This window comes from Puntigrus tetrazona, unplaced genomic scaffold (assembly GCF_018831695.1).
Source record: "Puntigrus tetrazona isolate hp1 unplaced genomic scaffold, ASM1883169v1 S000000746, whole genome shotgun sequence".
NCBI classification, from domain to species: Eukaryota; Metazoa; Chordata; class Actinopteri; order Cypriniformes; family Cyprinidae; genus Puntigrus; species Puntigrus tetrazona.
Window position 1 is genome coordinate 311,484 of NW_025048355.1, and position 60,948 is coordinate 372,431.

The 60,948-nt window shown below is 36.8% G+C and overlaps 4 protein-coding genes across 11 annotated transcripts in view; 1 reads left to right on the forward strand and 3 right to left on the reverse strand.

Annotated features, from left to right (window-relative positions):
* Positions 1-21,525, reverse strand: part of col11a2 (collagen, type XI, alpha 2) — a 37,315-nt gene extending 15,790 nt beyond the window's left edge. Inside the window, 18 exon segments of the mRNA XM_043233135.1 lie at positions 40-93; positions 199-252; positions 436-489; positions 628-681; positions 784-840; positions 1,076-1,162; positions 1,376-1,450; positions 2,262-2,324; positions 2,552-2,593; positions 2,778-2,831; positions 4,460-4,681; positions 5,975-6,103; positions 7,328-8,047; positions 12,207-12,329; positions 13,271-13,433; positions 13,658-13,868; positions 14,810-14,971; positions 21,172-21,525. Coding sequence (XP_043089070.1) covers positions 40-93; positions 199-252; positions 436-489; positions 628-681; positions 784-840; positions 1,076-1,162; positions 1,376-1,450; positions 2,262-2,324; positions 2,552-2,593; positions 2,778-2,831; positions 4,460-4,681; positions 5,975-6,103; positions 7,328-8,047; positions 12,207-12,329; positions 13,271-13,433; positions 13,658-13,868; positions 14,810-14,971; positions 21,172-21,253 — 2,406 coding nt within the window. The 5' untranslated portion in view covers positions 21,254-21,525.
* An 11,021-nt stretch (positions 21,526-32,546) lies between these two features.
* rxrba (retinoid x receptor, beta a) lies at positions 32,547-49,165 on the reverse strand. 8 transcript variants are annotated; one of them, XM_043232962.1, is made up of 14 exons: positions 49,033-49,165; positions 48,293-48,429; positions 47,757-47,986; positions 46,788-46,814; positions 46,194-46,347; positions 44,561-44,740; positions 43,582-43,605; positions 42,012-42,172; positions 40,721-40,850; positions 40,486-40,618; positions 38,049-38,090; positions 37,546-37,637; positions 36,864-36,969; positions 32,547-36,719 (listed from the first exon to the last, which is right to left on the reverse strand). In XM_043232962.1, exons 2-14 carry the CDS (start codon positions 48,306-48,308, stop codon positions 36,572-36,574), a joined length of 1,443 nt encoding a protein of 480 aa, XP_043088897.1. In that variant the 5' UTR covers positions 48,309-48,429; positions 49,033-49,165; the 3' UTR covers positions 32,547-36,571. The 8 variants fall into 8 exon arrangements, with proteins under 8 accessions (XP_043088897.1, XP_043088896.1, XP_043088899.1 ...); XM_043232961.1 differs by having other exon boundaries at positions 49,000-49,150; XM_043232964.1 differs by lacking the exon at positions 46,788-46,814 and having other exon boundaries at positions 49,000-49,150.
* Positions 49,166-50,493: 1,328 nt separating this feature from the next.
* Positions 50,494-58,152, reverse strand: sdha (succinate dehydrogenase complex, subunit A, flavoprotein (Fp)). The gene is made up of 15 exons (XM_043233090.1): positions 58,010-58,152; positions 56,913-56,996; positions 56,622-56,783; positions 55,867-56,010; positions 55,581-55,745; positions 55,331-55,479; positions 54,560-54,684; positions 54,075-54,243; positions 53,734-53,929; positions 53,107-53,278; positions 52,720-52,838; positions 52,444-52,555; positions 51,854-51,984; positions 51,315-51,428; positions 50,494-51,130 (listed from the first exon to the last, which is right to left on the reverse strand). Exons 1-15 carry the CDS (start codon positions 58,067-58,069, stop codon positions 51,044-51,046), a joined length of 1,989 nt encoding a protein of 662 aa, XP_043089025.1. The 5' UTR covers positions 58,070-58,152; the 3' UTR covers positions 50,494-51,043.
* Positions 58,153-58,714: 562 nt separating this feature from the next.
* ccdc127b (coiled-coil domain containing 127b) lies at positions 58,715-60,267 on the forward strand. Its single transcript, XM_043233082.1, has 3 exons — positions 58,715-58,917; positions 59,279-59,413; positions 59,505-60,267. The coding sequence occupies exons 2-3, from the start codon at positions 59,290-59,292 to the stop codon at positions 60,185-60,187; spliced, it is 807 nt and encodes a 268-aa protein (XP_043089017.1). The 5' UTR covers positions 58,715-58,917; positions 59,279-59,289; the 3' UTR covers positions 60,188-60,267.
* Positions 60,268-60,948: the final 681 nt, after the last annotated feature.

Consider the following 60,948-nt stretch of genomic DNA (forward strand, 5'->3'; position numbering starts at 1 on the left):
TTAAAAGTAGGGGCCTATGAACAAAATGTCAGCACTTACACGATAACCCTTGTCACCAGGCAAACCAGGAAGGCCATCGAAGCCACGATCGCCCTAATACAGAAAAACACACACATACATGACTCAAAAGTAATTTCTTTGAAGAAGATTCAGAGCTGGAGTCCCATAAAAACAAAATAATAATTTAGATGTCTAAACCTTAATTCCAGGTTCTCCTGGTATCCCCCTGGCTCCATCAGCACCCGCCCGACCCTGCAGCAAATATAACATTTTATGACAAAACAAAACATATAACATAACATTTCTTGAGGGCAATGCAGATGTGGTTGCTAAGGTGTTCAGTTTTTTCATGCTTTGAAGTTACTATGATTTTCTGGTCAAAGTAAACCTGTATGTGTTGTTTTTCATTAGTCATGAACAATGTAGTGGACTCACCCTGCGACCAGATTTACCAGGAGGTCCAGACAACCCGTGAGGACCCCTGGGGCCCTGCGAAAACACATGATAAATTAGAAGGCTCACAGATATTTGTACATTTTAAATGCAAGAGCATGAATGGCTCAATGTCCTGCTGACGTTATTGAGGCAAGTTATAATGACACAAAAAAAACTAATCTAGGAATTTACCTGAGGACCAGGGTCCCCGCTTTCTCCCTTTATGCCAGGACTTCCAGGTGTTCCCTATACAAGATCACAAGGCTGAAATGTCAGTGCTTGACAAACAATATGTAATACTGTAAGACAAGTCGGTTTTACTCATTTATCTGTGTTTAGTTCTTTTACCGTAGGTCCTGGACGGCCGGTGAAACCCATTGGCCCTGATGGGCCTTTCATTGCCAACTAGACAAAAGAAAATTAAGATGCATAAAGCTAGACCTCAATAAGGAAAAACTGTAATATATATATATATATATATATATATATATATATATATATATATATATATATATATATATATATATATATATATATATATATATATATATATATATATATATATATATATATATATATATATATATATATATATATATATATATATAAAATGCTATATGACAGCTACTCTGCTACTAACCCGAGCCTGAGACAAGATGGCTTGAGCTTGTGCCTCCTGTGCCGAGGCAATAGGTCCTTTTTCACCAGCACTCTGTCCAAAACGGAACTGCAAGAACCAGAAAAGAGTTTTGCAAATTAAGGATTTGAAATTATCTATTTTAAGTATCTTGGATATGGGAACTCAGGGAATGAAGTCACATATAAATTATTTAGTATAATAGTGACATCTAGTGGTGACTTGACTTTATGAATGATGAGAAAGAAAGAAAGAAAGAAAGAAAGAAAGAAAGAAAGAAAGAAAGAAAGAACACAGACTCACAGGAAGCATGACAGAGGTTCCAGGAGGTCCTGGGACACCATCTGCTCCAGGTAGACCAGCTTTACCAGGAGGACCCTATAGAGACAACCAACTTTCAATTAAACTTATAAACACTCTAAACCTAACACATTAAGTATATTTTCATATGTATTTTAACAAGCATATATTTTGTATATGTGACCATGCACCATGTACCATGTGACCATGTACCAGCGCGATTTATTCAAAATTGAGAATTATACACTGTGTGAAAGCTGAACTAATAAGATTTCTTTTGATGACAATATTTGGCAGAGATAAAACCTGAGGGTACAAAAAACCTAAATACTGAGAAAATCACCTTTAAAGTTGTCCAAATTAAGTTCTTAGCCATGCATATGACTAATCACATGTTAAGTTTTAATATATTTATGGTACTAAATTTATAAAATATCTGAACGTGATCTTTACTTAATATCCTAATGATTTTTAAAATAAAAAATTCATAAAATAAAAATTGATATAATGTATTTCTAGCTATTACTACAAATACACCCCAGCGACTTAAGACCAGGGTCACATATGTTGTTTTAGAGTTACATATAAAATAAAATACATATTTCTGACATATTGTTGTTTGCTACATATAATACCATATACAATATCATCTCTACTCAAGACAGCAACGTTATTATTCAGCTCAAGTCAGTTCAATGTTGGTTTAATTCAGTTCAATAAGTGTTGATCTTGCAAAACGTAACTAATTCAGTTTTGCTCTTATCTATTAACATCAGTGTTAATTGTATTTTAGACTCCAACTAAGCAAGGCAAGGAAGCCATTATGTAACAGAAATAGAGAAATAAACAGTCTCATCTAAAGCATAAACACAAAAAACTGTTCTCTCACCCTCTCACCAGGATCACCAACAGAACCAGGGGGTCCCTGGGAGCCAGCGGAGCCAGGGAGACCCTACACAGGCAGAAATATTGCATAATGAAGAGTGTATCATCTAAACAAATCACAACTGTGAAACTAAAATTGTGTCATAACATACACTATGTAGTGGAAAAATACATACAATGCTTAATATGGCATTTGTATGAAAGTAAGTTCCGCTTTTCAGTTAGAAGAGCCAAATGTAATTTTTGGGAGGACTGGGAATGCTAACTGTTCATAAACATATAAATTGCACATACTGCTGGTCCTTCTGGTCCAGGTGGTCCTTCAATCAACATGCCCTATGAAAACAACAAAACCAATGAATTAAACATAGAAATATTACATTAAGAACACACTAATACATAAAATACATCACAATACTATTCTGCAGCACCCTCTGCTGGCCTGGATGTCTTAACAGCCATGCTTATTTCCAGTGGTCATAATGGAGTAATGTTTTGATTATAGAAGTATGACTCTTACAGGTTCAAGGACAGCAGGCTCTCCCTTCTCTCCCTTCAGGGCTCGCACGGAGGCCTGAGGAAAACAGATATGTAACCCAAAACAGAGCCCAGTCAATATACAAACAAATGAAACCATTAGTCCAAGATGTTCAGGTACCCACCTACATTTTACATTGCAACCCATTTTTGTTGTTCATAAACTACTAAAACTTATGATTTACCTCGACTGACTAATTATTTTTCAAGGAGGTTAAGTAGATACTTAGCTGTCCAAACAGGCATAAAATGTCACTTATCTGCTGTTGTGAGGCCATCCATCTAATTGTAAGTGAGCACTATACATCTTAATTCCTGTATATGCAGGTCTACAGCATGTTAATACATACTGTACAGATCTGGAGCTGAAGATGAAACACTGTTGTAACCCTCCGAGAAGATATTGCTGTTCTATGCTGATCAAGATTAGGACTGCTCTCAGATCAGCATAAGAGCAGAGTCAACCAATACCGATGGTGCTACTGAACCAAGCACTCTATGCGGACTTGCAGAGGAATCCTGTGCAGGAGAAGTAGTGTTTAAGTCTTGCAATAAACAAGGTTTGCTGACATGGGAACCATTTCCTGTTGATGGCACAGATTGCTAAATCATTACTCTGAGCTAACTTGATTTAACCATGAGTAAACACTGAATGCAAATTAGTTGACTATGAAGATCTCTTCCAAAACCTAGTGAGCAGCCTTACTGTTAACTCCCTACCAATGTTGTTACTGCTTAATAGATGACAAACAAAAATTGTTGTTATTTGATTTGGACCCTGGACATGACACACAGGGATAAAATAAAAAGGTATCATGGCTGCAAATTAAAAATGCATTAATTGCTAACCAGTTTGTTTTCTTGTTTTAGTTAAATCAGGGCCACTTTGTATTACTTTGTACCCCCATTTTACTTTAAATAATAAATTGTGGCCATGAGGGACTAAATTAAAAAATCTATAGAATGTATTCTTTGTGATTTGTAAAAAAAATATTTTAAAAAATATGAAAGGTAAAAGTAATCAGAAATGCTTCTCTTAAGTACTAAACCGGCTAAAACAAAAAAAAAAACTAAATACAAACAAACTAAATTATAAATTAAAGCAAAATATAATATAAAATTACTAAAACTCAACTTCAACTGAAAATATAAAAATAAAAGCCAGTTCAAAATACTGTAATTGAATATCTTTTTTTTACAACAAGAGTTCGGCTAGTCAAACAATGTGATCCTTTAATAATCATACCAATTCATAACTCATACATATAGTCTATATTAGTTAGATTACTAAATTATATATTTAATAAATATAAATTAACTAAGAATAAAGATATCAAAATTGCCCAATATTTCATTAAATATAAATAAAATTATAATCAATACCTCTATTTTTGTCATCTTGGATAAATTCTAGATTATCATTTGTAGTAAAAGACATATGGGATGCTGTCTTCAAACAAGGTATTTGCATTTTCATTGTATTTGCATTGTACTTTGTAACTTAAATTTCGGTCTAGGTAGGTTTTGGAACAGAGCTCAAGTCTCAAGCTGCTCTTGAAAACTCCCTGCTTGATTCCTCTGCAAGATTTAAAGCCACTGCAAATTCAATTTAAGCTTTTCTCAAAGCTTTAAAGTGAATTTGCCGGAAAGCTCAAGGTAACTTACGCCTCCCTCATCTGTCACAGCGGACAGGGCAGGACCAAAGGTGTCTTCCGTCTTGCTTTCGATGATTGGCTCATTGTAGTCCCTGTAGGAATAGTCATACTCCTTTGCTCCAAAGTCGCTCGTAATGTACTCCTCGGTGAAAGGCTCGTCTGGCGTCTGAGACACCCCTTCACCACCTGTCTTGGTCGCATCCATTTCCTCAGTGCCAACAGTCTCGTCAACCTGGGCCATACCATTGGGAGCAGAGGTAGGGATGGAGCGGGTGGAAGATTATATGGTGTGATGGGGTGGAAATGAATAGAAAATAGGAAAATAGATGGGAAAGTGGAAATTAGAAGGCGAAGAGGCAGAAAAAACTGAAAAATAGATCTTACCTGATGTAAAACAGATATGAGAGAGGGGCAAACATCCACACACAGGCACATACATGCTACACAGCCTTCTTTATGTCTAATTTTTACACATTGAATCAGTAGTCTTATTTACCGCTTTATCATTTAATCTAAATGCCTGTTCACACCAAGAACAATAACTATAAAGAAAACTGTAGCATTAATCATATTAGCATCCACACCAATAGATGATAATGTTCCATTTATTAAATGCTCAAGTCTTTAAAAGTTTTATAGAATAATTATTCCAAATTTATAGTAATAGTTACCATCCTTGATGTGACCGATCTTTAAAAAAGGCACTTGTCCATTTCTTCTCCGCCACCAGGGCATTGGCTTAGCAAAATGTGTGACCATAACTATGAGCGTTGTGCCTCAAGATAAATTTAAATCCTTTTTATGCTGCATTTTCCAAATATTGTTAATGAATCAGTTAATTAGTTTAAAAATGAGACCACAGAATCACTCAGGTCTATGGCAACACACTTACTCTGAGGCAAAAACTGAAGCGCTACTTCTAGTCTCTTACCATTTTATTGTTGACTCTTTCATTCATATTTTCTCGCCGTGTCCATTTCCAAACTAATCCTAAACATCTATTCTTAAATACAAACCTGACCATAAAGTGGCAACTAAAAACATGTCGTAATTAGGTTTATCCATTCTTAACCCACTTACTTAGTTGCTCAAAGTAAAAATGTAGGATATCAGTTTCTTAAATCTTACATATTGGCAGTGTTTGCGTCCCAAAAAAAATCTCAAAAGAAGCTGTCCAGCAATGAATGCATGGTATTCATTCCATAATTGTACCATTTCTTTTGTGATATCTGTTTCTCAAGATTTCTTTTCTTATGTCAAGACGGTGTCATGTCCTGTTTTGACATAGGAACAAGGAGAAAATCTTGAGGCAATTTTAGAATCACAAAAGAATATCTGGTAAAAATGGATGCTATGCATTCATTTTGCAGTTAGGTACAGCACTTATCATGGCACAGGTGGCTGCAGGATGGTTAATTGTTAAGGTAAATTGTACACAGGCTGGTCTCACCTCCATATTGATTTAGAGTAATTGAGAGACTGTTTTTAGCTCCACGTCTCTCAGATATCTATGGGTGTGGGTTACCTGGTTAATGGTTTCTTCATATCCAGTCAGATCACTCTCTGGCTGCGGGCTCGCCTCTTCTTCTATTGTGTAATAATAATCGCTCTCTGTGGGGGTGTGGTCAGCCTCTGAGTAAGAAGGATCTATGTCCTGATTGGAGGAGGCCGAGAGGTGGGAGGGGTTGGGGGAGGAGGTAAGCAGATTTGAAGGAGAGAGATTGATTAGTATGAAACAAGCTCAGCTCTGATGAACTTGTAGAAAGAAAAGATCGATGTGTTTTTGCCAACAGACACGCAAAAACACTATTGATCTCATGTCATAGCAAAATCAGAACAGGAAACATTTGCAGCTGGAATCAAAAATCTTGTAATAAGCCTTTGCATTGTGAAAGACATATTAATTGGCAAGATTTGGTGACCCAGATTTTCCTTTCAACCTGACTTGGTTTAATTAGCCACTTTGCCATGTAAAGAATAAAATATAGTCAAAACCTGACTTTAAAGTTGTTGATGTTGATGTCAATGGTCTCAGACCATTGAAACGCAACTGACAGCATTAATAAAACACTTCTGGACATTTGTCTACAATTTCAGGTCTTCAACAAAGATAGAAAGGGTTGATAATCATAGAGTGCAGCGTCACAGAGTCGCTGTTTTAAACAGTGTACTTTCTGTGAAACTGCTTTGTTCGCATACTACTGACAGGACAGCATTTCACAAACAACACAAAAAACAGAAACAGACTGAAGTCGTGAAGTGAGATGAAGAAAGAGACTCGTTGTGTCATGTGTAACATTGAGCTCTACCTAAACCGCAACTTCTGATGTTTCTTAACTGAAAACATGCTCTAATCGACATTACCTGGTGATCTACTTTCTAAAAACGAAATGGTTAGAGAGTGTAGATTTGGAGTGAAACGAAGACAGACAAATAGCCATGCAGTGATGACACAGTCTATACCGCTTATCATATCCTTCTAATGATCTCTCAGATCATTTGATATATGAAAGGGTGGAGGAGATCCAGAGGGTCTGTATGTCTCCAACCTCACAGCTGGTTAATGTCATGATACCTTTATGGTTTTACACACTGACTGAAAAGTAAAAGAGAACCAAATATGTTATAAATGTGCTTTAAATTTGTTTTTTTCTGTCTTTTGTCAGCATCTGATCCTGTTCTGAATGACATTAATACTGAAAACGTATGTAAAATCCGAAAGGCAAAATGACAAGTCCTTATTCACAAAGCACACCAGAGTATGTGTTGCATCTAAAATTTGCAGAGCAACACTGTCTTTGAGATACTTTATGAACGCAGGACTGGTGAGGTTGGAAATACAACTCTGGAAAGCCAACGCGGGCTCTTGATTTTGTACCTGTTGATAACCATTGGTGACTTTCTTCTTGGGTATTTCTGGAGAAGACATGGTCGTGCCGCTCACAGCAGCCTTGTCGAAGGGTGGGAAATTTTTGGACGCTGATTTGACGTTATTGCCATTCAAGACCTTTGTCTTTGAAGGGAGAGGCAAAGGTGCAGGGGTGGGTTTGAAAACAACAGGTTTGGTCGCTTTTGGCTTTGCGGGTGGTGCATTGGCTTTTGTTTTGTCTTTGGCTGGTTGTGGCTTGGTCTCTGCTTTCTTCGCAGTTGTCTTTGCTACTGTTACTTTGGTCGCTGCTGTCTTTTCGGTCTTCGCTGTTTTCGCACCATTAGCTTTAGCTTCTCCATTTGCTTTTTTCTCCACAGTTGCCTTCCCATTGCCATTGTTATTGGCTTTGCCATTGCTGCCAGCCTTAGCCTTACCATTAGCATCTTTCCCATTCCCATTCCCATTGCTTTTGCCATTGCTATTACCATTTACTTTAGCTTGACCGTTATTTTTTCCATTGTCGTTTGCCTTCTTTTTGTTTTCAATCTTTGGGGCCGGTGTTGCTTTTGGTTTGGATGCTATTTTAGATGCTAAAGTAGGTTTTATCTTCGAGATCAAGATTTGCGCAGCAGTAGGTTTGGCCTTTGGCTTGGTTTTAGTTGGTTTTGCTGGAGCAGCTTTGGCTGGGGCAGTTTTTGACTTATCAGCTTTGCCGTTGTTCTTTCCCTCCTTTTTGATTAATATTGTTTTTATTTAAAAGCGCAAGTGTCAGGTCAGCGTTGATGAAAAGAGAGTGAATGAGAGAGAGAGACAGAGAGTGAAAGACATCAGGGATGGGTGGGATTGAAAGCAGTGGGGATGGACAGAAAGAGAGAGAGAGACAACACAATGAATTTAAGATCGCTGGCGCTTGAATGACTGACTGAGATTTCAATGGCATTACTGGATACAGTATGAAGCTAAGTCAGATTTAGATATTTATAGTAGGTTCATGAACTTCAATCATACAAACAATTTGATACCGTTTTCTCCAATAATGCCAATCTCCACATTAAAAAAGCAGCCTGTTGTGCGCATGGGGATATAACGCTGTGAGGCACTGGGGAAAAGTTTGCTCAAATAGCATCTGCTGATAAAACTGATGCATGGCTGGTACAATGTGCTGCCCAACTGCACAGAAAGAGAGGGATATTAAAGGAAACGAGATAGAGAGATAGTCGTAACGCACCATTCAAAATCCCATTAAAATGACATTGCTAGCAAATGATTAAAAAAAATAGTGATTCAAATATTATACACCAATGAATGTGAAAGGAATGAATGGCGTAGACTACCCAGATTCAAATGACAAGCAAAAGCACAAACAGCAGAAAATAAAACAGGCACATTAAATGAAGACTAATCCTCAAGCTGACACATATGCTGAGCTAGTATAGTTCTGCTCACATTATAACACAAAATAGCTTTTTAAAGAGCTCAGTGAGCACGCAAAATGAAGACATGACTGTCCACAGGGCCAGAAAAACAGCACTACAAATAAGTACAATCTTGGCCAAAGTGAGAGTAAACCTATAAAGTGAAGAGATGGATGTGAACAAACACATAGACACAGACGCTCGTTGTACATGATAAAAGATGAGAGTGACACAAGACACAAGCGAACTCACAAGTTTTGTTACTCACACAACAGGTGAAATGTGAAAACATGCAAATACACATACAAATAAAACCAGGTTTAGGAATAGTAATGCCATGCAATTGAGAAGAATGAAAAGTGCTTTCCTTAAAAAAAAACAAAAGCAAAAAAATTACCAGAGCTATTATGTATATTATATAATCAAATCAAAAATGTGCAATGGCCCTGTTTATATGCACATTAAAATTCTAAATGGTCAAAATGTTTTTGGTTAAATTTGGTTCAAATTAAGTAACCAGAAAATTGACTTAAGCCATAAAAAATAAATAAAATATGTACAAGTTAATGTAAACACAATATTTAAATATAAATAAAAAATTATTTAAACATGTAAACATAAACCTATATATTTCTTATGAATTACTAAATATAATTGAGATAATTGTATATGTTTACATAGAATATATAATGTATTCAGTATATAATATATATGCTTGGATCTATAGACACTACCTTCACAAATCAATATTTATGTCTCTTTTTCTAGAGCTGTTGGTTTAACATAGTGGGGCCATGATCTGTGATATAGTGCGTGTGTGTGTATGTGTGTGTTTGTTTGTGTGTGTGTGTGCGTGTGTGTATTGAACCTCCAGTGCCCCTTAAATATCCACATACACACAATCATGAACTGACCAACACAAACATTCTGACACTATACAGGTACACATATACGACAAAGGACAACATGTACATGACACAAGCAACATCAGTATTATAGTGAGACAGGTGATGGACGAGGTGAAACGAGGTAGCGAACGGAAAGAGGTGGGACATCCCATGACAATGTGACACAAGAGTGAACAGAAAAGAGAGGATGATAAACTGAAAGAGATTAAACTCTCTGCGACCAATTGGTTTTTGTAACATGTCTACATTTGAAGAAACTTAAAATTTAAACTTGAAACCACAGAAATGCCATAGAAATTTTTGCATACTGACTTCAGACTGGTATTCTTCATTCCTTTTATTTGCATACTATATTGTGATTTGTTTATGTTCTGATGTCTGATGATATTTTTCTTCTATTTATTCAATTATTTAATTAATAACCAATGCCTATAGTCAGTTTACAATGCAAACTATGTATTTTTTTAAGAATCAATATTTTATCTTGGTTACTGCTATGTTTTTTTTAACATAAACCTCATCAGATTTTATCAGATTTTCTGGGATGTTTAGAAAATAGGGCTGCACGATCTGTTATTAATTTTATTAATTTCAATCATCACATTTGTCATTGAATGATGTTTATACATATATTTTGGATAAAAACAAACAGCTAAAAACAAAACATCGCTTTAGGACTGGTTTCTTCTGTAGATAAAAAAGTAAAAATATGCATGCTATTATAATGTTATATTAAAACTAAAATTATAATCAATGCAAAGACCCTTAAGATAGCATAGAAAGAAAAGAATATATCTTAAGCACACAGAATAACAAAAGAGGATTTTGAAGGATTATTTTCCGCTTTGAACTATTATGTAACTGTTGAATTCATAATTTTAATTGCGATTGAAACTTCAGTTTATTGTGCAGCCCTACTAAAAAACAAGACAAAAAATTATTACATGTATTTAAATAGTTAACGTAATTTTTTTCTGCCTTGCAGGCACTGTTTCTCCTCTCTTTTCTGATTCACTCCACTTTCACTCTCCCTCTTTACCTCTTTGGTGGGGTCCACGGCTGGGACGGATTGGGAGGGAGGGACACTCGTAGTTCCTTCATAATAATAGGGGTATTCATAATCATCCCGCTCTTCATCAAAGTACTGAGAGACATGGGGGGAGAGAGAGGAGCAGTGAAGCCAGAGGAATGCAGGGAAGGAGAGAGAGAGGCCCAGTGAGTGACAGTCAGAAAATGTAGCAAATGACAAGAGGGAAAAAAGAGGACTTTGAGAAGGGAAAACGAACGAGAGGATGACAAGGAGAGAGGAGAGAAACGTGAAGGATGAGTAAAGTGAGATGTAGGAACTAGAAACAAGGGCAAGATGAAAGCATGATGGTTTTATCATTTGTTCATCAGACTCATGGCTTTGAGTGACACTCAGAGGTTACTGCATTACTGCAGAACACACTGAAAACCTCAATGAACAAGAAAACAAATGCATTCATCTGAAAAGCTGACACAAGGGTATATTGTGAGCGGTAAGAAAAATAAAGCTATTATATGCAGTTTCAGCATTTAGACTCAATCAGACATTTTCATCCTAAATTCAGAGTGTATGTGCTGTGCTTGAAGCTATAAGATGATAGATAAAAGACCATTGCTCAGTATATTTAATTATTCTTTCTGATTGAATAACTGTATCAAATATAACTATTTATTAAACAATGGAGTGTCAGTTATCACATTTCTCTCTCATGGTTATTGTATTTAAATAAAGCTATAATTAAAAATAAATCTTTCATTATTTGAAATAAGCCAAATGTTGACTGGAATAATATAAAATATAAATTATTTTTTACTTCGACAACATTTACATTTTAATTTAGCTGAACTTTATGTATTAAAACTAAAGTTCAATTTAATAAGACTACAAAGAAAGATATAGATAAAAAAATAACTAACTCAAAATAACAATAGAAGCTACATTTGTATCTTACTGATACTAAAACATGTTACTTCTTCATTAAATACATCATAGAGCACCTTTTTTAACCACGGTGCCTATGAAGCTGTAATAAACTCATGGTTGCCAGTTTGATCTAAACTTTGGAGCCCTCTTTGTAAGAGATAAATCTCAAGAAAGCCACATGCACTGATGAGAAACTGAGACTGCATTAGGACAGAGCAGCTTTGATGATGTGGAAGAGCTGTGGATGTATGAATGTGTTCAGGGGAGTGCTGTGTGTATCTGTGTCTGACTATTAAACTGTAGGTTGTGGGTGATTTTCATGAATGTTCAGCTGGCATTCTAATGTGAGATGCATCTGTGAGTAACATTTACGATATCTGGCTTGACCCATATTTATCCAAGCATTTAGCGCAAGTCCAATCCAAGTCAAATACAGATGCAGCTTGGCATGATTAATGATTGAATCAAGGCAGATTTTACAGTACATATTTGGATCAGTCACTGTTTTTGCATAAGCATACATTGATGCATTGATACACTGATGCATTAAACTCCATTTTGATATCTCACATCAGGACACTTGGCCCATTGTAAAAGTATGCTGTGGTACTCACGTAGGTGTTAGGGTCCTGGGACTGGACTTTGGGCAGAGGGGAGTCACAGGCGGGACTGTAATGATCACAGAAGTCATAAGCGGCCTGAGGATTGTTTGCAATCAGCAGCTGCTGGATTTCACCCTGAAGAGAAGAGAAGAAAAAAAGATGTCACTTTAACAACCAGATGTGCATAAAGTATCAAGTTTGTTACCAGGGGTAATCAAAGTAAGGTAATGTGGGAAACTAAGGCATTTAGTATTTTATTTTTTATTTGTATATTTTTATTATGGGAAGAGCATTAAGTAAGGTGCAAATAGTAAGGTCTCATATTATTTTCTGATTACACTATATAGGAGCTATTGAAAGTCTAAATAAAATTTTGTAATGTGACATGTTTTAGAGTAGAGAATATTCCACAAAAACCGTAAGACTATCCATAAACAATTGACTAGATAGTATGTCTAGCATACTTGCATACTTAGCATACTTGCTAGGAGTATGCTGTAAAAATGATTTCACAGTTTAGTTGCTTCAAAAAGTTGACAGCGTGCAGTTTATGTTTTTTTTTTTTTTTACATAACATGTTATGTTTTCACAGTCTCAACCAACTAGTATGTAAGTTGACTTTACAAGAGTATTTGGCCCATCAGTATAAAAACATGCTGAACAATGTCACATTCTCAGCAACATTTGTGGGAGATTTCAGAAGTCAGAAAGAACTTTAACATGTAGACAAATGCATGAAAATGCAGACAGTAGACGTTTAAAAAAATACTTATTGATTTACTTAAAAGTTTGTAAAAAAAAATGTGTATTATTAGTAATCAAGATCAGTTTTGTTTTGATTTTATGTTGACAATTCTTGTTATTTAATTTTAACTCATTATGTTCTAAACCTGTATGAATTTATTTCTTCTGCTGAACACAAAAAAGATACTTTGAAGAGTATGGCGAACCAAACAGTTGCCGGTCCGCATAGACATCCATAATATGGAAAACATCATATGGGGTCAATGGGGACCAAAAACTACCCAGATTCTAAAAAAAATGATGGCAGAAATTTTGTACAAGGTATACCAGACCTGGAAGACCTCTTCATCCAGGAGACGGGCTCCAAAGACAGTGATGCCCTTGGTGTCCAGGACTGGATTATTGCTACGCGGCAAAGTTTTTGTAATTCGATTCTTGCAGTCAAGGATCAGAGTGATGTTCTTCTTCTGCACAGAAATGGCAATGCGGTGCCACCTATAGGACGAGAGGAGATATTGAATGTTTGATGTGCGTGACCTGGGTGGATAGTCAAAGAATTCCTGTATACAGTTTGTGTAGCCCCTGCATACAACATCTCTAAAAAACAGTTACACATCACATTGCTTAGAAACTAACAGCAAAAGGTGTGTAATACAAGCAAATATAAGATATATGAAACTGGATGGTATGATGGGGCTCAGCAGGCACTGGTTACTGACTTGCCGTCAGCCAGGTTGACCCCTTTGAACAGCGGGTAGTCCTCTGGGGCGGGTTTACGATTCTGGTCCTCATACAGGAAGATGGGCGAGCGTCCCAACTCCAGACCGAGCTGCTGAACACCCTGCTCATTATAGATGGACAGCAGGAAGGCCTGAAGACCAGCCTTGGCCTTTACCAGGGTCATGATGGAGAAGTTCTCCGGGAAACGTCCTACAAGAATATAATTCAAAATTGGAAATATGAAGATTTGAGCTAAATAAAGTAGGTTACTTCAAGCACAGACACATTTTCAGTCTTGGAGAAACCTATGATTCATGACTCAACTTGCAGAAATTGCACATAATTCACTGACGCTAACATTCAAATTTAGTTTTAACTATGCAACCATCTCATTAGCTACTTAAAAGCTCTCATCCTGCTTTTGGGAAGTAATTGCATGTTAGGGACCCAAATGATTTTCACTCAGACCTAGTAATCTTTCTAAGCACATTAAAACATCATTCAAAAAAACAACAACAAAAAGAAAAACCTTGAAACCAGTATGAGAAGGAATCCATATATACATATATCCCGAATAATCACTTCCAAAATATTTTTTGTGTACATTTATTATGCATATATACATACAAACACATGCATGTGTTTATTTAAAAAACATTTAATTTTATTTTATATATTAAAAGTATTTATATATAATAAAAATATAATAATATAAATAATGTATATAGATATAGACATCTAGATATTTCCAGTATATACTGTGTGTGTATTTATATGTACATACTAACTGAAGTATATAATTCATATAATGCATTTTCTCTATAACCAAATGTAAAATTCCTAATCATATATACAAACATCTGCAAAAGTATGCTGCCTTCAGTTTTTTTTTACACGTCTCAGCACTTTTCCTTTCTAGCCTTTCAATTATGAACCTATCTTTTGCACAAATCATACCCTTGTCCTTTTGAATTCATTCATATTCCAGACACATACTAACATTCCATAAGTGGCTTTCAAATACTTATAACTAAGATCCCACTGCTGTTTTTATAGATACAATTATGTGTCTGTGAACACAACAGAATGTTTTCAGATCTGGTTTATGCGAATAACGGTTATTAAAAATGTTAGATAGTAAAACAACTTACCTGAGAATAGTTGTTTGGTGGGGGCAGAGATCTGGGCTTTTTTAGTGATACGGTATGCATGGTCAGGAGAGCCGGAACGGTGAGAGGTGCAGAAACCCGGGACCTTCTGCACACCTTCAGGGAGGGAAGGCAACTGCAGCACCCACAAAACATCTATCGGATCTGTAAAAGCAAAAGAGTTTGGTCACTGTTAGAATAATAAAGTGCATTATTTCAGCATTAATTACATCTATAATATATGATAATGCATACACATTAAGAGCTTCTATTGATTTATTTCCAAAGAGAGCACACAGCTTTGTTAGTATATGAGCCTTGCAAAATGAAATGATTTTCAGACAAGATAATACATACACACTTGTTTTTGCACACACCATTTTACACAGTTCAAAAAGTGAGTTCAAACAGATGTTGAATCATTCACCAGGCCCCACACACAGACAGGTTTTAAATTTTTATGTCTATTTCCATCTTCCTATTGCTCTTGGCAGCTATGGTGCTCTTCATGGGATTCATGAGAATCCTGATGCCATCTGCTCAAACCCACAATCTGTACTACATTATTAACTGTCTTAAACTATGTTAAAGTCTCTAAGAAGTCTTAATGTATTTGCAATACCTATTTGAGGTTAAGCGTGTTTGGCTCTGTCTCCATACAATCTAGGGCTTGACAAATCTTATATTTCCTTTCAATTTAGCACTGGCACTTTCCTCTGAGGCTCTGCCAGTATTTTTGGTCCCTATAACCACATTGACCAAAATATGGTCTGTGTAGTTACCACAATAGGTAGTTAAGTCATTTTGCATTTAGCATCTAGCATATTCATATTACAGACCAAAAATAAGGAATTCTACTTATGTAAACTAATTAGGATGCGAGTGCAAAGCCATACAAAAAAAAAAACCACAGATGTTCACTATATTCAAGACAATACTGTAATGAAACAAGCTGAAAGAGTTTCAAGAGTGCAGGAATACCCTAAAATAGGCTTCTAGCTAAAATGCAATGCTTCCTTGATTCTCAAAAGGTGAACCTATTTAGATTCTGGGAGAAAGAGATGAACAAGAAAAAGAAAGCCACTGGTCACTGTATCGGTTTCCAGAAGAGACAACCTGCACAATGTATGGCACTGTTTGAGACCTAAACCAAAGCACTATATATGTCCGCTGGGCCTTCTCAGATCAACTGGATAAAATAAGGAGGGAGAAACCCAAAAAGCATTTCTCAAATAGAGCAAAACTGAGAATAAGGGCAAGCAGTGCACAAATAAAATAAGACACTGTAGGTAAAAGATAACAAAAAAAACCCTGTATATCATTTAAATAAATAAAAAAATTTAACAGTTTTGATAATATAATTTAGAAATACTGATTGAAAATGTATTATTATTATTATATGGAAATTAATGAATTACGTTATTAATATATAAATCAATCTATTAAAAGAATGAGCCTTTCACCAAAAAATATCCAAATAAAAAAATATGCACTTTCTATTAATAATTCTGCCTGACTAGGTGAAATGATCACACAAATCATTTTTGAATAGCTCAAAATGAGCTGATTAATCAACCTAAATTGGTCTATCACTTCTGCTAAGCCATGCATGTATTACAAAAGACAGTATTGCCACCACAAAACATCAGCTTTCAACAGACACACAAAGAGCTTAGTAAATGTTTTTGAATGGCAAACATGTCCTTGAATATCTGAAACCTAGAGTCACTGGATGCTCTCATAATGCATTCACACAAACAAACAATGTGTGCTCAAACAGTGGGCAAACACAGGAGCAGACAATGATCCTCAAAGAACAAGACCAAGAACCAACATTCCCAACAGTGAGTCATTAGCAGTCAAGGTGACCCCAACATTTCTAAACAAACATCCACCACCAGGAGATTGGTTACTCTGTCTTCACTTTCTTTGACCTTTGCTGTTCTAGTGTCTTCTTGTGAGCTTCAAATAATTGTGCTAAATACCAGCGGGACGTACCACCTGACACCTTGACCTTTTCAACTCTCACCTTTTTTCCTCACAAAGACGTCCTTTCTTTTGAGGATAGACAGATTAGAGGATGAAGAGGTGGATTTTTCAACATTTCTGAACAAATGAGGAGGAAACAGCTGCAAATGTACCAACAACAAATGTGACAGCAAACCGCAAACAGATGCAACTTCAAAAGATGCACAAGACACAAAGATAAATCCATCAAGCTGTCTGCATCCGTCTCTCCTGTCTCATTCTCTCTTCCAGCCAACCGCAGTAGTTAGGCGTGCATGTACAGGCCTGTCTAGAGGTTATAATTTAAATCATAGCTCTCTATATTTATGATTTATTTATAATACGCAGACAGCTATGCCATCGTACCAACTCCTGGCTTAATATGGGGTTGCAAAGACATATATATCAAACGAGTAGGTATTTCATGTTCACAGATTGCCAAGTGTGTTAGTGCGGTTGATGTTTTTTTGATCTTGATGAAAGGTTTAAAAATTAAAAAAGCCAAAGGCTGACACAAGCACATCAGCCTGACTAGTGATGCTTTCCAGGAAGGGAATAAAGGTTTGTCTCAACAAATTTAGTACTTTTGAGATTTTTAAAACAAACAATCAGTGAATGTGTCCATTCAGTTCAAGTGCAGAAAGCTATTCAATTCAACTTAAAAAAAAAAGCATTCAGAAATATGTACAAATGATTATTTGCTGTTACTTGCTTAATATTATTCTCTTTCCCTAGAATGCCTCTTGAAAGTCAGCAAAGAATTGCTGTAGAAGATATACTGCCTTACAAAAAGTTGTAAATGTATTATTATACATTATAAATATATATATATATATATATATATATATATATATATATATATATATATATATATATATATATATACTGTGCCAGCATGTTCTGGGTCTAGATGGCTCAGTAGTGAGTCAGTGTGTGGTGTACAGTGTGCCTTGGCTTGTCATTGCCAGGATGGATAGACTGACCACACGGCCACTATATTAAACATCATGTAAACTAAAAAAGATTGAGCGTTTATACAGACTCCCCACAGCTACTGCATACACCCATCACTGTAAACCAAAGTATACACTACTCACCAAAAAATGAATATTCTTTACTATTAATAGCAATAGCTTGATCGCCTTAATAACCTGTTGTCATGTTGAGCGTAGAAGTGTGAGAACAGACAACTTTCATCAGCTTTGAAAGCTACAAGAACAAGACACGCACATAAGTTTCAATTCTCTGAGACATGTTAATAAAACATAAGCCAGACTTAAAGACAAGGGTGCTTATTATGTGCTCAGTGAATCCTTCAGATGTGGTGCTATTGAACTGAAAAGCTTGAGCATGTTTTGGGCCCTCTTGTGGCGAGATGTCTGCATTCCCAAAAAACTATTTTAAACTATCCTTGGAATACAGATATTTTGTGAGATGTAAAACCTGCTGCAACAATCCTGGTAAAGCCATTTCCATTGCATGTTTCCAGTTTTTTTCCAGAATAATCAGCCCGACATTGCAATGAAAGTTAAAACACGCAGATACAGTGATCTATTTAGGGTATTAATGGCTCAAACATTACACTCTTAAAAATAAGGGTTCAATATTAGCATCATTGCTTATGAAGAGGCCTTAACATCAATGGAAATGTTTCATTCCACAAAAGGTTCTTTAACAGGCTATTTAGATTTTTTTTTTCACTCTTTGGAAAACTAAAATGGATGCTCTATGTCTCTGGTGTGAAAACGGCCTTCTGGAACCTTTATACTAAACAATGTATGGCAACTTTCTATGTTTTTTTAGGTTTAAAAACCACACTTTCCAAAAAGATTATGTGGACTGAGCCTTGAAGACATGATGAATAGCTATCTCATCTAAGACCTCAAAGCTGTGCTTCTTCAACCAGAGGAACTGTATTATTGTCAACAGAGCCATTTGTGGAAGTGTGAGGCTTCTGGAATCCTGTTGCGGTCAGACTGTGAAAAGGTTCCTACAGCTGAAGTTGAATCACTAGGGTGAGTTTTGCTTGCTAGTTAGAAGAAGAATAATAAAGAAATGGTTGCCAAAAAAGACTGATCACTTAGAAAACTATAGCTCAACTCACTACAACAATTTACTTGAGGTATCATCCATGTACTAATGATAGTTGCCATGTACGCACAATTATAATAGTCATGCTATGCTATGCATGCACAAATTCAAAAACTCTCTGGCCCTCATATTCTCAATGCACTTCAGGACAAGAGCAAGTTAGTGATAAGATTGGCAATGTAGGTAACACACAATGACATTCAAAAAAATGTCAGGAATGACGGACACACCCATAAGGACAGTCTTTTCTCACGTGCTACGAATATACACACGAATATTCTGGGCATTTCCTTCACACACAGTGGCTCCATTCATCTCTCATTCGCTGCATTGGGTAGAGGGTGTTTTGGTTAACAGAAGTGAGACAGACTGCTCTTTGAGAGCGCTGACTTTCAAATGAGGTTGAAGGAACATCCATGTTAAATAAATAATCCCCACCTAAAAAACGGTGCACTCTCAAAAGTCCGTTGGCTGTCCCGAAGTTAACAATATGGAACAACGATGACCGCTTAAAGGTAACTTGAAAATATAAATGAACTTTTCATTTAAGGAATCCTAAATAGTGGATTTTTTGTAGTTCAGTTTCGAGCAACATAGTCTGTGTTATTAAAAATCATAGATGCTTTTGAACCAGCAACAGAAGGCTGGGGAATATTCCCAGTGCAACATTCACTGGCCTAAAACTGGCATACTGTGGAAAAATCTCAAGGTGTAATAGACTTGTGCGTTTACACAAATATCACTGAGCTCACACACGGAGACACTAACTCATTCACAGCATCTCTGTGAACCAATGAGCAGCATAATAACCTACTCATGCGAGGCACAAATATTCAGACTTCCTCCAAGCACACAAGGGAAGGAACAGGGAGAAAAAAGAGCGATCAAATAAGAAATCTGGGATTACATCCATACCTTAGGCGTTAGACGCTCGCCATAAACTAAAAGATCATCTTGTAGTTCCCTTTTTTATTTAACCAGAAGCTTTAAATATCAAATCTGTTGTTAAAATGTACTATATCTACTTAACTTACTGTAAAACAATCGTTCTATGGAGAAGCAGCAGAACCTGGAGCGCCACTCAGCGACTAGTGGTGAACGCTGGAAGCGCAGCCGAAGATTTACGTATCAAATAATAATGTGCAGAAACGAAGGTCTAGTCGGTTGGTGTACGTAAAATAAAATAATGATTTTATATGGTGCTTCTTATATTAAATATGAATTCGTTTTAATAACAAAACATAAACTCCAAAACGTTCATAACATTACGAGTTCCTAGCACCCGTATTAATAAAAAATAACAGTTCATAGCAGGTAACAATTGTAATAAATAAATAAATAAATAAATAAATAAATAAAGTCTAGTCAGCCAAAAATAAACTCGCAAGTGAAGGTTTTGGGACATTCCGAAGTGAGTTATATAGCTATATAGAGATTTCATAGATGATAAAAAATTGATTTTAGAAATAATTTTTAGGGGAAAGTGTAGAGCTAACGACGCACCGGAGGCGCAGTCCTTATTAGTGTTTCTAGGGGCAACGGTTATAAGGGTATTCAAAAATATTTCCTCGCTAAATTCCGAGACTGACCAATCAAAATCAAGCATTCCAGAGCACCATTTTTTTTAATAAAAATAAAAAATAAAATAAAATAAAAAACAACAAAATGTCAAATCTGAAACAAAATGTTAAAATAAAAATAAACGATATAATTTGTATATATGATACGATTAATGTTCGTTTTTTGCACAACAAATACCATCTCAAGACGCTGTGCGCTGAAATGAAGATCAAACCATGATGAGAAACCCTGTCAGAGAAAGCACCGTCCTATCCTATGCCACCGTCTGGGATGCCACATAATGTGTGCCAACGCGGCCTGGAGCTCAACTCATGGGCCTATATTTGTTTTGTGCATATTTCAGTTCTTGAAAAATTGAAAAAAAAGTTGAAAAAGCGGTGTCAACTTAAGTGACTCTGACAATTTTTTTTAGTCTGTTTATGTGAGCTCACCAAGTGATCCAACAGGATGAATCAGAATTAAAAGAAGAAATCAATGCACTGAAGTCATTTTAAATGAACATACGTTAGCAAAAATGTTCAAGCATCTTTTTGGAAACGCTTAATCGACTGCGTAATCTCTTGGATACCTGGCGCGCGTAAAGCGCATTAAAAACCCAATGTTGTATTGAGACAAAATGTATGAATCACGTTACAGTTTCTTCTGTCAAATCCCACAAATACGGACAGAAAAAGCAAAATGCTCACCTGCTTGCGCCAGAGTAAGGCTCAGGAGGAGCAAGAACGAGGTCTCCATGCACCACGGCCTCCGCTTCTTCCGAATATCCATAGTTCCCAAGTTTTTTGACCGGTTTGGTTGGACTACAAGGCAGGACAGTTTCAAATTAGCCTTTTCGTTCTTTCGTCATCAACTTGGTGCGTCTTAAGAGACGTCTCGAAACGCACACCCACCTTGTTCTTCAATAAGTTATCTGTGTTATGTACAAAACTTAAATAGAAAGAAGGGAACGGGTAATAAATATGGAGTTTTGCAGCTTGAAACCCCTAATGCTAGAGCCCCATTGAGTCTGAGTGAACAGAAAAGCGGAGAGAGCAGAGAGAGCCTTCAAATCACTCTCTCTCAATCTCTCTCTTTCTCTCTCCCCCTTCTTACTTTCTCCCGCGAAATGCGAGGGAGCGCGCGTGTGTGTGTGTGTGTGTGTGTGTGTGTGTGTGTGTGGAGAGAGAGTAGGGAGGAAAAGAGAGGGAGGGAAATGCATGCATGCGGACTTCTGCGGCTTTCTACACGTTCGTTACGTATCGACAGACGTTGATTTGAAGAATTTATGAAAGGATCTATATGACCCAAAATATCTGTATTCATCAAGCGAGCTTTTGATGTCAACGTGCCAGTGATTGGCACTTAGATCAGTCAGTTTATTCCTCTCTATTTATTTCTGTTTCACAGCTGAACCATGTAGGACCGATGGGTCCGTAGGCACGAAGGATTTCAGCCGCCAATCAGATCCTTATCCGCTCGTGACGTCACACACCCTCTTCCTCCCTTTTCAAGGCTCGGTCCAACTCGGTTACTCAAATTAAAAGACCAGCAGGTACGGAACAAAATGAACGTTTAGCCCTGTCAGCAAAACTCCATTTGGGTTAGTCAGACACTATTATTGGAGAAATTATTATTGTATTCTAACTATTAATGTCTGTTAAGCTTGTCTCGCGCAACGTCTTTTGGCGCCTTTAGCATTTAGCTAAATATTCAGCTATTCTAAAGACACTGAAACGAATCTCAGTCGTTCTGTGATGTGTGAATGATATGTAAAAATAAGTGATAAAACGCTATATCTTATCTGTTGACGTACCATGTAGGAGCGGCGTGTTTCTAGTAATCGCCTAAAATATGTATATTTATTTTTTGCATTTTCAAAATTGGACAAATTTGCCTGAATTTATAGTAAAACATAATATTTGCTTTAAGTAGCCTAATTAAGCCTACATATAAAAGTCGTAGCCCTACACAAGCAGACGTTTTAATGTTTTTACGTGACAAAAATCTGAAAGTAATGAGTGCTCGCTCCCATTTGATCTCTGATACAGCAAACTATTAATTTGTCTTTTCTTTAGTTGCCTCCTATAAATGCAGCAAACTGCAGTTCTTCAAAGCAAGAGATAAAAAAAAAGCCCAGTCTTTTATTTAGGTTACGCCTGTTCTCTGTCCACAGCTTTCTGACTTGCACCTGTGCTTTTGAAGAACCAACTCAAAATAATGAATCTTGTCTTACACAAATTAAAAAAAAAAGAAATAAATAAAGCTACTAAAATTCATAAAGCAAACATTTCTGAAAGAGAATATCAATAAAATGCAGGCACTAATCATAACATTACTTGCACTATTAAAACCCCTACTAGGAACTGAAAGCTTTTTCCAGCAGGGAAATTGTAATTTGCAGGGAAAAATGAATCAAATCAGTGCTTCTTGTGTCCTGTGGCCCATTATGGTCTGAATGAGACAATCCATAAACAATCATGGCATGTGTTTTTGTAAGGCCTCTGGCTGGTGCACTCTAGCATTTCTAGAATAAAACAGCATAATCATATGTTTTAAATCTGTGGTGATCCCATCGACACAGAGAGGCCTGAGGAGAACGTGAGAAAGAATAAAAGTATTTTTAAAAATGTGAGAAAAGATCTTGGAAAATGAGGGCTGTGGGTGAAAAGTGGGAATCAGGTGTACTATACTATATTACTGCTGAAGATAAAATGTAATGCAATATTTATATTACTGAACAACCATATAAATTAATCAATATTAAATAAAAAACGTAAGTATAAAATACATAAAGATAAATAAATATTGAATTAGTTTTGATTGCAAATCATAGCACTTCTGGTTGTGTGGGAATGCACACTGATTTTTTTTATTTTATCATCCCTTCAAATTAGCACTGAAACCTAACTGCTAAGCCGAGTGGTATAAAAATAGCAGTGTTGTTCACAATTACAGTTTAATCATGAACAGCATTCGGGACAAAGGGAAAGCGCTGACATTAAACAATTAAATGCATTAAAACGCCTACCGCTTGGTCTGTCTGAAACCGCACGTGAGCACAGACATCAAGAATGTATAAAACCAAGCAGAGGATGGCATACAGGTGAGCACAGACCTTGAGAAGGTATAAAAATACAGCTGGGCTGAAATGGCCTGAGACCTGTTTACATCCAGAGAAACACTGAAGCGCAACTTCAACTCAAACATTGCAAAGTACCTTGAGAACATCCACATAAATAGACGACTGACATCATGTCCTGGTTTTTGTACAAACCCTGTAACCGATAAAACTTAGAAAGCAAAAAGGTAAAAAGCCACTCGAGACAGATGTTTGCCACCTTAAGTGAATACAGCTGTTGGGATTAATACAGCCTACTAATTTGTCCACAGTAATTTCAGGCTTTGGCGATAGGCCGCTAGCCACGCGGTTGTGTAGGTTTTGGTTGGCCACCCATGCTAACAGTTTTTATGACAACATCTGAGATTCGCTGCGCGTGTGAGAAAATGAATTATCTTCCGATAGAGCTACGTGCTGGGCATGAAGCAGTTCAACGGGGGGCACACGAAAGCTAGCTCAAGTTTTCCTTGGAGTCAGACACGGCAAGTGCTTGCGGACAGCCTGGTTATTTCCAAAATGGGGACCTTGTAATTACAATAAAGCGACCAGATTATATTGCAGACTTCCTTAAAAAAGTCTGTATTTTACTGGGCAGGGCTGCAAACCGCGCACACACACCCTAGCCCACTACAACACACCAAAATAGATCGGAGAAGGGGGGAGGAAATAGATTGGCGTGTGTATATTTGTGTGTGCGTATTTGTGAGGAAATGGACTGGGTTGGTACAGGGTTACAGCGGGAGCATTGAAAAAATTGCCTATGTATGTACCTCTGTATTATCCTACACAGAGCGCCCAGTAAGTGGAGACCCAGATGTAAGACGCGAAAAATAAAAGAGTCAAAGAGAATGGCTCAGTGATTGTGGATGCCGGACTCAGATGTGAAGCAAGCTCAATGCCAGCTTGTATATATAAAAGCCATTAAACCGCCGGTTGTGCCAGCGAGAGTTTAAAGCAACGAATAAATGTTTGTTTGTTTGCTGCGCAGATCATTATAGCATGTGTGAGCGTGTGAACACTGACATAAGCTCTCATTTTTTCACATTTTCTAAATGTGGCCTCTGAATGCGCCTCAGATCATTTAGCACAATTATGCATCATTAAGCAAATTTACTTCAGCTTCTTCAACGGCCTCGATAATGGTGACTATTTAACGGATGCTTATAGAAGTGAGCAGGGAATGGAACATACATTGAGAGCTCATGTATTGGACATTTCAGAACAGATATGCTACAGTTTCACAGAGAAAGCAATAGGATTAAATGACGTGCAAAATCAGAGCTTACCTAACTTCGCTCACCTCAGGGTTTCTTCTTGAAAAAAACCTGTGGAGTTTGAGAAGAGATCTTAAACTGTACTCAGACGTGCCAGAATAGTCTGCAACCAAATGTCATAGATCTCATTATGAACTCATATGTTTCTCATTACATTTTTTCAAAGATAATTTAATAGCATTAAAGTTTTACTTTGTCAACATTCTTACAGAAGTATTTGTGATGCTGGACCGTCAATTTTTTGACATTCAGATTTATACATTATCTGAAAGCTGAATGAATAAGCTTTCCATTGATGTATGGTTTGGACGAGATATAACTATTTGAAAATCTGGAACCTGAGGGTGCAATAAAATCTAATTACTGAGAAAATCACCAAATAAAGTTCTTAGCAATGCATGCCACTAATCAAAAATTATATTCTTGTATATTTACAGTAGGAAATTTACAAAATATATTCCTGGAACATGATTTTTGGCATAAAAATATGACTCCAAGGTCACATTTATCATAGCTTACTGACCATTGTCACTGAACATACATTTATTCAAAACAGGTGAAACAAGCAAGTGTGGGAAGAAGACAGAAGAGAAACACCGAATATGACTGGAAAGAGATGATGTGAGAAGAGAGAGAACAGGTACTGAGCAATTTAAGAAGTCACGGAAAACTTCATGCAGGGAAAAAAAATCGCTGGAATGAATAGAGAAGGTAAGGGGGGTCCGATGGCATGCAGCAGGAGAGAGGGAATGAATGAGGTCTATTGATGGAGAGAGAGAGAGGGGGATCAAACAGTATTTACCCAGAGAGAGAGAGAGAGAGAGAGAGAGAGAGAGAGAGAGTGGTGGTATGGGAGGAGTCCTGAGCAGGAGGGAGGAGGTCGGTTCATATGACCCACTGACTGAAGTGGAAATGTGGGGACATACTGATGAGTCAAGGGAGGAGACGGTGATGGAGAGGACAGAGAGAGAGAGAAAATTGCATTTTCAAAATCTCCTTGGAAACATGGCAGTAAAAGAAAAATATCCACCCTTTTGTATGTCTATATAAAATAATAAATATATTAATGTTTAACAATTAATTTTAAAGGGATAGTTCATCCAAGACGTAGATGAGTTTGTTTCTTCCAGATTTGGAGAAATGTAGCATTGCAGCACTTGTTCACCAACAGATGCTCTGTAGTGAATGGGTGCCGTCAGAATGGGAGTCCAAACAAGAACTGTATATCCACATCTCTCCAATCCATCAACATTTTGTGAAGTGAAAAGCTGCGCGTTTGTAAGAAACAAATCCACCTATGGCTAATGAAAGGTATATAGTTTGGTTTTGGGAGTTCCAAACAACAGGCTGATTTACATACAAGGTCAAAAATTACTTTAATTTTCTTATAATATGCGTTTATTTTTATTCTTATAAAATGTATTTATTCAACAACTCCCAATGTATATTAGTTTAATGATTAATTTTTCCAAACACCTTTGGTGATTTTTCAATTTCATTTAAAGCAGTTTTTAACACTCAAAAAGCAGCACCTAGTGGCAAAAAATGAATTAGCATTTTCATTCAGACCAACACAAAAGATCAAGTGTTCAGGCAATATGCTAATGTTTCATGTTGAGGTCAACATCAAATAGCTTGGGAGTCCACTCTTTCTTTTGCGAGACAATCACTTTATACACAGGGCACCTTCAGATTTAAAACTATACAGGATGTTTTTATTCACTTAGAATAAAAAAACCCCTAAAATACAAGTCATCTATAATAATATTACTTTCTCGCCTAATCTTTATCAAGATGGAAATATACATAAATCACAGTTAAAAACAGCTCTAAACAAATATATGGCTGGATCTGGATCTTGATGTGAGAAGACAACAGGAGTTTTTTTACTGAAGGAAAAGTTATTATAGACTCGTATTTTGGCTTGAAGCAACGATTTAAGGTTAAAATGTCTTGATGGATTTGGGACTTTTGTGAATGATTAGCATTCTAATTAATCAGAAAGCAATGCAGTATCTGTGGGTTTAGATCCGTGTGGGTCTTCTTATGGGGTTTTACTGTGGTTGGGATGCGACCTCAGAAGGTAGCTGCCGATGTAGGCAGTAGACAGCGAGGCAGCTGGCCGGAGTTTGAAACAGAGCGCACATGTCATTTAGCAGAAAGTTTTACAAAAACAACATGCAATTTCAAGAACACTAATTGCAGGAAAAACCCTCCAGGATCAACCATGAGCTGCATGCATCAGTCAAACACAACGATGAATGTCGTGATCAAACCATGATTTTTTAAATGTTATATTTTTATTTAGTAAACTGATCAACAGACAGAAAATAAATAAATAAAAAGAAAATAAAAAATGACACTGAAGACTGGAGTAATGCTGCTGAGTTATTAATGTTAATTATTACAGTTCAGTAATTTTACTCTAGCAATGTATAGGACCTTCTATGAAATTAAAGTGAAATAACTTTAATAAAGGAGACTGATAAAATGCTAAATTTAGAAGAACATTTCAGATGGCATTTAGAGGCTTTTGCTCTCCAGCTATAACATTATTAAATTCTTATACAATTTAGAAAAAACATATGTTACAGACATATTTTAAAAACTATTAAAAATGTCAAAAACACAACAAAAATTTATAAAATTAATTGAAAATATTAACAAAAACTACTATAACACTATAAACAATTAAGCTAGAGGATAAAGTTACATTTAAAAAAATCCTAAAATAATAAAACAATAAAAATATTTAGCTGTAAATATGGCTGTAAATTAATGTACACTAGTCCTATGAAAATCAAACAGTGCATAAAAAATTGTGATATCTCAAATAGGTTGGCCATAAAAAAGTGATTTTAAGGTGATATTAAAGGTGATTTTAATTAAGGCAAGAAATGAGAATCAGGAAGTGTCTAATAACAGGGACAAAACATGGCTGATGAATTAATGATAGTTAAACACTGGCAAAAGCTCATAAAAGGATGTGTGGAAGATGCACTTTATAGCGCCACAGTCACCAGATTTGATATATATTTTATTGTCATGAAGTCAGACAACTTTCTAATTTACATTCATTAGCTATGAACAACAAGAAGTTGGCTATTTTGATTTGAATGTGGACTTTTGGGGGGAAAAGGGAATCAATGCACACTAGTCCTATGACAAGTCACGTCAAACATTGGGGAAATTAAATTGTGAATGGATTTTGGATATTTGGCATGGTGTTACTTTATTCAAATAGTACATTACTTTCACAGACTTGATGGTTTGGATTAACTCTTTGATTACTGTATTCCTTAAAAGCAGACCGCAGAGGGTTACTGTAAATGCGCTGGCCTGCTGTGCCCTTGTGTCTTCATGCCACTTGAATTCACTATATTTTCTGTTTAGAATCTGCATCATTAAGCATAAAAACATCTAAGAAAAAAAACATAATAGCAGCTCAAACCTTTTTGAAAATAGTGTTTATTCTTAGCGAAGTGGTAGAAGTCTTAGGTATGAATCGCTTTCTGTGTTTCTGTATCTGCAGAGCTGGAGAAGACAAGCGTCTTACAACAGTTGCGTTTGTGGAGTCTGATCTCACACATCAGCTTCAGGTGTCCGTGGCACTGTCCCGTAATAATAATGCTGCTTTGTGGCCGGACTACAGCTGAAGGTGAGGAGAAGAGCCTCACAATGAGACCCGCTCTGCAGGGGGAGGATGAGGAGGAGAGGGAATGTACCACTTGGGTGTTGAGGAAGGGGGTGGGGCGGCCGGGGCAAAGCGCAGAGAACAGAGGGGTCTTTTGTGAGGCAGGAAGAGAGAGCTGTAGGTACAGTACAAGCCTGACGGGAGCAGAGAGAGAAGAACAGAGATGTGAGGAGTGACTGAGGCCTTCACGAGACAACCAAGCTGTCCTATATACTGAACAAACCAAATCAAATATGCTTTGTTATGAATTAACTCAAATGTATTCACAAAATGACCTGGCTGGGCTGGCTATGCTACCACCAGCTGTGCCAGTTATGAGTTACAGGAATATTTCACCCAAAAAAGAAAATTCTGTCATCATTTACTCACCCTCTTGGTTTATAGAAAGTTTATAAGCAGGCTGTTTCGGGTCATCATTGACTTCCATAGTTGGAAAAAAATACTCAAAACTGGTTACAAACTTTCTTCAAAATATATTTCTTTGTGATCAGCAGAACCAAGAGGGTGAGTGAATGATGACAAATGTCATTTTTGGGTGAAATACTCCTTTAAAGTTATAAATATGATACAAATGGTCAAGTTTTGCCTGTGAATAAGTGTCTTTAGACTCAGTATGTTGTGCAAAAGTAAATTATCTTTTACAAACACTGAGAAATATTTAAATTAATAATTAAAATATTTTTGTGGAAACTGTTTACTGTTATTTAAAATAGAAATAGTAACATTACAAATGTCTTTACTGTTACTTTTGATCAATTTAATGCATCTCCGCTGACAATAATTATAAAATTATTTCAAAGAAAAAACCTAACTGAGCTCATACTTTTAAACAGTATAGTGTACATTATTATTTTGTAAAGTTTAATTATTGCTAACCAGGCTGCTGATAGTTTGTGCTTATTTAGTTATCATAGTGTTCAATAACACTTTACTATATGTAGAATTAAAAAGAAAAACGTGGTATCTGGGTTACCAGGTCAAGACAAAAAATCATACATTTTGAAGAAAAAAAGTAATGGCAGAAAAATGAGTTGCTCCGGTTTAGTTAAGTTTTCCAGTCATTACAGCAGCATTTAGTGAAAGACATCATGAAAACACTAACACTGATGACATGCAATAATCAACCTTTTAAACACAATCTCTTCTTGTTTTAATTGGCTTTTATTTTCAACACTTCTATTTGATCATAATAATAACAATAATAATAATAGCAGGTTAAAAGTATTAAATGCATTTTTTTCTATATAAATTACAACAAAATAAACAGAATTCTGTAAGTTTTGTATTTTCCATCAAAACGCATGTGAAATATTTACTTTCAAGAGGCAATAATACTTACTCTGTGTATGTACCCTGTTTTTTTTTTTTTTTTTTAAATACAAAATTATATTGTTGGTCACTATATCTTCGTGCACTTGTTTTCTTTCTAGTATGCTTACTCAAGATGAAGAGAAAAATAGCCTGTAAGTATGTGTTTTAAAGAGAACAAAAGCCTTAGGACATCCACACTGCCCTGCAGCGTCCCCAGACCGAAGACTTTCTGTAAATTTAACCCACAGCAAATATGCATTCCTCACTGCAACACCATCCAAACCAGAAACAAAACAATCATGAACATCAACAACTATAAAAAGACCATGCTAAATAAGAAAATAGAAACAAGGTAATGTAAAACAAAAGACCTTTCACTGCTCTTCAAGAAAAGCATCGGTCCTAAAGTGTGAAAGAGACGGAAATCAAAATAAATGTCCTGGTTTTGGATTTAACTTAAATTACGACTCAAGTGTTGGTGTCCAGAAGTTTGGCTCGGAAGAAATCACTTGCTGAAACTCACAAACCAAAGTGCTAATTTGCAAACCTCTTAGGGCTGATACATCTCGTTTGCAAGAGCCCTCATCTCAGCAGCTCTAACTTACCAAATGCTCATTAGCTAAGCTCCTCCGACACATCATTTTGTCCACTTCTGGTAAGCAATAGTTAAGCATTCTCACTTAAGTTTAATTCAATTAAAATAGAATATTATCCATGCTTCGACAAATTACGTGAGTGGAATTTTAGTAACAAATGCACATCAATAATACACAACAGCAGTAGGTTGAATCTAATTATGTTGGAATGCATGGCTAACATAGGGTCTATATTGCTGGGAAACAGTATGTTAGAGAACAGTGATGGTCATTGAAAGAGAGCAGTGAGGTTTCTGTCCTGCATTCACCTCACACCGCTGCTGGTCCAGCTGATAGGTGGAGCTGCCTTGTAACTTAAACGATAACTGAGTCCACAGTGTTACTTAACTCGGCTATTTTAAGTTTACTGGAGCTGGAAACGCATCGTCACGTTAGTAAAGTCAAGATGGACCTATACATTAACACTGCAGTGATAAAAAAAAGTTCCTTGTTGGTAATGTCAACAGATCACCATCTTCTTAAATGACTTGGGGGCAAAGAAAAAGTATTATTGTAGTCTTGAAATGTCACAGAAATAGCTGTTGTTGCAAACAAAACTCAAAATTGCTAAGGACTGGGTTTTGGCGTCGGCTATAGACCTGCAGAAGGTTTACTGCGCAAATATAACTGCGAAAACATGCTGCTCTCATCATTCAGGCACAGAGGAGTCATTGTAAGAGCGCCACCTGACGGCGGAGAGAGGAACAGCAGGCGCATCTCTCTCTATCACACACGGGACACGCGAAGCTTCAAAAAGACACCCAGCCTGCATGTCTGCATTATATTTAGTCATAGCAATGGGCAGTTATTGTTATTAAATATTGAACGTATATTATTATATATAAAAATATAGTATTATTGACGATGCAAAACTGAACATATTTGATTGATATTATTCGCAGAGGATGCTCTAAAACATCAGGCAGCTTTATAAATAAAATCGTTTTTATGATATTATATGGATTAACAGACTGACTACTAGGACAGGTTAAATTTCACGTTAGAAGTACGCACTCATGAATATCCTCATCCTGGACTTTCGGACTACGATTTCTTATCTATTCAGTTTTTTTTCCTGCGTGCGTGGCCTAGAATTTAGAAAAGGGAGTAGGAAGTGAAGGAGGAGTTGAAGCCGAGGCAGATTGTCATTGGCTCGTTCAGGGAGTGACGCTGCAGACGCTCTCCATCTAGCGGCCGCGGAGCGACACTGCAGCGCCAGCAGCGGCCCGGGGCCCGGGGGTCCTGCCGGACTGAAGAGAGAACCGACTCACCTCTGCGCCCGAGGGACCCCGGACACCTCCTTCAGTGAAGACAGACAGAAAACTCCTTTAAAAAATAACATGATTTTAAAAAGAGGAAATAGGAATTCAATTCAAGGTTACTGTAGTTAACCCATAACATTTTGTACCTGAAATAATTAACTGAAAAAGAAATGTAAAACATCAAACACAATTGACAAAAAAAATTATTAAAACTTTAAATTTAACATGAAATGAGAGTGTGTGTGAACCTGGACCCAAAACAAAACTTAAAAAACAAAATATTTGTTAAGAGTTTTTTGAATGAAAGCTGAATAAATAAACTTTCCATTGATGTCTGGTATATTAGAATATGACACATATACATATATATACATATATATATACATATACATATATATATATATATACACACACACACACACACACACATACACACACATAAAAAGGTTCAAAATATTGACAAAAACTAATAGTATCTCAATTCTACTAAATAACAGTAATTTAAGTTTAATTTACATGCCCATTAAAATCTTTTTCATGTCTCAGCATTAAGAATTTAGGCTAGAATATTTTATACTTGTACATTTATATGAAATATTAAAATGCATACTTTAGATGTCATAACTAATCATGTACAAAATCATTAACAGTAACGTTTTAGATTTATTAGTCACCTATCTCAACAGGATACCGCTTGAGATTTAAGAAGTGATGTGAAAAGTACTTCAACTTGTTTGTGACAAGGAAGGCAGATTGTAAAGAGAAAATAAAAAAAGTTGACACAACTGTGCTGTATTAAAACCTTTACTTACACATGGTACATCCAACAAAAACAGATTCTGAATTAATGACAATAAAGCAAAAAAGAAAGACATTTTTCTTTCTCCACACTCAGTACAGTCAATCATTTCCACAACTGCTGGAGACAGATTTAAAAACTAGACAAGAAAAATGAAGAGGGAAGGGTGTGGGGAGGGGGAAGACCCCAAATAACATAACAGTTTTGCACTAATACGTCAGGATACACAAAGATGTAAAGCATAAGAAAAGAGCAGTCAGAAAACAGTGAGAAGCATTATTTTTTTTCTTTTGGTGGGAGTAAATTAAGAAAGCTCTTTCATATCAAGTCTGTAATCTCTTAAAGCCTCCCACTTAATCACCGTTTCCATCGGCCATTCATTAACAAATACAAAATCATCATCATATAGCCCCCCTTCAGCTGTACATCTGTCAAACACGATCCTGAATATGAGTGAATCTCACAAAAACACGTATGGGTCACATTTCACCTCAAAATCTAACGGGAAAAATACTGGTAATTAAAAAAAGGCATCATTACAATTACTCTAAATAGTGATTTTCACTAATGCAGGCCAGTGATTTTTATATAAATCAGGATAATTCGCAATTTAAATAACACTTTACAGTGATGAAAAAGTAAAACGAGCATTAAAAAGGTCTTAAAAATAGACTTGGCCATACATTTCCTTCTTTCGGTTTTGTAATGAGACGTGACCCAGACACATTCCCGAAAGGTTTTGTGCAAATTCACTCATATCTAACGCATCTCTCTCTCTTTACACGAGCAAACATTCAGCGGTAAACTAAAGCGAATCAGACGGTAACGTGCATAACCACTTCACTCTCAGGCAGAGGTTAATTCAAGTTCGCACTGTGCATATTTTTTAAAGACACACAAACAGGAGGGCTTTCCCGCGTCTGACGACTTAAATTGCAGCAACGAGGCCTTAGAAAACACGCACTAACAGAACCCTCTGGATGTCTGACTCAGCTCTGTATAAATAGTTGCAATAGGGGCTCTGCTTAGTGATCATCACAGTACACAGTCAACCAGTAAGGGTTAGTCAGGAACACCCAAGAAAACACTCCCCTCGCACCTGTTTGGCAGTGCTGAATCAGTTCAGGTGCATCATGGGTAATTCAGGGGTTACGAGACGAATGGTACGAAAACCTGTGCAAGCCATAGATTATTCATTTTTATGAACGCTTTGCAACCCTAGAGAGCCGTTAAAAGATGAAGTTGTGAATAAAGTAACAATTTTCAGGGAGAGAAAATAAAAGTGGACCCCAAAAGACAGGGAGGGTCGGCCACACGAACACACAAGCTCACAGCGTATGTCTGGATTAATATGCATTCAAGCGAAAAGTCGATTATGGCAAACTGCAATCAAGTAATAGGAGACGGGGGCCATTGCACTCCATTTCAAGGAACGCCTCTTGTATGTATCTTTCACATAGGACTTCTTCTGCATTGCTTCATGCTCACACACACACACACACACCACCAGAGGCTGACTGACAGCCCATGTAAAACATGAGCATACAGTGCACAATCAATCAAATAAGCCTTCCCACCGTTCAGATATAAAGCAGACCATCAACACCAACCCAATTAGCTTCAATTCCTGGATAAATGGAAACCTGGCAGACAAGACATGCAAGAAAACACAGAAACCTCTAAACTAACGGGAAGCCAAATTTAAGGACCGGAGGTCGGTTGTTGATCACATTGAAAAGACTGGAAACAGGATTTCTCCTATAGCCTCAACAAAACAAACACATGGGGAAGTTAAACTAGAAGATTCAAAGCTATCACTGGAAGTCTGGATTCAGTCACATGTCAATGGCTGATGTATTATGGATCACGATACAATCCATCAGTCCATCGTTTCTGATGCTCAATCAGATTCAGATTTAAGCACCTTGTGGATGTATAAAACACTTGTACAAGAGTACAGATAGTAATAGGAATCTGCATGTAGGTGGATAATTGTGTATTAAACAAGTAGTTGGCATATCAAATTCAAGCTTATTGGAGAAATTGCATATTTCGACCACCACTGTGCATCTATTTTGGTGTCAACAAGTATGTCATTATTAGCACCAAAAACAGGTGGGACCATTTGCAATCTCTAGCTATTCTTTTATAGAAAAACTTCAAATACTGTCAGTATTTGATCTCAAGTCTCTGCCTAAAATTACTTGGTTTGAGCCACGAAAACCAACAAGTTTTCGTAGAGAAAAAAAAATGGTACCCACCATTAATACTGGTGCGTTTGCTGGATTCTTTCCCTGACGGCATGTTCAGTCTTTCTCCAAGACTATGCTTTCGCTCTCACATAAATGCATAGAGATTGTGATGGATGCTGGTTTTGACACGTCGACCTTTCAGATTGAACACAGAACGACTAAGTCGCTGTTGAATCAGACGGATGTGTTCGATAATACCTTCTTGCAGGATTAAGTGAGTTGCTATAAGTGAAGCAACCTGTATGGATGGAATGTAGAAGGTGATTCTACTAGAACATGTGAAGGCTGGAATACACTAGATGTTAAAACGCAGGGCGTCATACTTAATAAACCAGGCATCATACACAAAAAGAGCCTTCCTGTAACTAGTACAGACGTAAAATGAAAAAATTCTTTCTAAAATCTGATTAAAATATCAAGAATGTTTGATATTCTCTGACTGGATGGAATCAGTCTGGAGATAATCAAAATTGAAAGACTTTTAGGTGCGATTTTAGGTGAAACTGATCAATCGCTGAATGTCTAAAATCTGCTCACTAGCTCCAACTTTCATTGACTAGCATCAACTCTTCCAGACAGTTAATTGGGATCATGTAGTGAATTCCAGCCTTTAAACAAATCAGAATCACAGTTGTTTTTTTACTATGTCAAAAAAAAGTTAGTACCAGTTAATTCCAGAGGAGCCTGATGACAAGCTGATTTCATGAACAAAAGAAAAGGCCTGCAACACCGATCACATGGAAAGGACAAGAGTGGTTGGACATACTTCACAGCACACATACACACTATAAATATTTGTCTTTTGGGGGGGGTGTGGATTTGGTTCCCATTTGAGGAATTTGAGGAAATGGACCAAATGAAACTTGGGGAAAATTAAGAAGTGGCAAAGGTATAAGGTCCTCTAGAAGGTACCAACACCAATACCAGCCTATTTAAAAACAACACAAGTCAAAAAAAAAAAGGTCGACCCTCCTATTGCAGCCAAAAAGAGCAGGATTCTCCTGCGAGATTTAATCTGTGCCTTTAGGCGCTCCTTGGAACATGATCAAAAATTCATGTCCAACAAAACCTGCATACATTTATTCACAAATGTAAAACTCCAGCCTGCACTTCATAAGGGCCAGATGCAGCAGGCCGAGAATTTCCAATGCCGTTTATAAATCGGACTCATTTCATGAGTACAGTACAAAGTAGGATTTCAAGGTAAAAATCCTGAAGATAGCACGTTAGCAGTATTCCACAGTCAAAAAATAACAAACGGGCAGGTCTGCCGCGACTTGATTCGTACCAGCCACGGGGCTCGGCGGACTCTCGCTCCGGTCACACATGCACTGTAAATTCAGCCGACGGGCCGTCTAACTGCAGTGACAAACAAAAAATAAAAATAAAAGTACAGTTCGTGCATTCAGAGTAACATACAAACCAAAACGACACACAGAGATCTCTAGAATCAATACGAGAGTTCTAAAACTGGAAGCAGAAGCTTAGGATTTAGAACCTCCAGGGAATTTGAAAAATAAGATCTCTCTGGACAGCTCTTACTGTGTAAAACGTTACATGGAAAACAAGTTTTTTTTCAGACAGCTTAGAGTCTTTTTTTCAGGGCTGTACTGGTTTGAAGGTGCGGTAGGGAGAACGTGTAGGAGAGAATTGTGGGGGAAGGTGTTAATGGGAAGTGAGACACAGTAAAGCCCCAGAGTCCGGGGGAGGACTGCGATACCCTGGTGCAAACCGGATTGAACTGGATCGAGACCGCTCCAGGTTAGGTGAGCTGATGCGGTGCTTCAAGCATTTCCATTAAGAAGGTGTCGATTGGGGTGTCTCCAATCAGCTTGAAGAAGAACAGGTGCTCCAGGCATTTCAAGCCAATGGAGCGCAACGCTGGCAGTCGGAGGAGGAGTTTGGCAAACCTGAAAGCCAAATGAGACGTAGAGAAACTGCAGTCAAACTGTAACCCACTTGGCACTGTGTTTTTCCCCTCTAGAGAGATTTTAGATGGCATTTTACATCAATAACTTAGAAGAAAAAAAAAAAAAAAAAAAAACATACTCTACCTGCCCTGCTGGTCGGGATATCTCTGTTTACAATAAGCCTCCAGCGATGCATAGACCTTTTCCCTCAGCAGCTCCACTTCACTTGGGCTTGACAATCCCTTTGCATCTGCACAAACATGAAATGATAAGCTGCTATTATGTTCAGCGTAACAATATACTGGCTTCTGAGATGTGTGGTTATTTAAAATAGTGATATATTGCAATAAAATTGTACTAATGTGCAAATGCTAAATGTCAGCAGCTCTGTCACTGAAAATATAACGGTGCTAAAATGAACAGTGAAAGCAGCAGACATTTGTACAACACATTTTATCATTATTGATTAAAAGAGATCATGATTAAAAACAAATAATGTATAACTAAAGGTTTATGCTGAATAGTCCATGAAAAAAAAAAACAGCATTCACTTCTTAGAGAGTGAATATATGGCTGTTTAAGTAATAGCGCGATAGTGGTGAGAAAAAAAATTGCATATAAAACAGATATTGGATATGCTCTTCTTTAGTAGCTCCTTTGAAGCCATTTTTAATAAAAAAAAAACACCACACAAAAGACCTTAACTGAAAGTGAACTTGAAGAAAACAAATTTTTTTTACCTGTATTGTATTCATTCTATGAAAAAAAAAAAAAAAAAAAGTGGCATCCCTAGCACGAATGAATGTGTATGCCTCTGTATTCTGACCTGGGTTGAAGAGGATGATGGCTCTCAGGCAGCCCAACTCTGTTTTATCCATCTGCATGTCCCTCATCTTGCTCACCAGCTCCGTCAGCACCCTGATTCCATTAAAATGAGGGCAGGAACGAGGGATGAAAGACAGGAAAAAGAAGATTCAGGTTAATATCTGAAGTACGCCAAATCACAATGAGGCAACAGAAAAAGCTCTGTAAAGCTCTTTTCATAGCCTCTTCAAAATATATTCAAAACACATAAATTCCTGGTTATGCAACAGCCTTAACAGGACAAAAAGGACATTAACGTTTAAAAAACAGCATGCCACATAAAACATCAGTCACTCTTGTTAGCCTGCAAATCCAAGCAACGCTTTCAATCAGTCACACACATACACAAGTTCAGTTTGGTCTTTACCTGCCCCAAACATAATTTAATCCAAAATAAACTGTCTCAAGCTACAGGCTTTCGTGACTGCTGCTGTTTGTTTATGGCGTGTGGCGGAGTGTCATTACCTGTCGAATATGGCCCCAACCTCTGCATTGTGCGCACTCTCCCTGTGTGTTCAATCACAATGTGTTATTAAAATGTCATTTCACATTTCATTGTTATATAATGTCTCCCCGCTCCAGAAAGGCCCAGGCAGAGACGTTAAGACTCCACGTATGTTGGCGGTAGGCCCAGTTCAAAGAGTAACAAGCTACAGGCTCTTGTTGAAAGGAAGGCGGACGGATTATGGGTTGGCAACAGCAAAGCTTAAAATGGCAATCCCCAGCACACAACAAATACAATGACATGAACATATTTGAAAGGATAAACTCAGGGCTCAACAATAAACACATGCACTTTAACATATTCACATACATATTATTTTAAGTCTAAAACCTTGATGTTCCACAAAATCAATTAAAATACTTCCAAATTGGTGAACACCAATTAAAATAGGATAAGCTAAATATAACTGTTATACACATTAACATTCTAGCTTATTCATATTACAAAAAAAATATATAATTTAAAGCCTACGTATAAAGCATTAAAGTTGTAATGTATTTATGCATTCAGGTTTGTCATGTGTTTTAATGCATTACACTTTCTAAAAGTGTGACCATGACTACTAGGTAAGTTACTAGGTAGGTACTAGGTAAATCTTTTATAACTACAGCTACAATTATTCATGAGGGCATACAATGCATACTGTGCATTACAAGACATATGTTATGCATTTAAACTTCTTTTATATTGTATTATATAAGTTTTAATAAAAAGAAATCTTCAATCTATGAAAATGATGCTATATAATTTAGAATTTCAAGTGCAGCCAGTCCAAATTTGGACAAAATCATTATTATTGAGCCCTGAATGAGGAATATTAACTACTTATTGTTTTAGTTATGGTATCATTAAGTACTATAACACTCAGCATATCTTAACAGCATTTAATGCACATACAATGATGGTGAACACGTATCAGACTTTGCACAGAAGGTTAAATAGCATCTAAAGCATGAGCCAATCAAGCAAAGCGGGAAGCATGTGCAAACATCACACAATGAAGCGCTGCAAAAATCAGGCGAAATGGACAGTGAAGCACAAGGACAGGGAGGCTCATTTCTGAAGCAGAGACATTATGAATGGCAACAAAAGACAATTTCATATGAACATCACAAACTGTAGCACAGAACACCTAGAATGAGCTGATTTAAAACAACAGCCTGTAGCTCATTATTCCTGGATTTGCATAAGAAAAAAGAAATACGGAGTCTTGAGAAATTACAGGGAGAAATGTGCTAAATTTGTTCCTTGAAATAAACAACTGCTATAATAACTAGCAGATTAAAAGTGAATCACAGTGCACACTTCATACATGTGCGCTGTATTATTTCTAGAAACGGGAGTGTGTTGAGACTATAAGCAGAGGAGAGCGTTGGTGCACATATAGGTGTCTGCATGTATGTATATGCCCTGTCTGTTCGTGCAGTGTCAGTCTACAAAAGCACACTATATACAGCAGCGTCAAGGCGGCAGGCTGTCAGGAGTAAAGGTATTTTTCTTTGTCATGACACAGGAAAATCCAACCACCTTTGCAGCCTTAAATGTGTCGTAAGAAGCAAAGCTGTTAAAATTCATGAGCACAGGTTTACTACAAATCATAATACAACCAACAATTTGTTGCCTAATTCTTTTCACACATAAGCATAGCAGGTCACATGCACAACTTTACATAATCTAAGAAGAGTCCTGAGAAGAGTCATATTGATAAATGTAGCAAAGCTAAGTCTGTTATTATTCTCAGTAGCTTTAAGCCTGAATCCTAGAAAATTAAAGTGCAATGTGAATGTAAACCATCATCAATGTGAATATACACTGCTGCTCAAACGTTCAGGGTCAGTAAGATTCGTTGGAATGAAAATGGTACTTATTTAGCACAGATGCATTAAATTGACCAAAAGTGACAGTTTAACTGGGTTATAAGATATATTTCAAATAAATGCTTAAAATTAAGTTGATGCTTAGTCCCACCCCCATGGCCAGATTGGTTCAAACTGTCCCACATTCAACCAATAAACATAAATTTTGGTCTTTTGAACCACCCTTCGGGGTTTTGCACTGGAAATTTGAACAAGCGCAAAGTGAAAGTAAAGGGTGTTGTGCTTGCATTAAAACAACCACTTTTACTGTGACTTTTCTACTAAACTAAATAGACCAGTTTTTCCACTGAAAAGTGGTTTTAACGGTATTGCAAAAAATGGCTATAACTTCCTTAAGGAATGTTGTATGTAGATAAAATTTTATTTGGAACTGTAAAACGCTCAGGGAAAAAAATCTTAAGTTTTTTCTTTAAAAATCATATTACTGACCCCAAAACTTTGAACAGCTTTTTGAAACCTATGGCAAATAAATAAAATAAAAAAGATTATTGTGTCTGTAGTCATGTGACATAACTATTACCTGTCAAAAATGGCTCCCACCCCAGCGCTGTGAGCACTGTTCCTGTGCACGTGGAGGCCGGTGGCCAGCAGGATGCCGTCCTTCACCGTGATGGAGCGATGAGAGAATGACGCAATCAGTAGCTCATTCCAGCCTGATGGATGGATAAAAGCAGCAAAAGATGATCAGTGTTTGCAGCTTCAAAAGTAATTTTAAGTTAAGTTATTTAGCGTCCCAAAGAGGCGAACAGGTTTACCGGCACGCAGCAGGATGACCTGGTCATCCAGAGACAGCTCACTGAAGTGAGGGATCCGTTTTGCCCACTCCACCAATGTAAACAGCTGTTTATCAGCCGCCTGGCAGATATTTGTAACTGGGTCATTTGGCTGGGGAAAGGAAAGAAGTATTATGGGTGTGTAGTAAAGAGACAAAATGAAGGAAAAAAAGACAAAAGCATTATGTTAGTCTTTCAGTAATTTAACAGAAGTCATTTTTAGCTGGGCAATAAATGGTACGGTATCGATATTGCAATAAAATTCATGTAATGATAATTTATCCGATACACAAACTCAAACAAACGCGATGCTTTCTGTTTCAGCATCTGATCTCTCAATACATGACAACATAAATACACAAGCTGCTCTGAGAGTCACTCCACCAGCATTTCATTTGTGTCATAAGGGTCAATTTTTTATAAAAATTGAGATTTAAACATTTGACAACTGAATATATAAGCTTTGCATTGATTTAGTTTGTTAGGATAACATTTGGACGAGATATAATTTGAAAATATTGAATATAATGGTGCAAAAATTATATATATATATATATATATATATATATATTGTTTTAGAAAAATCACCTTTAAGACTGTCCCAATATCCAATATAGTTGTCTATATTACCAATCAAAAATTACGTTTTGATATTTCAGTCAGAAATTTACTAAATCTCTTCATGTAACATGATAATATGCTAATGATGTCCAGCATAAAACTTGACCCATACAATGTATTGCTATCGCCACAAATATACCTATGCTACTTACGACTGCTTTTGTGCTCATTTTGTGACATCTGATAAAAACTACAAAAAATAATTATATTAAAAATGTATATATTATTTTATTATAAAACGTAACTTCTCAAAGAAACATACATTTTTAAGAAATAGTATACAAATCAAGATTTCTCATCCATTTTTTAATTTATATAATTCTGTGCAGAAACTTAGCAAGCACATAACACACAAAAAAAGAATAAACAGATTGATTAAATTGTTAAATTAAATGCTGTTCAAGTAAAAAAAAAAATGGAAAACCACAAAAATAAAAAAAAAATGTCAAAAGTATTTCAGGAGGGATGCTAGGTAAACATGCAGCCTTTTCTAGCAAAAAGCTGTATAAAAACATCCTGCCCTTAATTCTACCAGCTTGCTGTTATAGGGCTGCTACAATTAGAGTCCAATCGTCTTGAACTTCATCACGTAACAAATAATCCTAACACTGAAGATCAGAAATCCTCTTTAACATGCTTATCTGTTACTTACAGAGCTCCCCCCTGAGCTGCCATCCGCATGCAGCTCAGTCTTCTGCTCCACGGCCATTTCTGCTTCCAGAATCTTCTCAACGGGCATCTCTTCATTGGCGGCGCTGGTGGATTCCACCTCTCCTTCCCGCTCCTTGTTCCTCTGACGCTCCTCCTGAACGGCTGCACCGCTCACAGGGAAATGAGGAAGAGGAACAAGACGAGGAAATAGAGATGAAGGATAGGGCAGAGGACAGAACAACATGATGGGAGAGGGAAATGAACAAAGAGATGGGGTAGTGAATAGGGAAAGCGGTAAAGATGAAAACAGGTGTAGAGAGACACAGAGATATACAGATACATGTAGTTCCTGGTTAGTTGTCAACACATCCCATTCACACACACACACAACTGAAGTCCTCCAGAGACATTCCTTCATTAAGGACCCAGTAAAGTCTACAGAGCATATTTCACATATTCAAAACAACATTCTCACATGACTAATATTTACTGCTGTGTCATGTTATTTAAAGGGGCCATATCATGCAGACTCAAATTTTCCTTGACCTCTGATAATAGTAGCGGTGTTTCCATTACACTTCAATTTGTGCAAATACACCCAATGTAGCATGTCAATTTTGCAAAAAAAAAAAAGAGACATGCTGACATAAGGTGGTTTTTGAGGCAATTTGAAAGGGCATATGATAAATGAGAATTTCTTTTTATTACAATGTACAATAACCTCCAAAAACAGCTCATACATAGCTGCTTGCAAGAATAATGGGCTTTCCTTGCTATTACAGCTTGGATAAGCACTAATGTGGTGCATTTCAGCTCCAACATGGCTACCAGAGCCGACTGCAGCATATTTCAGAAATATCTCTTCAATTAAAGCTAATGGTTAGTGCGGTGGCCATGCATAGACCTACCAACATCCATTGCTATGACTTATTGCAAGAGAAAAAATTATTTTTTAGTTTCAATAACATTAGTCAATGGAATCGCTGACATTTTGCAAAAGTTTCTTTTAATCACCATTTTAAATATAATCGCTGAAGTTTTAACAAATCTGCAATTGAAGACAATGCACTATGAAGACACTGCTGACCTGAACACTCCCAGGTCAGCAAAAAAACTAAAAACAGAACAGCGCATGTTGTGTAATAGAACTTGGTCCATCCAGTCATAGTTAAGCAATAAAAGAGAAATCTGGATGAATGCTATTACTTTTAAACATCATAAAAAATATAAATAGTGAGTACATTTTGTGCCGTTTCTTTCAGTGTAGCACTTACAGCTCTGCACATCCTTCTCAACATAAGATTTAAGTGTAAAGTGTATTTTTGATAGGTTTTCAGATTGATGCTGTAAGATAATCAAGAACCACATTTTAAAAAAATAGCAGTCTCAAAAATAAAATGCAAAAAGTGAATCAAGGAAAAAACAATATATGACATGGCCCCTTTAACAGCTGTGAGAAATATTCTACAAAGCAATTCTTTCACCATTCCCACATTCTCTCTGTCACTTTCACACAAAACACACACTCACACAACCACCCCTCCCTCCCTCCCTCCCTGCTTTCTCCTTACATCGTTGTCGTTCATCTTGGACCACTACAGAAGGAGAGGGAGGAAGAGAGAGAACGAGAGGAAACAAAAGAGGGAGAGAGGGGGACAGGTGTTAGTGGTGACAACAGCCCTCCCTCCCCCTCTGCTCTCCTCTCTGGTTTGTGCCGTGATGTCTATGACTTACCCACAATGCCCTCTTTACATTCACAGTCAACAGCCTTATAAAATCTACATGTCTCTCCTACACCTAATGTCTTTCTCTTTGGCATAATTCTAGAAATCACTGTCCCTCTGTTATTCCTCACATTAGTGACAGATCGATATTTCGGCCAAGCACATTAAACCAATTAAATAATAAAAACCTAAACATAAAAAACCTAAAGTGTTGTTTACAAGGGTTTTCAAAACAGTGCCACTACTCTTATCCTTTCGTGCAACAGAAGTTGCTTTGAGCATGTGACCAAAAATTGAATGGGTGAAAAAAGGGGGCAAAAATACAAAGAGAAAAAAACCCTTGCCTTTTCGCACCATAAATGATAATGTCTAGTGTAAATGGACCCATAAGGATCTATTGTTTTGATTTAAGAGTGCCAAAACACTGCAAATTTACTTGTGTGAAAAGGCCTTAATACAACTGAACAGGACTCATTTGTATCAAATGGAGGATAGTAAATAATCAGTCATTTAAATTACTCCTTTTTGTGCATTATCATTAATCACCCAATCTGCTCTCTAGATATCAGCACCAGTCTGTGTTTCTTGCTCGACTAAATGCATAGCAGTCTTTTTACTGCACTGACTTCACATAAATAAAAATACACTCTGTTACTAATGTAGTTAGATTTATAAACAAATGTGTATTAAATGGTTCATTTAGGTCCTGTCACTGACAAGGCCATTATCGACCCATCACTACTCCTGACCTAGTGTAAGGATGAACCTCATCTTGGGTGCATGGTATGTGTATGTGTTAGGTGCGTCAGAGAGCTCTTGTTCTTACCCTCTCTCTTCATCCCCATGGCCAGGCACTTCTGGTAGCGGCAGTACTGGCAGCGGTTCCTCTGGCGTTTGTCCACCAGACAGTCCTTATTGTCTCTGCATGTGTAGCTCAGGTCCTTCCTCACAGTGCGCTTGAAAAAGCCCTTGCAGCCCTCGCAGCTGTACACGCCATAGTGCTTGCCTGGAGAGAAGAGACGCAAAGCAAATTTATAGAGGCAGGAGATTTTAGCTTTCGGATAGGTGAGTCTAAATTGGACAGTTTCATAATGTTGTTGCTGTTACATAAGAGTTACATAATGAAAGGCTGTTTTTGTTCATTTGTCACAAGTGTTTATTTTATTTTAAATCAGACACTTTAGTCAAGTTCCACATACAACTTATAGGGAATCCTGGGTATTAAGACTTACTATAGCACAATTTATGTCACTTACTAAAATATGTGGAAAAAAAACACCCATGATGGTTTATTTTATTTAAAAAAAGACTTGCATCGTTTTATACATGTTTCAGACTGTGGGGGGCGCCTTTTTTTTCATGCTGTAAAATGGTTGCACTCGGTGAGCTTGACAACTCAGAATACAAAACTCGAAAAAGCTAAATTCAGAGCTAAAGTGGAAAGGATAAAGAAACGCTCCTTGGGAAGTTTTATTCATTTACACGCATCCTCCCATTATTTTGTACAACTCTTATCACTAGAAGAATCATACAACGCTTCTCCTGTTGCTCTTCGACTGAAAATTACAACTAAAAATGACACAATATGGTATCTTACCAGAATGTTATTTTCTGAACTGTTTAACGACAGTAGCTCACGAGAAATGATTTCTATTTCAAATGAATACTTTTTATATTCAAAGAATCCTGAAAAGAAAAATCACTGTTTACAAAAAATATATTAAGCCGCTCCCAACACTGATAAAAAATCTTGAGCAGCAAAACACAATTTAGAATAATTTCTGAAAGATCATGTGACACAGAAAAAACCCCAAGTAATGACGGCTGGACTGCTTGCATAAAAACAAATTACACCTAAAAATAAATTACAATAAAAATTATATTTCATATTACTACTATACTACATTTGGAACAAGAAAAAATTACAACTTGGAAAAAAAAAAGTTTTTTTTTTTTTTTTACAAACCTCTAACTTTTAAATGGAAGTGTATTCATATTTTATTACATTACATTTTTTTATACATTAATAATTGGATTGACAATATTTTAAAACTAAAACCAATAGCTATAAACATTTAAAAAGAACAATTTAAAAGAAGCTATATTTGGTGGTTTAGAAGTTTCCTTCCTTCCTAGACCAGGTAGTGTTAAGGCCCATTCACACCAAGGACGGTAACTATAAAAACAATATTAGTATTTGTTATTGGTTTGCTGCTTTAAATTCTCCAGATTGTAAGAGCAGGATGGATTCTGATTGGCTGTCAATGTTTGTATTGTTTACCACCTGGTCAAATCGTTCTGAAAGTGATTCCAATTATGTAGTATCTTTATGCCTTCATTGTTACAGCTATGGTGTGGACTTTGCTATTCTTTCACTTAGAATGATTTTTAGAACTATATCTTTATCATTATCTATATGTTTTGTGTGACAGGGCCTATAGTGTTCATCAGTGACGTACCAGAGGAGCGATCTCCACAGATGGCACACAAGCGTTTCTGAGAGACCATGGGCCCTGGGCTGTGGGCAGACAACGGCTTTAACCCGAAGGGCGGTTTGACGTCATCAGAGCTGCTGACGGCGTGCAGACCCGACATGGACACAGTGGAGTTGATCTGAGAAGGGTGAGTGGACAGATGGAAAAAGAGAAGAAGTGATAGGGAAAAAGAGAAGAATATTTTTAATTGAATAAAATGAACACTTTCTCATTTTTGTTAGTGAAAAACAAAAAATAAAAATCACAAGATTACAGAATAATGTGTGTTAATTTCAGTAACACATGCCTGATTAGCTCTTAACCCTTAACTGGTCATAACCAGATAACAAATTTCACCCCCAAAATCATTCAAAAACCATTTCATCACATATCCAACCCCTTGAGATTATCAATCAATAAGAATCTGATTTTGATCAACACAACCCCTCAACAGATGTTATTTAATCATCCCACATTTCAACATTTATGGGCGACAGTACAGGGTCGAAGACATATGCATGAGAGAAGCTAACAGAAAACGAGGAGAGTCAGAAAGTGAGAGAGGGTACAAGGTCTCACCTCTGCGTTTCTGGGAAACATGTTCATCTGTGAAGTAGAAATGCAGTGATGAGGAGGAGCGTAAAAAAAAAAAGCTTGTGTCGCAAGGGAGATGGTGCTAAAAAAAATGACTAAATCCACCATGGGTAAAAGTTTAGTTTGGGTGAAAGTGAAATTTAGATTACAAAAGTTTTTTGGGATCAACTGAAACCTACCTGGGAGACTTTGGAAATTAAGGTCAGCATACCACATGGTCTGTTAAACATTAACAGTTTTAGAGGGAAACGCTCAAATTATCTCTGTGAATAAACAGTGATTTAAAAAAATTCCCTCAAGCTTTACATTTTCAAGTCTAATTACATACTGAAAGTCATGGCAAAGTATGTTTTCATCATTTTTGTAAACATGGCCACGGTTTTCCAAGAATGCATTTATTTAATCATAAACTGTAAAAACAGTTATTGTAAAAAGAAATAAACAAAATAATTCATAATTACTCCAGTCTTCAACAACACATGATCCTTCAAAAATAATTTGAATGTGCTAATTTGTCGCTCATTTCTTTTTAGCATCAGTGTTTGACATTGCTTAATATTTTTGTGGAAGCCATGGCATTTTCTCAAGATTCCTTGACTAACAGAAGGTGTAAATAATTTACTTGAAAGAAATCATTTGTAACATTATATATGCATTTAATGTCACTTTTGATCAATTTAATACAACCTTTGGTAAATAAACTATATTTGAATTATAGTGTACACCACAGTGTTGATAATAACTATTATATTAGTCCAAATTTACAGCTGTGCAGCTTTGACATAAATCTACATTACTTAAATTGAATTTCAACTACTTAACACAAAAAGCACTCCTGATGGCAGACCTGAAAACCAGTCAAGCTGGACTGTCTCTCATAGGCAAACACAGGCCTGCAAGTGAAATACAAGGAGTCCGGTGGAAAGTATTAAGTGTTATCATGCAGGTGCTCACCTGTGGGCTGCTGATGGGGCCATAGCCTACCGAGGGAGTTCCAGGAAGGCAAGGAGAACCCAGAGAGGAGCTGATGACTGAGAAGGGTGAGCCCATGCTGCTAATGGGACTGTTCACGGCTGAAGTGATGGGTGGCAGGGAAGTCATGGCGGCAGCTGAAGGAGCCAATGGGGGCGAACGCTGACCTGATGGAGGTGAAGAAACTGATGAGCTGTCTGGACTACGAGAATCTGCGAGGAGAGAGGTAAAAATGATTCAGAGTAGGTAATCATTTAAAAAGATGTTTCCTTTTTATAAAGGAGCACAAACCAGTTATCTTACACACATGCAAGGTATGATAAACTAACACAGAAAACTAGTTTTTGGAACTTGTAACAATAAAAACAATGACGAAACGGTGGTAAAAAAAAACAGGTCTAAAAATCATAACATTTTAATAGCCTTACAACATAGAAAACACAGTGTCAAACAGATCATGAACATGAAGTGTAAATTTCACTTCAAAAACGTGGATAAAACCCCCAAAACAATCTCACCTCTGCTGTCGCCCATGATGTGCAGCCAGGCTCCGCTGTTCACACCGACTCACTCGCTCTGATGTCGGATGGCTGTTCAACTCAAGACCGCGGACTGAGGCCCGGGCCCCTGGTTCTTTTACCAACCGAAGTTATCCCTGCAGATTATAAAACACTGCGTGAATGACACTTAAGAAGACTTTTACTGCAAACACACGAAATATAAATTGTCACTATGTCTCAAAGCGAGATAAATTGCATTTCTATGTAAACATGAACGAAAGATGGATTTTTACGCATAATGGGGTGACTTCGCATGCATGTGAATTGTATACAATAAACTCAATTTATTCCAAACGTTATTAGTTCAATAAAGCAGGATTAATCACGTGCAAGTATGCAAAACGTAATTTCCAGTATCGGCTAACGTTAGCTGATTAGCTCACTGGATAGCTTTCATTTACAAGCAAAACGAGACACGCTTCGTCTTACAAAATTGCTTTATATGTATACTCAAATTTCTTAATGTCGTTTGATTAAACGACAGTGGTTTAATTTACAGGCACTTTGCGTAAAAACAAATGTATTTATATTTGTGTACGGCTAATCGACTCAACTAGCATGTTAGCTAGCACGCTAATAACTCTGCAGGCACAATTTACTGCTCACGAACAAACAGCGGAAAATCGAGCGTATTGTTATTATAACAAAGATATAGCGACATATACCTGTCAATAAATGTAAACAACAGCAGCATTTACCCGAGTTACGTAAATACGATGACGATTTCTATTTAAAATGGCTTAATTAGGGCCGCGACTCTCCATTCCCATCTTCTCGGTGTGATTCTCACAGTTGCCCTGATCTTCCTTTCTGAGGAGGAAACTGAAGCTGTTTACGTCTGAGCACTGAAACTGACGCCATTTTGGCTCATGTAAAGGATAATTTGAGCCAAAATGTCTAAACTCCAAATAAGTTTCTTCGTTGGAAGTACATTATATAACTGCTGCTGGATGATTCTTACAAATGTGTGTCGCATAAACACGTTTACATAATAACACACCAATCGAATTTTACTATAGACATGTTTCTAATAAAAAACTTGATTTTTTAAAAAAAAAATTCTCAAGAGTGCACATTTTTTTGTCACGTGTGTATATAAGAGTTATTAAAGAAATTAACTATACAGCAATTATGAATTTGATTTGGTCGAAACCGTAAAGAAATGTATAATGTTTCACACAATCTTTTTCCCGTTACTGATTACTGAAGGATCATGAAACTAAAGACTGGGTTTTGTGGCAGACTTGTTTCCGGGTTTTTTTTTTGTGTATGTCATTTATTTTTATGTTCTGTATCTTTTCGCACATTACCATCTCTATAAAGGGATTGTACAGTACATTTCTCTGACAAGTGTTTAAAAATGTAGAGTCCTTTTTCTCCCCCTCTTTTATGTTTGTTTATTTGTTTTTATGGGACTCAATATTGCGATATACTTATTGATATTACGCCTTTGATTATGTAAATAAGAAACATTGACAATGTTTGTACTTCCCTGTTGTGAATGGAAATTTCAATAAAAATAAAATATAAAAAAAAAAAAAAAAAGACTGGAGAAATTATACTCAAAATCATCTTTTATTTTACAGGAATAAATTGTATTTTGAAATATATCAAAATAGGAAAGTTACTTTAAATTGTAATAATATTTTACAATATTACTGTTCTGACAGTATTAAATAAATTACATTATTTTATTAAATTAATGCCCTATAAAGAGCAAAATAGATGTCTTCAAAGGCATTTAAAAATATTAAAAAGTCCTGTCAAAAGTCCTGGCTTACATTAAAAAAAAAAAAAAAAGCTATTTGTATGACAATTACGTTTCCGCTTACATAAACACTTTCTTTGTATCTCAAACATATGAATTTAAATAACAACATTAAATTATACTTTATCTAAATAAGTTTTCCAGTATAAATATAAATCATACAAATTCTGGCTTAGTTTATACAACCCTATTGCAGTTTATCAGGATCACCGAGCCTGAGCTTTTCTGTGAACTCAGCTGCCATCCACAGGCAGATGGCCTTCACAACAACTAAGTATTCTCAGAAAGCCAACACAAATACAAATACATGCATTGTGTGTACACTTGCACACTTCAAAATGTATGCATGTAAAAAACACATATATTGGATCTGTAACATTGACTACAATAATTATCATCCAGATCATCTTTATTGAGTTTAAACAGAACCTACAAAACAAAACATGCAAGATGTACAGAACTTTACATACAGATGAGATGTGAGTATATTTTAGAGTGAAAGGCCACCAGGTCAAATACACGTGAAAGCGTACTCTTCATCAGCATTACAAACTGCTAAGTTGAGGAGTTTACTAGTTTAATCTATTTTCCACAAGGTGCAAGTGCTTCTTTTCAGCGTCATGACGATCATTTAACATTTAAATATTAAATATTTAATGATTCACTTGCCAGCACAGTTCAAAGCAAACATGATGGATGTGTTTCAGATAACATAAACCGGTATCACACAGCTGTTACTGAGGTCTTCATTTGCAGAAGAGTTGAATCTTTTAACACAGAGTCTGACTAGTAGCTTCTCAGTTGCAGTGATATTTCAGCGAGTTTTATTGTGGTCATATTTAAATGAAGTGTAGCCTGTCCAACACAAGATATTCATTAATTTATTGGCTGATTATAAATAAGCAAAAGGGCGGAGTCAGCTGGGGCACGTCAGGATGTGTTTAATAGGAGCGGATTGCAGGGGGAATGGCAGCACAGTCTTCTGCGTTCAGAGAGCTGTCAATCACGGGTCTGTATTCCAGAGTAACCTGAAACACACGTTTGTTTGTGTTAACTCAACTCATGTACTTTTTTTTTTTTTTTTTTTTTTTTACAACAGCTTTTTCCTTTATGCTGAGTAACAAGAAAGATTTAAACAGTGAACAAATGAAGTAAAAGCTAAAAATGGCAAAAAGCTCTCATAATGAACCGGCTGATTCACTAGATATTCACCTTTCCTGTCTTGGGATCCACATAGGACAGTGTGTGTTTCCTCCAGTGCTGTTCGAAAGGCTTCTTCACTTGTCCCTGCAGAGGTTTGGAGTAATCATACTCATCCACACGGTCCTGCAAGAAAACAGTGTAACAAACCCATTAAAGATGCAAACATGACAGTTGTGTTTTTACAGCTTTGGCACTTTTTGGCATTAACTGATGAACTGGAGAGGTGTGGATTATTGTGAAGTTTTTATCAGCTGTTTGGACTCTCATTCTGACGGCACCCATTCACTCCAGAGCATCCATTGCTGAGCAAGTGATGTAATACTACATTTCTCCAAATCTAATGCCATGACAAATTCATCAACATCCTGAATGGCCTGAAGGTAAGTACATTTTTGGGCAATTTTTTTCTTGTGTGTACTATTCTTTAAACTGTAGAACAATGTAATTTTTACAGATTAAATGTACAGAGCAATAGAAATTCAAAGAGCTTTATTGCAGCTATGTAAATTGCTGTCCTTAGACAAGCATGCTGGTTTCAGAAAGTTCACCTTGAAGTCCTCGCGGGCGTGAGCTCCTCTGCTCTCTTTACGCGCCTCAGCAGAGACGATTGTTTGCACCCCGTTTAACATCAGATTCTGCAGCTCCAGAGTTTCCACCAGATCAGTGTTCCAGACAATGCCTGAAGACATAAAAGCAGCATAAAATTATATAAGAACCGTCATATTTCAATGAAACAATCTTGTAGTACAATAATGCAGTTGAAAAAACTAAAAGCTAAATTTATACTCATTGCAAATATGCTAGCGTTTAAAATTTTTAAGACTTTAAGATTTTTAAGATGTTGTCTCTTCTGCTCACCAAGGCCACATTTATTTGATTAAAACTGAGTAAAAGCAGAAAAAATTTGTTTAGAAAAAATTTGCAGTATAAGTTTTCTATCTGATTAGGATTTTAAAAATATTAGCCCATTTATTTCTAAATTTTAAAGCTCAATTTTAGCAGCATTACTCTTGTCTTCAGCACCACATGATCCTTCAGAAATCAATCTGGTCACATTTAATTAATTAAATGCATCACTGCTGGATTAAACGTGTTAAACACTCCAAACCCAAACATTTATACAATAGTGTAGTCTGACCTCTGTCAAATGTCTTAATATCATCCAGTGACTTGTAGATGGTGTCCATCTTTTCACAGCCCTCCTTCAGGACGTCTCCAGTGCGGAACACAGCGGCGTGGCTCTGCATGGTCTGAGGCCCAAACAAAACAAAACATTTATTTTGAAATGAGTATCTTGTAATGACGACTTAAGATCATAAAATGAGGCTATTCTTCAGCAGCAATATTCCTAGCATCATCCATTGGATCAGTGTATAATTTTATGATCTTTAAGGAAATAAAGAACTGCAGTGACCTTCTGCATATTCAGTCTGATCTCTGAGGTTCTGGTGCTGCCGTTAGCGAAGCGGATTTTGTCCAGATTGGCGACAGACGCCTCTCCTGCATTGGGTTTCAGAGGGGAAAGCTTCTCTCCTATATGAGAAAGGATGAGTGTCACACAACTGTTTTATATATAAAAATATACTATACATATATAACCATTGATGACATAAAACTTGTAAAAAAAATAAATAAATAAAAAAAACCCCCAAAAAAACAGTTTGAATGTTGCCGTTCAAATTTTGGTGTAAAGGGCAATCATTCCTTCTCCATTTCTGGGTGTAGTAGTATTAATATATATTAATTAAATGCCATGTCAGCATCTTAGGCTATTTTTAATTTCGGGATAGAATTGAAATACCTGGAGTGTCTATTTCAGCAATGGTCAGGGCACAAGCACGTCCAAACACAACTAGATCCAGTAGTGAGTTTGCACCCAGACGGTTTGCACCGTGCACCGACGCACAGCCGGCCTCACCGCAGGCATACAGGCCTGGCACCACCTTATCCTCTCCGTTCTTATGGGTGATGACCTGCCACGATTAGAGAGAAGATATTAATATCATGTTCTCATGAGTCCCTTCCAAACAGTGACGTCATTTTAGTTTTTAACCCTCATAATGCACTCAAAATCAGTATACATATTTTCATGACCATTTGGATGCAAAGAATCTGTATTTTATAAAACTGTCATAACCTAATTTTTTTTTTTTTTTTTTTTACATCTAAAAGGTACTCCATATACACATATACATACATATACACATATATATAAAAAAATCAGTGTTAAAATATATGACTTAATTTTAAATAAAACTTGCTGATACAATTTTTTTTAGTAATACAAAACTGTTAGAACTATATCTCTAATGAAAAACTGCATACACTAATAATTGGTACTATGAAAAACAGTGCAGGGCAAATAACACTCCAAATGCTTATTCTAGTGATAATAATAGTCATGCTACAAAATAGGCTGAATACCTACCTGTCCCTTATAGTTGGTGGGGACGCCGCCCATGTTGTAGTGTACAGTGGGTAATACTGGGATGGGCTCTTTTGTGACATCCACTCCAGCAAAGATCATGGCAGTTTCAGAGATGCCGGGCAGGCGAGTAGCAAGCTGCTGGGGAGGAAGATGATGGAGCTGCAGATAGACGTGGTCTTTATCTGGACCAACACCTCTGGAGGGAACAGGGTGGAAATCACCAGTTCATTCGTTAATCAGTTACTTACTGGATTTGCAAATGAAGTTAATAACAAGCTTTAAATTAAAAACATAGTGAGCATTTCGGACTAATAGTACAGTAAATATTAAGTATTATGTACCTTCCTTCTCTGATCTCAATAGTCATGGACCGTGAGACCACATCCCTGGAGGCCAAATCTTTAGCATTGGGTGCATAACGCTCCATGAACCTCTCTCCTTCGCTGTTGATCAGGATCCCTCCTTCTCCACGGCAGCCCTCTGTGATCAGGCACCCAGCTCCATAGATTCCTGAGAGAATTACATCAGAGGTCATTAAAAACCAGCCATAGGGTGGATGAGGGGATCAGTGGACGAGCTGGATATTTATAACACATCTGATCGAGTATCAAAACAGTCGCATGCAAACACAGCAAAGAAACAGTACAACCACGACTGTAATATATATAACCTCTAGTTTATGTGAGACATAATCATGTTGTAAACTATACTAAAGATGCAGCTCGAGTAAATCGTTTCCTCACAATCAGTGGTGAAGATTTGGTTGTGACGCTTTATATGACAGCAAATGAAGACTTTTCCAGGCTTATGTAAGAAAGCAGCTGACCTGTGGGGTGGAACTGCACAAATTCGAGATCCTGGCAAGGCAGTCCAGCACGGGTCACCATGGCATTACCGTCTCCTGTGCTGGTATGGGCTGATGTACAGCTGAAGTATGTGCGACCATAACCGCTGCACAGAAAACAAGATGTATCCTTATTTGTATCAACATGTGCTACTGCAACACCAAGCTTAATTTACCTTTTTACAAATAGCATTATTTTTAAATAAATCATTAAAGAAGATTAAAAAAAAAGGTACATTTTTTTTTATTTTAGTGAACAGACAGAAACAAACTCCTAAAAATGTGATTACCATTGTACGAAAAAGCTATTTCTGTTTTCAAGAATCCCTCTGTAATATGTTTTGTTGTCAGTATTCAAAGTGAAATAAGAGTAAAATACATACAATATATATATATACATATAATACTGAATGTTATGATTATTCATACACGTGTTTTAATTTACTATATGTGAAAACGTAGACATTTTTCTTTAGAAACCTAAAAACTCATGAGAAATGTTCAGCAAGTAACTGAAATAAAGTTTAAAATAAAAAGGTGTGAAAAGAACTAAAGCACATAAGATTATTAAATATAAAATTTAATGCTGAGCAACAAAAGACTTATCACATCCAAAAAGCTTTGTGTACATAACATATATATGTATGCGTGTGTGTGTTTACTGTGTATATTATATATAATAATAATAATAATAATAATAGCATATAAATAATGCTAAATGCTTAAGACATGAAACCGGATCAGTTCTCTTACCCAGTGGCAATGACGGTGTTCTTGGCTCTGAAGCGGTGGATAGATCCGTCCTCCATGCACAGCGCGATGACTCCCTTACACTCTCCATCCTCCATCAGCAGATCCAGGGCAAAATACTCCACAAAGTAACTGGTGTCATACCTTAGAGACTAGACACCAACAAACACAATCAGACAGCGTTCCAGTTTAATCACAGCCTTTAAAGTCTTTAGAGTTTAGCATGGAATCACATTCACAGACTCTCACCCACCCGTCCATAGAGTGTGTGAAGAAGAGAGTGACCCGTTCGGTCCGCCACACAGCAGCATCTGTGAGCCTGACCTCCTTTACCAAACTTCAGACTCTGGCCTCCGAAGGCACGCTGATAGATCCTACCGTCCTCGGTGCGGCTGAATGGCATACCGAAGTTCTCCAGCTGAAAAGACACACCGACCGCTGATGAGACTGTAGGAACTGGCAAATAAATCACTCATGCTGAGGCTACATAATACTCGAGTTAGCCAATATCACATGGCAATCGTGTAACTGTGTCACACCTCCACCACTGCAGCAGGAGCCTGCTCCGTCATGTAATGAATGGCATCCTGGTCTCCCAGCCAATCAGACCCCTTCACTGTGTCATAGAAGTGCCAACGCCAATCATCCTCCTCCATGTTGCCTAATGCAGCATTGATCCCACCCTGTTTTAACAAAACAAAAAAAGAGACGAGAAAGTTGTAATCCACTATAAATGAACTTTTTTTTTTTTTTTTATCAAGACAGACAAGTGTTTAATGTATATAATATCACAAATATATATATAATTTATAAAATATGAAAATACACACAAATGTATTAATAAAATATTACTTATATAATATATAACATTGTGTTTATATATAATGTAATCATGTAATATGATCAATATTAATAATGTAACTGTGTTCACACACAAACATATATAGCTTTTTTTAAATTTTATAAATTATGAACAATAATACCAATAATATCTTTAGGCTATAAAAAAAAAAAAAGATTGCTGCATTAGTTTGAACAACACTTAAAACCGCCCACTTATCAGCTCTTTTATTTTTCAAAGTGGTGTAAGAGTATCAGAGGTGTCGTTTCAAAGGTTGAACTTCACTGTGAACCTTAGACTTCTTTAGCTGAAAAACCTATATATATATATATATATATATATATATATATATATATATATATATATATATATATATATATATATATATATATAAGAGAGCAGATTGTTTTGCTACTAAATGATAATGAGAAATGCAAGAGAAAATCTCCAAACCTGTGCAGCCACCGTGTGTGAGCGGGTGGGGAATAGTTTGGTGACACATGCCGTGTTAAAGCCGGCCTCTGACAGGCCGAACGCCGCGCGCAGCCCTGCACCACCAGCTCCAACCACCACAGCATCAAACTCATGATCTACTACTGGATACTGAGTGGAGATCTGAGGAGACAAACACCAACAACACAACGATCAACGCATCTGATGTTGTTTCACTGAAGGGGGAATAACCTTATTAGCCTGCAAAGGTGCTACATATGCACACCATTATTAAGTCATTTTAATACTTACACCATCTGAGACTTTTGCATCTCCCTTTTTTCCATAGATTGAGAAATGAAACTTGCGGTTGCTCGTCTGGCACACCGCTGGCAGCTGGATGAAACAACAAAACCATCTTTAACTGTTAATAACTCATTTAATCACAGCATTCAAAATTTAGCTTTTATGTATCATATTTATTCAATCCTAATTTAATTGTATAGTGCTTTTTCAGAAATTAATTTTGCTGTATTTCAATTAAGTTAATTTATGTTTCATCTTCACTTCCCTTCTGTTTTAATTATTTTTTTTTTTTTTACATTTGTTTTACTTTCCTTTTTCCACCTTGTCTGGGTAACTGAAATCATGCATAAAAGCAAATCCTATCTGCAATAAGAAAGCCTGAGATTCTTGGTGTAAAACACCATTGTAATACAACATAGTCACATCAATGTTGAGACATCAAAATATAGATTCATTTTAATTTATATTCATATATTTTTAAGACTGTTTGAGGGCATATGCTATATATAATTTATGAGAAATGAATTTATCTTTATGCTTAATAAACATGTTTGTGACACATGACACATCTACAATTATCAACAGGTTACTAGCTAGTGAGTTATATATGTAATGAACACCAATCACAATGCTCAAGAAAGGCAGCCTGCTTATATTCTCATAATCAATAAAAAAAAAAAGAATAAAAACCTTGCATGTAGCTACTTGAAAAGTGAAAATACCTATTATAATGACATAAGCATTCAGCATCACATGGCTAATGCTAACACCGCCTGCTTGACCTTCAATGGATTGCTGTTTACAAAACCTCTAAACTTTGTTTTTATGAAATGCCACAATGCATACAGACAAAAGCCCTCAAGCATCGCGGCTAAAAGACAGGCTCAGTTAACAATTTCACATAAAACGCACACTCCTATAACAGAGGTATTGATATTACGTACCAGTGTTACTTAACCCAGCAGATGATGGTTACAAAACGAACACAAAACAAACTACTTTAGATCATAGCGTCATCTGCTAATAAAGCAGTTATACTTCTGGCCTGCACTGGACACATGCCATTAAAACTCAAGGTATTCTGAAGACCTGAGAGGACTTACAGCTTTAGATGACACAATCTTTCTCCCGAGGACACGGGAGGCAGCGCACACTGCGGCCATGTTGCTCGATTCTGAGGAGCTCGCGAGCGGAAGTCCGATTCATTTCCACCAATCGGTTCTTTTGAACATGTAAAATGAATCAAATGAAAAACTTTCTGTGCTTAGCTCCACGTCGCGACGATTAGATTTCAGTTAAAAGTTGTTTGCGTGCGTAGGTCAGTTTATCGTAGCATTGATTCAGCTCTATTAACCTTCATTAACATATCGTTCATATATTCGGTTCACTTAACTTTCGTTCTCAGCTTAAGTTTTAAGCTTAATGTAGGTTGTTGGTTATAACCACTCGGAAATCGGGTTTCTATCAACTAAGTATACTTAATCGATATTCATTTAAAACATGAATATAAATGCTTAATATAGAGTGAAAATAAAACAAATAGGACGTACATTCTTGAGTAATAAATTAATGACAATTAAAAAGGAATTATTTTAGTTTTAAAAATGTTGGTTAAAATCTGCTATTTACTTTAACGCGCAATTACATAAAATATTGCCGTGCAAATTGGTATTAGCCACCTAGCTATTAAGTTCAACCTGTGATTGAAAAGACTCAAGCGATTCGGTTCGAATGAATCATGAATCACTATCCAGATTCGCAGCTTCAGGCTGGACCGTACCAAATGATTGACAACAGTGGGGGGGATTTGTCGGTTAGCGTTGTGCAAAAAACAAACACGCTTTGAAACTCGGTGGAGTTTCACACTTCGATGGACGGTTTCACACCGTCGCACTTAAAATAAGCGATAATTTTGTCCAAAAATACTGACTAAGGCGTTAGTCCTATTTATGGATGGAAGCGACTATTTGAATCTATTTGATAAGGGACAAGTGCTTTGATTACCTGCAAGGTAACATAGAGATTTGATGTAGTATGACATTGCCAATATGTACTGTGCTTGCATGATTATTAGTAAATGGTCTCTATTAAAAGAATAGCAACTTGTCAAATCGCTTATGGATGTCGTGGAACCAGGAAGTGTCATACATAATCTAGGAAAGTCTTGCGCTTCTCGAGTTTATATTTAGCAACTGAATGAGAACGCAGCATCAGTTTCATCTTGTTTGCTTAAGGACAGTAAAGCATCACTATAAATTCAAATTGGGGAAATGTTTTCTTGAGTCATTTAATGTCAGAATTTGCAGCTGCCTTTCACTTTTTATATGATATTGGTCAAATGTTTGATGTAGAAGTATCCATTTATTTTTCAGCTGCAGTCCACATGAATAACCTGAATGACCCTCAAGACTGGAATATAAGGCCAGAGAGGCAGGGGGGTGGTGGTGGTGACAGCAGCAAGTGGAACTATGCCCTTCTTGTGCCCATTCTGGGACTTGCTGCCTTTCGTATGTACTGCACAACACCATTGCTTCAGTAACATGTGCATTGTGATGAATTGCATTTCATCATTTATTTTGTCTTGTTCTAATGTCCTAGGATGGATCTGGTCCAGGGAGTCTCAAAAGGAAATCAGGGAGGCCAAGGTCAAGTATGAAAAGACCGTAAAGTCAATCCAGAAGGACCTGGATGTGAAATACCGAAAGGCGCTTTCTGAAGATCGCAGAGAAACAGCTCAGCTCGAGCTTGATCTGGAGAAAGAAAAGCAGCGGGTGCATGGCTACCGTCAAGCCCTGGCTTCCCAGAGTCAGCATCTCGAGGAGGAACGCAGAGGCATGAGGTTAGAGCGTGAAGTTTTAGAAAATGAGAGATCTAGATTGCGTTACGCGGGGCCTAGTAGTGCCCTCTTCCAAGGGGCCCTGGAAAAGGAGAAGGAGAGAGAGCAGAGGGCTTCACTGGCTCTGAAGGACGTAGAGTACAGGCTGGTGGAAAGGCAAAGGGCCTTCTGCAGTATTTTGGTGTCTCGTGCAAGGAGGGTGGAGATGGAGAAGGACCTTCTTGTTCGTACGGCCAAAGAGCCCCTTCTTGCACATCTGGAGATGGAGGAAGGTCTCAGGGATATTTTTAAGAATGATCGTAGCTGCGCTGAGTATCTCAACATGGATGAGCGGAGGAATGGGAGTCTGATGTGGCTGTATCTCAGATACTGGAAGCTGCAGCTCACTCTTCAAACACACCAGAGAGCTGAGGAGGCTATCACTGGCACACAGACAAAAAAGTGACATCCGGTGATCAGAAATGAATCTGTGTCACTAAAATTATGTGTTGAAGATCTCGTTGTCAATAAAGTTAATGAGATTCAGTTTTGTTACATTGTTTTCTTTGTGGAAAGAGCAACTTAATAATAGTAGTTTGCAGAGAATTTAATATTTGCTGAGACTATATGAGTTTCTTCGTCAAAACAGATTTGGAGAACATTACATCTCTTGCTCACAAATGCAGTGTGCAGTGAATGGGTGCCGTCAGATTAAGAGCTAATGAACATCTGATGAAAACATCACAATAATCCACACCTGCAAGTGAAGTGAAAAGCTGCATGTTTATATATATATATATATATATATATATATATATATATATATATATATATATATATATATTACATACAGTTTTCAAACCAACAGGAGTAAAGCCACACCTAAAGTGTAGGAACATCTTGCAAGAAATGTTTTGCTTGCAGTGAAAATGACGGAGAAAACAATAAATATTACATACTGTATTATAAGAAGGCCTAAAACAATATTTAAACGTATGAGTTGGATCATTTAGGTATAAAGCAGCCAGCTTGAACATTTTGCTATAAAATGGGCTTTTGATGACCTTCTTCAAGAAACCAGTAAAGAAAAAGATTTGCTTTTGCCTTTGGTATGCACTAAACAACACAAATGCCCTTAGGCTGATGAGACACAGAGCAACATTTTGAGCAATGTTGCTGTCAACAGGCAGCCAGGTAAAACACAGTGCCCACGACCGATCCAGATAG

Bases quoted from the DNA above. Each gene is read 5' to 3' on its own strand.
- rxrba (XM_043232962.1), bottom strand. The intron at 46,348-46,787 runs GTGAGACCTTGT...CACCCTTCTCAG, and splicing joins TGTTTCCCAGAAACGCAGAG to ATCAACTCCACTGTGTCCAT. The intron at 38,091-40,485 runs GTAATAGTTATG...TTGAACACACAG, and splicing joins GTGGGAGCCATTTTTGACAG to GGAGAGTGCGCACAATGCAG.
- sdha (XM_043233090.1), bottom strand. From the start codon at position 58,069: ATGGCCGCAGTGTGCGCTGCCTCCCGTGTCCTCGGGAGAAAGATTGTG. The intron at 56,997-58,009 runs GTAAGTCCTCTC...TGTTTCATCCAG, and splicing joins AGATTGTGTCATCTAAAGCT to CTGCCAGCGGTGTGCCAGAC. The intron at 52,839-53,106 runs GTATTTCAATTC...TTTCTCATATAG, and splicing joins TGCTGAAATAGACACTCCAG to GAGAGAAGCTTTCCCCTCTG.
- ccdc127b (XM_043233082.1), top strand. From the start codon at position 59,290: ATGAATAACCTGAATGACCCTCAAGACTGGAATATAAGGCCAGAGAGG. The intron at 59,414-59,504 runs GTATGTACTGCA...CTAATGTCCTAG, and splicing joins TCTGGGACTTGCTGCCTTTC to GATGGATCTGGTCCAGGGAG.